Genomic DNA, 56,778 nt, shown 5'->3' with positions numbered 1-56,778 from the left:
AGCTACCTAGACTCTAATCCTTCACGACTTCTCCATAGGTACGATCGACGTAGAATGCATCTTAGAACGATCTGTCCTCAGTGAACTCTTCGATACCTTCTCCAACTAAGTGGTTAGTGATAGCAAAAGTGAGCACATGTCTTACTCAGCAAGTTGTGTGGAAATAATATGCATATGAAGGCTTGAAAACAATATGGCAATTTGGATCTTTTGCATAAAACATCATTTAGGTAAAGACATTTGAAAAACAATAAAAATTAAGTAAATAACTGTAATTAATCAATCTCCTCAAGATTTAAACCATCTTGACTTAACCAATGTTCCAACACCTGAACCAAGGTTCCGACCACCAAGTTTGAACGACACCTCAATCATAGTTCCCACCACTATGATTGACCAAACCAATGAAACTATTAAATTCTAATCATATGAGGTTTTTTTTACCACTCATAACTGTGAGTATGGCTAACTAACCAATTTTACACTCTGCAAATATCGCACACTTCACCCACAGATCATGATCATACTCTATTGTCGGTACCCATCAGTACCTTACACACTTATGTGATGTGCACCGAGCTAACCACTACAAAGCATTTACAATGCCCATCTCATTACATGCATACTCGCTAAGGTTTCACCACCGCGTGAATACACTTCAACAACAGAAGCTCCCTCTTGCGACAATGGAACACCCTGGAAGTACACCCTTGCACCACACAACCGGATGGTCTACGCAATTCTAAGAGTATGCAATTAATTGGCTAGACCCATCCCATTTTAGGCTTATGGTTGTACTATTTACACAAAAAAATCACTCCACGAACTGGTTCTTAGCACAAGACTACCACATCCCAAATGTATAACCTACATTAGTCTCATCATACCACATGCTCAAATCCATATACCATGTTGCTACAAAAATTATCCATCATCTTTTATCATTGTTGCATAGGACCATTATCATATTTTATAGAGCAATTATTGTGATCATCCCAAAGCAAGGCTAAGCATCATCTACCCTTCCATAACCCAAAACCAAACCATGGTGAAAAGGATTATATGGAAAAACTAGGGTAAAGCCTAACTCTTGGGATACTCAACAAATTACTATCATGCATGTTTGTAAAACAAAACGTTTTAAAAACTGAGATAAATATGTTTAAGAACACAACTTGCCTTCACTGTACTCAGTTGGGTCTTCAAAGTTTTGATCCTATAGTCATTCTAGCTCCTCTGGAACATTAGCATTTGCTCACAAACATAAGCAAAAAAGGCACACATAAACATCAATATCCAAAAATAACAAAATATCACACCACAAACATCATCACACTCAAGATCACACTTTTTCGGATAATCCAGCGAAAGAACGGATCAAATCAGAACAATGGTTAACAAGATACGACTTCCTAAAGATAAGAATAGGACCAAAAAGATTAACTATAGATGAAATTATGTGATTAGGGATTTTTCTAGAATTGCCTAATGTCATCTATGATTTTCTGGAATTTCCTAGGATTTTTGTAGCATTTATTTGCATTGTAAAACTATAAACACTAAAAAATTAAATAAAACTATTAAAACATTATTAAACATTACTAAAATTATTTTCCAAATTATTCCTATTTTTAGAATAATTTTGTACTGAAAAGCTAATTATTGCATAATATATATGAATTATGATGTCAGTAGAACTAAAAAAGAAATAAAAAGAAAATAATTGTTGATTGTGTTCCTGGCTTAGCACTGAGGTGGCAGACACATCAGTCATTTGGCTGACGTGGCTGGCTTTGTTAGCACTCTGATATGGACGAGATGGCGCTAACGGCTTTCAGTCAGTGTCGTTAGCTTCATTAAGGGTGTGTTTGGTTGGAGGATAAGAATGGATAGGATATGACCGTCCCTATTTTTTGGATATGTCCATCTAAGTTGTCAATTTGGTCAGGTGGATGGGGTGAACAAATTTTCTGTTTGGTTGGAGAGATGAGGGTGGATGGGATGAGAGTAATTAATCAAATGATATCTCTTAATTTTAAATAATAATAGTTAACCAAACACTAATCGATATGCACTAACACTTTATCAATACTAATCTTATCATAGTAATTACTAATTAACAATAAAATATACTAGTTATCACTAATCGTACTCTAATTGACACACCAATAGTGCACAAATAAACACATAACACTTAACAATCATAATGTCATAGTAATAAATACTAATTAGCAATACAATATGCTAATTATCACTAATTATTTTACTAATGATCATGATTAGTGTGAGAAACTGTCCAAATAGTATTCTAATTAATCATCAGGACGATCATTTGCTTAATCACGACTACGATGATTACCCGAATACCATCCTGGTAGTCCCGACATGTATTTTGTGTCCAAGATCAGAACACATGCCTTTCCAACATCTAACATCACAAAAAGCTTAAGAAATATCGAGTAATTAAATTATATTACAAGTTCTAAAGCATTTAACCATTTACAACAATTTAAAAACAAAAGGAGGCTAGGAAGATAATGAACGATCACCTCCTAACCAAAACTAGAAATTACGCAGCGGAAGATTACCACATATACAACACCAAAAGCTAGGTGAAGCTATATTTTGCACTACTCATTCCCACCTCCTACATCGGTCGGCATGAAGTAGCCAAACATGAGCTCCTCCTCACCGATAGAATCTGAAAGAGCAGCGTAAGTATAAAGGTACTCGCAAGACTTAATTCATAATAGGTACATATAAATAACCCGACTCCAAGGATTATGTATTTAAATCATTAGCAAAGAGTAGGTCATAAGGTTAAGTAAATTTATATGCGTAAGCAACCTAACATCTATGTGTGAGCATCTATACTTAACTCAAAGCACATCTATCCTGCAACATCGACCTGCACATAAATGTAGAAGGAACCATCTCATGTAATCAATAGTTCTTAACAACCAAACCCAACATACCATGTCATAACCCCAAATGCAGAAACTCTACAACCGATGCGAATGGATAGAAGCATGCTCATGATAGAGAGCACACAATTCGAATTGATTTTACACCCTACAAGGGTACAACTTTACCCACATGACTCGAGGACCGTACGGCTTGAGTGACCACACAGGCCCACCCAAGGGGTACTCGTGTCAACCTTTCCCAATTAGCTCTAACCATTTGAATCAGGTATTATTCAGTGCGAAGCCCACTTAGGTTATCTCCTGGAGCAACCACAAGTGTCTCTACAAGCCTACTCGCTCACACCATCGATGTGCAAGCCCAAATGATCACAACTATAAAGGTATTCTACTTATCTTACCATGAGATCAACATGTGGTTAGTACGGAAAGTGCTAAATCCGATGGCACCAACGGACGGTGTTTAAACAATGCAAGTGGTCTATGATATCTGGGCTAATCTCCTAAACTACACCAAGGAATTTCTCCGGTGAAGAAGATACCCCTAGCGCCGCCCACATCTCGCCTCGTCCTCACATCTCATACAACCCACATCATTGCCATTGTGTTTGTAAATAATAAGTAAGCCCTAAACTCGCGAATAACGGTTAAACCATTGCTTGTCTTCTACCAAGGACCTAAGCATTGCTAAGCATTTCGAACAACTCGTAAGTTAGACACCAACAATGTTAATCAACAACTCAAGGTAGAGGTAATGCAAATCGATATAGGTTCTACCCATATAAACTGATATCGACATCGCTAAACATGCAAACATACATAAGTGACAACTTATAAATTTAGACTCCATTCAATTTAAACTAAAGGGTGCAATATGCTTACATGCTTGCCTTGCTGCTCTAGCGATTGCCTGATATTGCCTGCACAACGCTCACAGAACTCATGTAGCTTGGTGTCGCCTTCACTCTCTTGATCGTCGATGCAATGCTCTCTAAATGAATCAAAAATGCATTGCATAAATAGCTGAATGATGGAAAATTGTGTAAATGATGCACGCTTCGATAATAACAGAGCACCATGTTCTAAAAATATTTGCAACAGATCGCAAAAAGATTAGGGTTTCAAAGTCTGAAACCCTGTACAATGTAACCTAGGTACACATAGCCTTGAATGGCTGGCGGTCAGACCGACATGGAAGTGGCAGTCTGACCGCTGGCCTGTAGAAGGTTTTGGCACCTAGTGGTTAGACCGATGGTATGTCGGTGGTCAAACCACCGTCTGGCGATCAGACTGGCCCTAGTAGTGGTCAAACTGGTAGACTCTACTAGCAACGCCATTACAAGTTCACTGGCAAGGACTCCAACGAAACATTCAGCGAAGAAGGGCACCTAAGTACTCCAGAAGGCTAGGGAAACATTTTATGTGGTTGTTTGAACGACGTGCATAGTCCGAACACATAAAACCCCCAAAATGAGATCTAGACCTAGCTTTCCTAGGGCTTTCCTGTCCAAATCAAAACAGCAGCCGGCTAGAGCTAGGAATCAACGAGAAAACGGTAGGGTGATGTTTACCTTGGTGTAGAGAAACTTTGTATTGGATCTGATGAGCCCATGGCTCCCTCAGATACACACATGGTGAATTCGTTCCTTATTGTTCATATTTTCTTTGTAGAGAATAAAATACTACTAAGTTTTGTGTTGTTTTGTCACTTAGGAACATGGGAGAAGCACCACAACTTTACCCAAATGTCACCCCTCGAAGGCCAAGTCTATTCGGACTCGAGGCTGAGCTCTAGTCATGGTCGTAGTCGAAGTCGTGGTCGTGGTCGTGGTCAAGCCGCAGGATAGCACATCAGTAAAACGAACATAACTCTCTTATACGAAGTCCGTTTTAGGCAATCTTGGACATTCTGGAAAGCTTACAATGAGCCCTTTCTAATGGATATGAGCTCGACCAAATATTCCTTATAGTTTAGTCCGAGTCAAATAAATAAAGTGCTACACCACCATTTTGGACCTAGTTGAGTCTTGTAATTGTGTCCGGATTGGAGTCCAAGTTGTGTACGCCTCTTTCCATGGCTGCACAACCCTAGGTCGATCTCCTCACATCCCCCTATATATACATAGTAGGAATCTGTTGGAGCAAGAGTTCGTCTTGCCCTAGCAAATACGGCGGGAGTTTCCTCTAAGGAGGAGACTCAAGCTTGGAGACGAAGTTTGAGAAGAAGGAACACCACAAATGTATTAATAGTAGAAAAATGGATCGGTCTTGGGGGAGTATCACAGTGTGGTTTAGCGATTGGGCACCTTTGTGTACTGTGTGTTGCCTTGAGCGTTCTCCTTGTGACCCTCCTCCCCCAGATGACCAGGACCCCCTATTTATAGGGTGGTACGTAGCTTAGTATACAAGTTATCGCGATGTACAAATATCTAGGGTCTGACCGAATTACTAGGCCTTATCCCGGATAACTACTTTTTACCGTGCATAGAGGATAAATATCTACCATAGTAACTATTGTAGTGCCTGCACCCTGAGAGGTGAGCCGGTCGTCAATTGCTGCCTCGCGCCACACTGTCAGGGGTGTTAGGATAACCTCCATTGTACTGGGGTGTCAGGACGGTATCCACTAACCTAGGTATTTAATGCCGGTCACATCCTTGCAAGCAAAGGATGACCGGTGTTCCCCTTTTGGAAGATCTTTCTTGAGGCTTGATGACTCACCCTGTAGCCTTTGGGAAGCCTGCTTAAGCCCCGAAGATGGGGGCTTCGGGGGAGGCATGGCTCCGAAAGATGGAGGCTTTGGGAGGCATGCCTCCGGGAGAGGGAGGCTTCGGGAGGCATGCCTCCGAGAGATGGAGGCTTCGGGAGGCATGGCTCCAGGAGATGGAGGCTTCGGGAGGCATGGCTCCGGGAGATGGAGGCTTCGAGAGGTATGGCTCTGAGAGATGGAGGCTTCGGGATGCACCGCTTCGGGAGATGGAGGCTTCAAGAGGCATGGCTCCCTGGGCATGGGCTAGCTGAGCCATGGGGTCGTCTGGGGTCCTTAACAATGAACCCCAATAGTTGCCCCTTGTGAGGGTGGCCAGCGGAGCGATTGGGCCCACGGTTCTTTCGGAGCAGGGCCTCTGGTGGTCCCTAGCTTTGCCGTTGATAACTCATGGTCCATAGTATCGCTTGGCTTGTCTCAGAGGATTTGATCCACTTGATCTGGACTGTCCGTTCGATGACGTTGGTGATAAGGGGCATTGAATGCACCCTGTGAAGAAAGACATGATTACGTCCTGTCAGGCGGATGTGTGACATGTGGCGTCCTGTGTTTGGGGGGTCATGGGGGGCGGTTCCATTCCCCCCTGATCATGGCTTGGCAGGCGAACGGACAGGGCATGTACCCGCTTTCCCATGGGAGGTAATCTCCCCCTTAACTTTATAAGGAGAGGGATTACCCTGAACGGCATTTTCGCTCGTGCCTTATTCTCATTTGCCCTTTGCATCGAGTTGTTCTTGCTTTGTGCATGCATCTATTGGTTGGTGTTCTTCTTTCTTTCTTACCATCTAGTGGAACTCGTCATCCTCTTGCGATCCGTATAGCTAGCTTGAGTGTCCCGGGCAAAGCTGGAACTCAGGCGGCAAGCGAAGCTACCGGTATGGCCGCGGTAGGGGGCACTTAGGTGGCGCCGGTTCCTCCATTGCCGATGGGGCTGCCTTCAAGGGTGGAGCTCCGTTGCGCCAGCAGATGTCATCCCCAGCAGACCATCGTGCTGGGGATGTCTGCCATCGATGACGAGGAGCTTGACCGGATGGTTAAGGAAGGGAAGATTCCCTCTAGGGTCGTCGCTTGGTCCCCGCTGGACGAGGAGGTTCCGTAGCCTCTAGCCCACGAGGTCGTGGTGTTCGAGGCTTTCTTCGAAGCAAGCCTGGGATTCCCATTAGTGCCGCTAGTCAAGGAGGTGCTCCACCACTACTACATGGAGCTTCCACAGCTCCATGCCATGCCATCGCCCGCCTGGCCACCTTCGAGTGGGCCATGCGGACGAAGGGGTGTGAAGGGAGGGTGGATTTCTTTGTGGCCCTTCACTTCGCCAGCTACCAGCCGATGATGATTAAGGGCGATGGAACGAAGAGGCCCCTTAGCTTCAGCAGTGTTAACTTCCATATACGGCCGCAGTACCGCTATACCTTCCTGGTGAAGGATATTAATGGTCGATGGAATACCGGTTGGTTGCAGCATTGGTTTTACTATGACGTAGGCTTCGCATCCCCCTTCACTCCACAAACTGAAACATTGCGTATGTCCTGGAGCTAGAGACGGGGATCACCGACGACCGGTTTGCTTCACGAGTGGCCCTTCTTCGGAGGGTGGCTGAGAAGATGAGCATGCTTGACCTTGTGGAGGAATTCACCATGTTGCGCATTCGGCCCCTTTAGATGGGTTGGGACTGCGCCTTCGAGTAAGGTGCGGAATAGTAGCCGAAGGTGTACTCTGCCCCCCCAACCCGGTCAACTCTAGTGAGTCCTCTTTGTTCATCTGGTTTTCAACTTGCGAATGTGATCCTCCTTTTTCTTTCAGATAGCTACCTTCCGCTGAAGCATGCGACGGATATCACGGAGGAGATTTTGGGCCCACCTACTCACGTGGAGCGGGAGCGGCAGGTGGCTCTGACACAAGGCTGGGAGTGGTACAACCGCATCTACTTTTATCTTGGGGTGGAGGCTCCGACGTGGCGGGATCCATAGGAACCTAAGGCTACTGTGAAACAAGCACACACTGCTCCCATGATCCGCGCGAAGCCACTCAGGGCCAGTGGCTTTCTGTCTCTGAAGGTTCGCATACCAGCTCGATGGCTGAGTCATCCGAGGTGCCGCTGGTCCGCAGGAAGCGTTAGAGGTGGGTCGGGAGTGCGGGCGATTCGTCCAGAGCTGAGGGTCAGCTCAGTGGTGGTGACCGGGGGAAGGACCTGGCCTCTCTGGATATTGCCGGCCAGAGCCAGAGCCAGAGAGGAGGCGTGGCCTCTGTGGAATACGATTTTGGGTTTGCTAGTTTGGACATTGAGGACGTTACAGGCCCTTCTATGAGAGGTTTTGAGGCACTTGGTGAGGCATTTATTGCTTCGTTAGCTATATCTTGTTTTGGTCGTGCACCAGGATCTTGATTTGTTTTTCTTGGTATCTTGCAGTGACCATTGAGGTAGATATGTCTTCGACTCCTCCCCCAGAGGCTTCGGAGCCTCAGCAAGGGTCGGGGACTCCTCCGGATGTGCCCCTGAAGGCTGCCTCGAGGGACGTGGCCTTGTTTCTGTGGAGCCCCGAGCCGACTGGTGACTTGGCCCTAGCGGCTGGAGCTAGGGGCACTGTGCCCCATGTCGGGGCTCCCTTCACGCTGCGTTCGGAGGCATCAAGGGCCTTCATTGCGGCCTCCTCCCTTCTCAGGAGTGGAGGGGTCGGGCAATCATTGGCCCAACATCCTTTGGGGGAAGTAGAGACACATCTGGTAGCGGCAACCTTGCAGATCAGTAATTTGAGTTGTGATTTGCCGAGTCCGATGTCAGGTTGTTAGTATCTCATCCGGTCCTTTTTCCTCCTCTGTTGTGCCTCGTAGCAAGTAATTTTGAGGAGGGCACTGGGAGATAGGGGTGCCAGGCCTCGGCCGCAGCTCGTGACAAGGTTAAAGGCCTTAGTCAGGCCTTGGAGGAGGCTCGAAAGCAGGTGGAGTCTTCGGAGGGTCGCCTTCAGGGGGAGACGGCGCTCTGTGAGCGTGAGGAGGGTTTCTGGCGGGAGGAGGCTTTGAAGCGGGAGCGCGCGGAGGCTGAGGCATGCAAGGCTAAGGCTCGAGAGGCTGCTGAAGATCTCTGGGAGGCAAGGGAGTTTGCAAATGCAGCCAACGCATCCCGTGTGTCAGCCGAAGGTGATGTTGAGACCCTTCGGGCTGTGGTGGGTGAGGTGCGGCAAGAGCTGAAGGAGGCTCAGGCATCGAAGGTGGCACTACGCTCGAAGTGCCAGCAGTTAGCTGCTCTTGCATTTGATGTTGCCTGGATCACCTCTGATGCTATGAGCGGCCTTGGGGCTAGGTGTCCGCCACTATCCTCCTACTCGAAGGCATTCGTTATGCCGCTCTTCTGGCTTCGGTCTACCACGAAGGTCATGGTTAGGGCCACGGAGACCTATGCGAGGTCTACCGCACGCATGGCTGCAGCATTCCAGCTAACCCTGCTGCACCAAGCGGGGGTTGGTCCCTTTGAGGTACTAGAGTAGCAAGTACCGGACTCCGTGGTCAAGGGCTTTCGGCTAGAGGCACCTCCGGCGCAGATTCGTGCGACTCTGGAGAACTTCTACCATAACTTATGGGTGAGGCATGGCCGGAGTATGACGCTGCGCTATATGGCGGGTCAGGTGACTCCAGCCGCCCCAAGGGGTCTTCGCCCGAGTTCTTCGTCGGGAGGTCCGGTCCTTCATCTGGAGCCTACAGGCGCACCGCAGCCCTCTAAAGGCCCTTCGCTTCACGTCGTTGCTCCATGGGAGCGATCTTCGCGTGTGGATGCGCCAGAGGTGTAGCTCTGTCGTAGGCTGTCTGTTTGTTTGCTTTCTTTTCTTTCTGAAGAGGGCCAAAGTCTTAGTATGTTGACTACCCCTTTCTGCTTCATGTACTTGGTCTTTTCCTTATCTAATAGAACCATGTCTATCTTCTTGTGGTTCTCCTATGTTGTTCTAGAATGTTCATTCCTTTGAGGCTAACTGGAGTCCAATCTGTGTATATAGGTGCGGCGGCCCGAAGCCGGAGGGGGCCTTGCTCGTATCTGGGACAGTGCCTCCGGGGAGGGATCGAGTGCGTCTGGAGCGTCTGGGGCTACTCCATCCATCCGACGGCAGAGTCATTTTGTGATGCCCCACGATTCTGAGGGGCTTGTGGATCCAAAGGTGGCATCGATGTCTTGGTCAAGATCGAGTCAGAGGGCCCCCTTGTGTCTGCTCCGGATCTCTATTTTGTTGCAAAGGATGACTGGTGTGCAGCCTAAGCAGCCCAGGAGGTTGCTGGCTCATGCTTCTTTTGATTCCTTGTCCTCCTCGGAGATTCTGACGGATGGGTGCCTTCAGAAATCCTTGAGCCTATTTTGGTCGAGGTAAAGGTGGAGGAGGTACAGGCTGCAGAGTCCACGCCAGAGGAGCAGGGGAAGAGTTGGATTTCTCGGCCTTCGATTTGTATCCCTTCCCAGTAGATCCTTTGTCTTCCTGAGCCGAGGGGGCTTCATTTTAGGCAGCAGCTCCCTCCGTGGAGGGGATTCGTGTTGACCCCCTGTGCGCAGTTACTGGGGTCAATTCTCCAAGTCTCACGGTATTTCTAGGAGGTGTGGCGGTCAAGCAACCTCGTCCTCCTGTAGTACTTCAGGGAGGCGTAACAGGCTAGCAAGTTTGCTAGGCATAGATTCGATGTACAGTGGTTAGCTAAATGCAAAACTCTTTGTATGTCATGTATGAATAAACTTGCGTTTGTGTTAACTTTGTTTTTTGGCATTTATAATTTATCATATCAACGCTTCGCCTATGCCCTCTATCCCAGCCCCTTCGCATTCTGCGGCTATTAGCAGCCGCGGGGTGGAAGATCCGAGGGGTACTGTGTTGTGTTGGATGTGAGTAGGGAAGAACGTGTCGTTTAATAACATTTCGATGTGTGACGCCTTGTAGTACAGAGACTAGGCCTTCAAGATACCAGAGGGGTTAGATGATTTTGGCACGGAGACTTTTAGTCTTCAAGGTGCTGGAGGATCCTTACTTTGTATGAATCCTTTTTAGCATGGAGGCTAGGCCTTCAAGATGCCGGGGAGGTTATCCCTCTGCCACGTAGGTCAGCCATGCCTTGAAGATGACGGAGGGTCTTATGCCTATCCGGCACAAAGGCAATGCCTTCAAGATGCTGGAGCGGTCTTTGCCTCTTCGCCACGTAGGTTAGCTAGACCTTAAAAATGGCGGAGAGATATATGTCTGTCTAGCATGGAGGCTAAGCCTTCAAAATGCTGGAGCAGTCTTTGCCTCTCCGCCACGTAGGTTAGCCAAGACTTAAAGATGACGAAGGGATATACTTCTCCAGAACGGAGGCACTGCCTTCAAGATGTCGGAGGTTTTTACCTCTCCGGCATGGAGGCAATGCCTTCAAGATGCTGGAGGGTCTTGATAGGTTTTGTGTGAGTTTGTTTGGTGGGGTAAGGCCTTTTTTTTTTTGAAGTAACACCTCTAGGTTTGGTGCCTATTTGTGGGTGTGTAAACCTATGGTTTCTTTATTGTTCTAGATTTTTGGAGAGAACTGAGGCTAGGGTTATCTATACATAGTATTTGCAAGGGGTCTCCGTGTTCCAACTATGTTCGAGGGGGGTCCCTTCTGTATCGGCCAGGTGGTAGGAGTCGGGCCTGTTAGACCTGAGGACCAGGTATGGACCCTCCCATTTGTTGCGTAGTTTTCCCGGAGCTAGGTCACGTCGAAGAACTAGTTCGTCGGGCTTGAAGCTTCATGGTGCACCCTTAGGATCGTAACAGGCCTTGGTTTTCTTGATGTAGTGATCGAGATTCTGGATGGCATGGAGTTGCACTCTGAGTGAGCATCCCTTGATCTCGGTGGGGGTCATGTCCTCGTCTCCAAAAGAATTTCTTGACATTCTTCGATGTGATCACCGTGAGGGGCTCGGCCTCGACCCATTTGGAGAAGTATTCCAATGCTACCACCGCGTACTGAAAGTTACCTTTGGCACGGGGGAATGGTCTGATGTGGTCCATGCCCCCAACAAGCTAGGGGCCAGACGGGAGCGATTGGTTGTAGGGGGGGCGGTGGCTTCGGCGTCCCTATCCACTGGCATCCTTGGTAGGTGCGGACGAGGTCTTCTGCATCGGACATGATTGTAGGCCAATGGAACCCCTGGCGAATTGCCTTGCTGGCTAGGGTGCGAGGTGCTAAATGGTTGCCGCAAAGGCCTTCATGTATCTCCCGGAGGAGGTTGGCCCCTTCTTGTCTAGTAATGCCGCGAAGGATGGTGGTAGCTGTCTCGTTAAGGGTTTTAGCAGTCGGCTGGTATAGAGTTTTGATGAAGGCGCCCAATGGTGGGTCTTTGCCTGTGGTAGCAGCTTTTGCCAGGGCATCTGCCTGGCTATTATCCATTCGCGGTATGCTCCGTATTGATATGCCGCGGAAGTGTGCTTCGGCCTTGCAGATGGCTTCGAGGTGTCTTGTCATGTCCGGATGTCGAACTTTGAAGCTCTTGTCAACGTGCCCGGCGACGATCTGGGAGTCAGTCCAGATGATAACTCTAGCTATCCCTAAGGCTCGGGCCTTCTGGAAGCCTAAGAGGACGGCTTCGTATTTGGCTATGTTGTTGGTCGTCTGCAATCCAGGCGAGCAGCGAATTGGACCTGCTGGCCTATGGGGGAGATGAGGACCGCATCGGCTCTGTCTCTCATGGAGTCGGTGTAGATAGTCCAGATGTCTTAGGGAGGGGTAGCGGCGAGTTCGGCGGGCGTCAGAGTCCATTCGGCGATAAAGTCTACCAAGATTTGGGATTTGATGACGGTGCGGGCCACAAATCTTACCACGAAGGGGGGCTAGTTCTACTGCCCATTTGCCGATGTGACCCGTTGCTTCCTGGTTGCAAAACATGTCACCAAGTGGGTAAGAGGTTGGGACAGTGATGTCGTAGGCGAGGAAGTAGTGCCGGAGCTTGCATGAGGCCATCAGCAGGGTGTATGCTATCTTTTTGAGCTCGGTGTAGCGTGTCTTAGCTCCAACTAAGACCTCCGAGACATAGTATACAACCCTTTGGGTAAAGCGACTGTCACTTTTCTCCTCCCTTACCAGGGCAACACTAACAACAGAGGCAGGGACGGACGAGTATAGGAGCATCCCTTCGCCAGGGAGGGGCATCGCAAGTGTTTCGAGGTGGGAAAGGTGGTCCTTGAGGGCCTTGAATGCCACTTGGCACGCTGGAGTCCAGTTGAATGGTTTGGAGCCCCTTAGTGTTTTGAAGAAGGGGAGGCTGTGCTCGGCAGATTTGGCGAGGAAGCGGCTGAGGGCTACGAGGCGGCCGGCCAAGCGCTGTACTTCCTTTGGATTGGTGGGAGGTAACATTTTTGTGATGGCACAAATGCCCGGATTGGCCTCGATGCCTCTTCGGGGGATGAGATATCCCAGCATCTTTCCAGCCTTAGCGCCAAATACGCACTTCTCTGGGTTCAGCCGCACGCCTGCAGCTCGAAGGCTATCAAATGTTTCTTGTAGGTCGGCAACGTGGTTGGCTTTGAGCTGGCTTTTTACCACGATATTGTCTATGTAGGCTTTGACATTGCAGCCCAGTTGCTACCGTAGTACCTTGTGCACTAGGCGAGAGAAGGTGGCCCCAACATTCCAAATACCGAAGGGCATCCGTACATAGCAGTATACCCTGAAGGGGGTAATGAAGCTGGTCTTACTCTCATTATCCATCGCCATCTATACCTGGTGGTACCCGAAGTATGTGTCTAGGAAACTTAGCAACATGCAGCTAGCGGTGGAATCCACTAGGTGGTCGATACGAGGAGGGGGGTACGGATCCCGAGGGCATTCTTTGTTCAGCGATATGAAATCGATGCACATACACCACTTTCCGCTATGTTTCTTGACCAAGACGGTGTTGGAGAGCCAACCGGAGTGGATGACCTCTCGGATAGCACTGGCCCTTAGTAGCTTTTGGACCTCCTCTTTTGCGGCTTCTTCCCGCTCTAGGGACAGCTTGCGAAGCCCCTGGCGTACGAGCCTAGCCTTCGGGTCAACTTGAAGAGAGTGTTTGATAATAGAGTGGTTGACTCCCGGGAGATCCTGCGGGGACCATGCAAAGGTGTCGATGTTACCCTGTAGGATGGTCAAAAGCTGAGCTTTCTACCCGGAGGTGAGGTCCGCCCCTATTTGGAAGGTCTAGTCGGGTTGGTCTAGTTGCACAGGGACACACTTTATGTCACCCTCCAGTTGTGGCCTTGGAGGGAAGCGGTGCCCGGGATGCGCCGACGGGGGGGTCCTAGGAGCCCCCCTGGGTCACGGCGTGGATGTGGCGGCCGGGGAGCGGAGAAGGGTGCCTGTACTTGATCCGCCTAGCCAGGTCTTGGTCGCCATGGATAGTTATTAGCCCCTGGGGTCTCGGCATCTTCAAGCCGAGGTAATTGCAATGAGGTACAGCTTCAAATCTGTTCAGAGTTCCTCGTCCCAGAATGGCATTGTAGGCGTTTGGTACATCTACAACATCGAAGGTGATCACATCGGTCCGTGCTGCGGGGCCCTCACCGAGCTACCCCCATCGATCAGTATTCTCCGGATCTCCACTTTGGCGATGTTGGCTGAGATGACTAGGGCATCGGAGTGGGGAAATTTTACCCCTTTGGAATCGTCAATGGTGAATGTCACAGGGGTGTCATCCCATTCGGGGGCCTGCCAATGGATGCTCGTTGCTCCGATGTGGTGCACCCCGCATGCGTAGTCTCACCACTATCGTTTCGAAGAGCTCCCTCCATCGGTTAAAGCGAGGATGATCTGTCTGCTCTACGTCCCTTCGTAGTTGTACCACTCTGTGAATGAATGAGGCGGAGAAGGTAGGGCAAGCTACGAAGGGTTCTGCAAGGCCAGATGATCAACCCGCCGGCTGGCCGGTGTCCTGCGATTCTTGAATGATTCCTTGGTGGCCCCCTCAGTAGAGGCAAAGGCTGCCTGCCTCTCAAGGTAGTCTTCTCGGAAGGTGGTGAGGGTCCGGCAGTCATCGGTGTTATGTCCTCATCCTGTGCTGCGTAGAGTGCACCAGGATTCCTCCTCAGAACACCAATTCGGAGCTCGGCTTCGCTCCAAGAGACCTCCTGGGCGTCCCTGACCACGTCCCCTAGGGTGGTTTTGGTTTGGAGCCCCGCGGCTTGGGCCGATGTTGTTGATGTTTTGGCGTTTTCGCTACCGCCCCCTTTGGGACCCGGAAGTATGAGCCTCTTCGAAGCCCCTTTTCGCTGCTAGGGAGGGGGCATGTGATGATACCGCCTATCAGTGTGACTTCTTAGGGTTGACATGGGAAGTCTCGGTAGCTCGTGAGCACCTTTGGTGAAGTTTTTTCTCCTCTGCCCGCACATATTCCTCAAACTTGCTCAGGAGGACTTCCACCGTGTGCATGGGACGCCGGTTTAGTCGATCGTATAGGGGGCCTTCGGCTAGGCCCTGGGTTGCAGCATTGATGAACGAAGAGTCTGATATGCCCCTAATCTGGGTCTTGGTCTTGGAGAACCTTCGGAAGTAATCCCGAAGGGTTTCGTCCAGCTCCTGCCTGATAGTGAACAGGCTTTCGGAGGTTACTGGCTCGACGAAGGTGCCCTGGAAATTGCTGCAGAAGAGGTCTCGGAGTTTGGAAACGTGTGAATGGCGCTAGGGTCCAGTGCCCAGAACCGGCATATGGCCACCCCTTCTAAGGCGAGAGGGAAGCATTTAGCCATGGTGGCCGGTCTGCCCCCGCTGGCCTTTATGGCGAGGGCGTAGGAACGGACGAACTCATCGGGGTCCAAATTGCCCTTGAACTTAGGTAGCTTTGGGGTCCGAAAGCCCTCCGGGAAGGGCGTAATCTGTAGGTCAGCCTGCAGAAGAGAGTCGTAGTCTTACAGGGGATCCTTGTGACGCTGACTCTGAGGCTCCGGAGGCCGAACGGGCAGGGTCCTGGTGTCGAAGAGTTCATCTGCCCATAGGACTTGGGTCGGAATAGCACCGATCATCACGGGGGCGGCGGTGGTCATGCGGGTAGCTTGCTGCTTGACCCGCAGGGCCATTTGCAGTTCCTCCATATGGGTCAGGAGCGCCGCCAAGCATGATTGACGCTCGGTTGGAATGGTGTTTATGGCGGTGGCGCAGATCGCAGCCCCTAGGGGCGCAGCGGGGGCCTTGCCTTGATGCTAGGTCTTTGGGGTAGTAGGCATTTCAGTGCCATCCGCAGCTATGGTCATGGCTAGGTCAGCAGTGGCCGTAAGGCCCTCGTTTCCCCGGTTGGGGGGCCGTTGTTGGCGTGGCCTGTGTTTAGTTGCCTGAACTGTCGCACGGGTGTGATCGGGGGGTCGGTCGCCATTGATGCGACCTTGGAGGTTTTCTTCTTAGGTGGCATCCTACCTCCCTTAGCACTTCTATGTTCGAGTCCCCACAGACAGCACCACTGTTAGAGCAAGAGTTTGTCTTGCCCCAACAAGTACAGCGAGAGTTTCTTCTAAGGAGGAGACTCAAGCTTGGAGACGAAGTTTGAGAGGGAGGAACACCACAAATGTATTGATAGTAGAAAAATGGATCGGTCTGGGGGGAGTATCACAGTGTGGTTTAGCGCTTGGGTACCTTTGTGTACAGTGTGTTACCTTGACCGTTCTCCTTATGACCCTCCTCCCCCAAATGACCACGACCCCCTATTTATAGTATGGTATATAGCTTAGTGTACAAGTTATCATGATATACAAATATTTAGGACCTGACCGAATTACTGGGCCTTATCTTGGATAACTACTTTTTACCCTGCATAGAGAATAAATATCTACCATAGTAACTATTGTGGTGCATGCACCCTGAGGAGTGAGCCGGTCGCATTTTCAGGGGTGTCAAGATAACATCCATTGTACTAGGGTGTCAAGGAGACGTCCACTAACCTAGGTATTTAATGCCAGTCACACCCTTGCAGGCAAAGGATGACTGGCGTTCCCTTCTGGCCGATCTTTCTTGAGGCTTGATGACTCACCCTGTAGCATTTGGGAAGCCTGCCCAAGCCCCGGAGATGGGGGCTTCGGGGGAGGAATGGCTCTGGGAGAGGGGGGCTTCAGGAGGCACGGCTTTGGAAGATAGAGGCTTCGAGAGGCATGACTCCGGGAAATAGAGGCTTTGGGAGGCATGGCTCCGGGACATGGAGGCTTCAGGAGGCATGGCTCCCTGGGCATGGGCAAACTAAGCAACGGGGTCGTCGGGGGTCCTTAACAACGATCCCCAACACCATCGTAGTTTAGGCTAAGGTTTTGCTTAGATTATTCTATTTTATACAATTTTGCTACTTGTTCGGTTTGTGGAACCCCAACTCGAGTACTTCATTGCTAATTAGCAATATTCATATTACATCTATCTGTTCTTTCTTGTGTTCTTGATTCACTTATAGGTAAAGCCTTCTTGGCGAGGTCAACCGCGTCTTGACATGGTTGATAACTATGGAGTAGTGGTGTAGTAGTTGCGAGGGTTCTCGATCTGTTCTATTCGGAGCCTTTGGATCCCCAACGTTGAAACTCCAGTATTCGACTTATCATATTACCTTTCAGAAGATCGAACAAACGCGCATCAAGTGGTATCAGAGCCTCAGTTGCCCGTTAGGTAATCTCAGTTATCCTCTTTGTTTCGTCATTTTCCATTACCTAGAGTCCAGAAAATTGCCCCACAAAAATATTTAGATCTTAGTTTTTCCGCTATCCAAACCACTTTGTGCCTTTGCAATTTTATTTTTAGTATTCACGTTGTTGAATTTGAGTCCATCGTCAGTGTCTTTGTTGCTGGTCAAGTCATCGTGATCTAGTTTCTAGTGTTGAGTCTTGTTGTTTAGTCATCGTGTATCTTGGCTTGCCCTTGTCTGCAATAGCAGAGATTGTGTCTCTAGTTGAGTCAACCATCAACTCGTGTTCGACCACTAGTCGCTTTAACCATCTACTCGAGTTCAACTATCAAGTCGTGTTCGACCACTAGTCGCTTTAATCATCTACTCGAGTTTGACCACTAGTCGAGTTGACCATCAAGTCATGTTCGATCACTAGTCGCTTCAACCATCTACTCGAGTTTCACCACTAGTTGAGTCGACCATCTACTCGGATTCGACCACTAGTTGCTTCAACCATCTACTCAAGTTCGATCACTAGTCGTTCTGACCACCCACTCGAGGTCCGACTAGGCACTCTAACCACCTGCTCGGGGTTCGACCAGTCACTCCGACCACTCACTCGGGGTCCCAACTAGTCATTCTGACCACCCACTTGGGGTCCAACCAGGCACTCCAACCACCCCCTCGGGGTCCCGACCAGTCACTCTGACTACCCACTCGGGGTCTTGACCAGTCACTCCGACCACCTAGTCGGTATCGCCCAACTTCTAGGATCTAACCACCATAACTGTAACATCCTGAGTCAGGTATGTGGTTGATTACAAAGTTAGCCCCAAATTAAAACGTTTTAGGATTCGATAAGTTGGCTAAGATGAGTACGTGGATGTGTGTATGTGTCAGTATATGCACACTCATATCTGTTGGACTTGTTGAGTTGAGTAGATGTTCTAAAAATGTAATAGAAGGAGTTCCAATTTAGTCGCTGCATCGAGTTAGTTTATATGTGTTGCTGGAGGTTTCTATGGATCCTTGTAAGGAGGATCGAAATTGAATGTTTCTCAATTTCAATCTTACTCTTAGTCTCTGCTCAGCTCAAATCTATTTTGAATTCAAATTTATGGATTCAAACCATCTTCAAGGTCTCTAGATCAAGTCCAAATATTTCAAAGGAACTTGATCTTAATCCAAATTCAATATTCCAAATTGAATTATCCCAAAGATTCCAACTAATTCTCTCTTTCTTTTCTCCTTCAAATTCCAAGTGGGCCGACTTCTCTTTCTTTCCCCTTGCGCAGCCCAATTTCCCGGCCCGTTTAACCTTTACCTCCTCCCCCGTGCTGGGCTGCAAGCACGTCGCCACGGCCCACTCACTATCCACTCGGTCTCGACCCGTTGCTGCACGCTCGCGCTGAGAAACGTTGCCTGAACCGTCCCCTCGTGCCACGCGTCAGCAATCGCCGCTGCCTGCGCGTCTCCTTCCTCCCCCTTCTCTTTTTGCCAACACGGCGCGCCAGCTCGCCGGCCGCCGCTCGCTCTCCTCTCTCATTCCCCCCCCCCCTCTCTCGGCCCCTTCCGCGCCCATGCCTGGCGATTGCGCTGAAGTACACGCGCGCTGGCAGCCCTTTGCCGCGCGTCGCCCAGCTGTGGACCAGAGCCGCCATGCCACCGCCATGCTACCGTCCTCGAGCCGCACCCTGTCGCTCGCCGAGGACAGTACGATGCGCCACGTTCCTGTGCCCCTCTCGCCGCACCGTCCTCTCTCTATCTCTCGCTAATAAATAGCATGGCCGCACCCCTGTTTGCCCCCTTTCACCAGACTTACCACCACCGCCTCCATTTCACGCCACCGCCGATGACGTGCCACCGACATGTTGTCAAGGAGGACCAGGCGATCAGACGCTGTCCCCGTGCCACCGCTTGATCATCGGAGGCCGTACGTGAGCCATCCGCGCAGAGAAGCCGAGCCGCTCCGCCATCGTCCTTCGACCAAGCTTCAGCCATCGCGACCACCGCCATCTGCCCTTCTGGTGAGTCCCCTCGCCCTCCTAGAGCTGCAGAATTAGCATATTGGTGGCCCCCGTAGTGATTCCGTGTGCATAGCCGTGCTCCGCCGTGTAGTCGAGTCCGTCGCTGGCAATTTCTCGCCACCGGCTTGCGTTGGTACTCCATGTGTCTACCGGCCATCGAGCCATGCTGCACGGGGCCTTAGGCCCCGTTTTCTTGTAGGTAGATCACCTCCCCGTGCAGGGGAGGTGCTGCCCGAGTCGCGCCACGCTGTTTTTGCCCTCCGGCCACTGCCCAACGCTGCATCCGTGGCCAGCTATCGTTGACGGACTACCAGACAAGTCCGCCGCACTGTGTAGAGGCCCGGCGTGCTATCGTTGTTGCGAAAATCCGGCTAGAGCGCACCGCCGTCGAGGTTCCTGGCGCTGCGCTGCCGCAGCCACTCGCCACCAACGCCAAATCCCCTTCCTCCCGCCGCGCGCCAGCGCTCGTGCACCGTCGAGCCACACCTGCGCGCACCCGTGCCAAAACGGCCTCGGGTCGTAAGCCTAGTCTAGCCAGCAGGCCTGACTTGGCCCAGTAGCCGGCCTGGCCGGCTTAACTACTACTGGGCTATGCCCCAGTAGATCGGCCCAGTTCCCCGAGCCCATTAGCCCCAGCCCAGAGACTGTGCGAGCCCGGTACTGTATGACCCAGCCCGTTCAAAGCCCAAATCCGGCCCATCTAGGTCCGGGTTGAAACTAAGTGGGTCCTGCTGGTACTGTTCACATGGGCCCCACCTATGAATAGTGTATTTTAGTATTTTTGTTTCTCAATTAAATTCGATTTAATCTTCCAAGAGCCGTAACTTTTCTGTTCTGGCTCCGAATTCGGTGATTCTTTCGCTGAAATTCATCAAAAATCGAGATCTACTCATTGGTCACGTTGTGATGTCCTTTATGGCTTATTTGGCTTTCCAAATGGTGTTAAATGAATTCTCCCTAGTATAGCTCGTAGTTAATCGTAGTTATAATTACAGGAGAGCAAGGGCACATATTCTGCAAATTCTGTGCCGGGAGTGTCAGGACTAAGGAGGATCCTGACTTCAACCAAGACCTCGAGGAAACCTCTGGAGAAGGCAAGTCCTATTTCCTTGATCATATTGAACCTATGGTTTTCAAATAATGTACATGATCAACTAAAATCGGACTTATTATCACATGTGTTATATATTGTGTTTTCCTTTCAAACTACTTGTAGTAGTTAATCCTATCAACACGGCCATACCTTATATGTCATCATTCAGAATACATATCACCCTAGGAATACCTGTTGTTACATATATTAACAATAGATGACGTCTTAATATCTAACATGCTTAGGATTGAATACCTCTCCTCAGAGAGGTCGCCTTTAAAATATGTCTCCTCGGTGATATCGCTTTTAAAACACTTCTCTTCGGAGACAAGATTTACTGTTACCAATGATAACTCATATACCATGCCTCCTTGATGGTTGTGAATTCCGTGATGGTTGAGAAATCCTTGATGTCATGTGGGACATGGAAGGTGATGTGTAAAAATGGGTGAAAACTGCTTTGGCGGGGGCAGGTAGAGTAGTCCTCCGGGGAGGGTGCTCTTGGGGGCGTGGGGTATCGTGGGGGTACTCATTGCCAGAAGATACCTGCTCTGGTCGCTTAAGGACCGAGTCAATGCGCCGTCATGCTTAGCCACCCCGTGCAACCATACGTCCTGTATGGGCAGGACTTGACTTTTTTTTCACCAGACTGAGTTGGGCATAATACCAGGAGGCTGAGAGCAGCGCTTGAGCCAAGTTACCAGTTGTCCTGATGTTTGGAGGTTGCTAGCCGGCTTAGGCTTAAAAATGGGACTGGCCTTCGGAACATGGCCTCTGGTACTTGATGGATCACGTGGAAAAGCCCGGCAGGAAAGGTGTTTGGAGAATCTCGGTATGATTCGCTCCTCCGCTAGCTACGGTGGAGGCTGAGCATATCGTATGGGTAAAGCTGTACAACCTCTGCAGAGTGTAAATCTATTCGAATAGCCGTGTCCACGGTTATGGACATGCGACAGCAGTAACCGTTTTGACTAGACTCTGGGTGCGTGGGTTTTGATGAGTGAGTGTGTAGATTAGATGTCCATGTAATGAGGTTTCTGGCTCGATCCGCCAGAAGCTGTGTGGTACTAGAGGTACACTAGATGTGATAAAAGGGACTGCGGAGTGAGATGTAGCCCCTCCCAAGACCGAAAAACCCCCAGATACAGCTGGTTACTGGTTTTTGAACTTTTGAAATTCTTTTAAAGTCAATAGCTGATGATAAAATGAAATACCTGCATAAAATAGCTTTATGCTAAAACTATAACTGTAAAGCCTTATCCTTGAATTACACCATTATGCATCTATCAACCCTGGAAAGTAGTATAGGGCTTGCTGAGTACCTTCCGTACTCACTCTTGCTGTCATTCAGAAGAAGAAGCCGATGCCGACTTCGCCACAGGTGAAGCCAGGGATGAAGAATAGTCATGAGTGTCGTGTTCGCACCCTCGCTGCTTGTGGCTTGGGCATTGTTTCCGCTGTGTACTTTGATGGCCGTAGGCTAGGTTTGTAATATGTAGTACGGTTTGTAAACCTTTATTACTCAGTACCTTAAGTTTATCTACTAAGTTAGACTATGATACTACAACTGTTATACTGTGCGTATCAGCTACGTAATCCAGGGACTGATACAAAAGGCACAGGAGATCCCGGCAACGCGGGTCTTACAATAACTAAAACAGAGATAGCCAAAATTCAGAGAGAGAGAGAGAGAGACCGACATACCTCACTGGTCTTAGAAAAGGCAGTAGAAGAGTTTTTAGTTCCTTTATACCCCTGCTCTCTGGAAAAAGTTTGTGACCCACGTACCTCACTGGTCTTAGAAATGGCAGTAGAAGAGTTTTTGAGTTTGTGTCACATTCATAATTAAAAAAAAAGAAAAGAAAAGCAAGCAAGAAGCAAAGACTGCAAAAAAAAAGAGAGAGAGAATTCAAAAAAAAAAAGAGAATCAGTTTGCATTGCGAGTTTTGTTCCATGGTGCTTGTGTCTGTTATAGTTTTTGGCTTGCTTGAGCTAGTTCTAGGAACGTGTTTGGGCCAGGAACTGTGATGAGTACTATGGACTTTTATTCAGTTTTGCTAATCTGATTTTAATTATTGCTATTCCTTGCTACCAAATACTGCCTGTCCAAGCTACACCTTCTCTCGATCAGAATGGTTTCTCCCATTGCAACTACCTCATTCGCACCCAATATGGTATCACAAACCAGCCACCGATTGTGCCAACTACGGTGATTGGTAAGAACACTTGCAAGAGCGTAGTAAGACGCTTAAGAGTGTGTGACTCCACCTCCACCACCTAGTAGTCGATAGGGATAATTTATCTTTTGTTGTTTTGTATCTTCAACTAACCATGGCAGGAGAAGCATCGGATGCATAGGAGTGTGTTTTGAGGCAAGAACTCACAATGGTATTGAATGATCATCGACAAACTATTACTGATGACTTCAATAAGAAGCTTGCGGAGACAAACACTATATTGCAACAACTTAATGATAGTACTGCCATACTCAATACACGCTTTGATCAAGTGGTTAATCAGCCACCAAACCATGGACGTGTGGATCCTCGTGGTGCAAACCATGAGCAAGAGGAGTCTATCGCAGATGATGAAATTTTGAGGCAAGAACAAGATGCATTTAATGCACGACAACGGGACCGATTAAACTTCAACCGTCAAGGTATGAGAGATAATAATTTTCAGCAACATAACATACGTGTTAATGATGATCCATTTGCTAAGGTTAAGACACCATACTATCTTTTGCGGGTGCTTATGATGCTAAAAAGTATTTAGATTGGGAGATGACGATTGAACAGAAGTTTAATGCTCATTTAGTTCCTAAAGTGCATAGAGTTAGGCAAGCCATTAGTGAATATAAAGAATTTGCAATTATCTGGTGGAATAGAGTATGCATCGATAGATTAGTGCCTACCACATGGAATGCTTTAAAGGTTGCTATACATAACAGATTTGTTCTACCCTCTTTTAAACATGATTTGCGTAAGAAATTACAGCGCTTAAACCAAGGTGATAGATCTGTAGAAGAATATTATCAGGAGCTACAAATTAGTGTGTTGCGTTGTAATATTATTGAGGATGAAGAGGATGCAATGGCACGCTTTTATGGAGGGTTAAGATGTGAAATTCAGGATATAGTTGACTACAAAGAATATAATAGTGTTCCTAGATTGTTCCAACTTGCATGTCTGGTAGAAAAAGAATTACAGGGACGACAACAAACGCCAATGAGCAATTTTGAAAGCATGACCACTTCAAAATCAACACCGGGACAAGTCAAAATAGCCCCACATTCAGCAACATGGTCTGCTGCCCCCTTCTCAAGTAGGGCGTGTTCAACAGTACCTTCGACACCGTCGCACGCTCTCGAGGTAATCAAATCCGTAAGTATGTAGGGTCTAGCCAAGAGCTCTTCTTCGATTGCATCTACAGGCCGATCGACCGGATTGTATGCCACCGATGTAAGAGAATGGGCCACGTCATGATGGATTGCCCAAGTCAACGAGCATACATTGTAACAGAAGACGATGGATATGTAAGTGCTAGTGATGTTGAGGATGAATATGATCTTGCAGCTAACCATACAGGTGATGAGGATGGTCATGAGACAGATATCAACCATGAGGAAGTATTTGATGCCACTGCCACAGAGGATTATTGGACCCTTATTGTGCAGCAAGTGTTAACCACTCAAATGGAGCAAGTGGAACAGCTACAATGCCACAATTTGTTTTAGATATTCTTCATAGTCAAGGATTATCGCATTCAAGTCATAATTGTTGGAGGAAGTTGCAACAATTTGATAAGTGCAGATATGATCAAGAAGCTTGCCTTGCCGACAAGAAACCATCCTCACCCTTATCATATTCAATGGTTCAACAACAGTGTTAAGGTGAAGGTAATGCAAACAGTTAGGGTGTATTTTTTTATTGGTTCATACCATGATTGTGCTGATTTTGATGTAGTACTCATGCAAGCATGTTCACTTTTGTTAGGAGGACCATGGGAGTTTGATACTGATGCAACATATTATGGTAGAAGTAATAAATACACCCTTATGAATAAATGAAAGAAAATAACTTTTCTACCTTTAACCCCTACTAAAATTGTAAAATGTGAACAAGAGATAGCTGAAAACAAGATAAAAAAAGTTTGAGAAAGAATCTGAAAATCAACAAGTCTGTGTTATGTTTACCACTTAATCTGACCTTGCTGAAATTGTTGATAATGAGCTGCCATGCTATGCTTTGAAATGCGAAAAATCCTTAGTTCCAACGGAGGATATTTCTAGTTCTTTGTCTCCTGCTATCGGTAACCTTTTGTAGGATAGCAAAATCAACAAAGCAATGGATGAAGAGAAGAAGTTGCTTGAGAGCCCCACCACCACTGTTACATCTTCTCCCACAAGTCATAATATCTTTTCCTCACCTCCTTCTTATGATGGTTTTGGTGCCAAGGAGAACATTGATTGGGAAATAGCGATAGATAAAATGTTTGCCCAATGCCGAATATGTGAAAAGAGGAAGATTAGGAATGCCGCTTGTGTTTTAACTAGTTGTGCATCCATTTGGTGAAAGAATTTGTGTGCATCTAAAAAGGTTCCATGAACTTGAAAAGAGATGAAAATTCTTATGAGATAAAGATTTATTACTCAATCTCGTGCATCTATTTGTAAAGAAGTGCATCTTTCAGAGGAGGAAACCCTTATTGCCCCTCCACCTATGACTAATATTTTGCAGGAAAAAGCGAACAAACAAGTGAAGGAAAATGAGAAGAATAGCAAGGAGAAAGAGGAGACACCTGCTGCTCCATGCATGTTACAAAGAGGTATAAATGCTAATGCACCTATATCAACCGAGGAAGAAAACAAAGGTAATAAACAAGGTGCTACACTCACACAAGGTGAGGAATACTTTGATGAATTGAAATTGCCCACTACACATGCTATTGCAGAGCAACCATTAGTGGACCATATTGTTGTTTTATCTTTGTCACAAGATGATTTTTTTTGTTGTTCCCTGTGATAAAGAAGAGTTGTGTGGTAATACTTCACTTATATCACAACCACAACTTGTGCATGAACATGTTAACTCTGTTTTACAAATGAATAGTTGTTCTGAAATTAAATGTGTTCAATGCATTGATAGTGAGCAAGAAGAGCTGAAATTGTTATCTTCCCTAAATATTTTAGGTTATATTGAATTTGATGTTCTTTGTGATCTAAATAGTTTAGAAGAGAAATTAAAACGTAATTCTGATTTGCCATGTTTGTCACATAACATCTTTCTTGTTATTGGCATATACAATGATAAATTAGAATATATGGTGCATCGAGTTTATATTTGTTCAAATCTGAAATCTTCTGCTATTGTGCCTAAAAGTGAACATTTAGAGGACTGCAGTTGCAATATTAATATCATGTCAAATTTTTCTAGTCCTATTTGCAACCCACTGAGTAGTTCACAAGAATGGGAGTCTTGTTGGATGCTACCATGCACCACAACCATTGTTTCACCTTTCTTTGTACAGAAGTACAAATTGATACTAGGTTCCCATGCAATGGCACTTCTTTTAAAGAAGGGGAGCAAGAAAATATCACTTCTTTTAAAGAAAGGGAGAAAGAAGTGATACGTGCATACATTATACCAATGATGTTTACTATAGCCAATGATGATTAGATACAATCATTTCAAAGAGGATTACAATTGTTTGATAAATAACTTATGATATTGCATAACGAGGGTTCCTTGCGTATTTTACTTCGTGTAGAAGTTTATAGACAAGACAATGCTATACATAAACCGAGAATGGTTTGTTGTAAAGAAGGGGAGTATGATGAGTCCATAGCTCCCTCAGATACACACGTGGTGAATTTGTTCCTTATTGTTTATATTTTCTTCATAGAGAATAAAATACTACTAAGTTTTGTGTTGTTTTGTCACTTAGTAATATGGGAGAAGCACCATAATTTTACCCGGACGTCACCCCTCGAAGGCCAAGTCTACTCGGACTCGAGGCTGAGCTCTAGTCATGGTCGTGGTCGAAGTCGTGGTCGTGGTCGTGGTCGAGTTGCAGGACAGTACGTCAGTAAAACGAGCATAACTCTCTCATACGAAGTCTGTTTGGACATTTTGGAAAGCTTATGATGAGCCTTTTCCAATGTATATGAGCTCAACCAAATATTCCTTATCATTTAGGTAGAGTCAAAGAAATATGGTGCTGCACTACCATTTTGGACCTAGTTGGGTCTTGTGATCTTGTCAGGGTCGGTGTTCAGGTTGTGTACGCCTCTTTCCATAGTTGCACAACCCTAGGTTGACCTCCTCATATCCCCCTATATATACACAGTAGCTGTCGTAGTTTAGGCTCAGGTTTTGCTTAGATTATTCTGTTTTATATAGTTTCATCGCTTGTTCAGGTTTATGGAACCCAACTCGAGTACTTCATTGGTAATTAGCAATATTCAGATTGCATCTACCTGTTCTTGCTTGTGTTCTCGATTCGCTTGCAGGAAAAGCCTTCTTAGCGAGGTCAACCACGTTTTGACACGGTTGATAACCATGAAGTAGTGGTATAGTGGTTGCGGGGGTTCTCGATTTGTTCTGTTCGGAGCCTTTGGATCGTCAACGTAGAAACTCTACTAATCAACTTATCATATTACCTTTTGTAAGATCGGGCAAACGCACATCAGGATCGGAATTATCCGAGGAAGCTTCAATCCACCGATTAGAATCCCGGAGGATGAATGAGCTTGCGGAGGAAGAAACGGCAAGGAAACCCCTTCCGGTGGGGAGGAAAAGGGGAAGAAAACCCGGGAAGTCCTTCGGGAAGCTCGGGGAGTTCCCACCTTGGATCTCCAGCTTTCAAACGCGATGAACAAATCACACCTTCTCTCTAGGATTTTGGCAAGGCAAGAGAGTGAGAGAGGTAATGGGAGAAGAGAAAGTGAGGGAGAGAGGTGATTGACCACTTAAGGGAGCCTCTGTGCTCTGACGGTCAGATCATGGGAAGGGTTGGTCACACTGCGAGAAGCCCACATGGCAAGCTTACTGGCTATCTCCTGGCGGTCAGACCACGGTGAGACCCAACCATACCGTGAGAAGAGTCCTTTTGCTGAAATTTTCTAACTTTCCGCTCTTCTCATTCTTTTTTTCTTTTCACCTTCTATCCAAGGTATTTAGGGTCTTTCTAAAGAGCTCTAGGCTAACTCCAAGTATTTTGAACAAGTTTATCACTAAAATTATCAAAGGAACACGTATAAACATAAAGTTATGATGATAATACATGCTTAATCACATAATCAACATTTTGGGATGTGACAATTAGCTAAAGGGGATGGCCTCATCTGGACAAAATGAATGGATCACTCCATCCAGCATATTTAAAAAATATTCGCAAAAGTCAGATAGTCCCATTGACCGCCTTCCAACCAAACGCCTCAAAAATATGGTTGTCATCTCCCATCTAATCTCATCCCACCAACCAAACACAACATAAATCGTGATCATCCATGTTCGATCAGATGAGTCAGATCTAACAGATCGAAGGGGTGCTTTAACTCCTAATCGCGACCGTAGAACGAAGATCGGATGGCTCACCTCAATCAACCTTTTTCTGACGTTGTCTCTGGCAGCGGTGACCTTTCTTCGCGGTGGCGATTGGCCGAAAACACGCTGGAACCTCGTCTCTATGCACCGATCTCTCCGACGAGCAGAGGAAAAGCACCAAGTCCTCACGGCGAACATGTCTAGGGGACACATTGATGTCGGTGATGGCTCCGTGAGGCTGGCGGCGGTGGCTATCCGTTCTTATCGGGGATGAGGTTTTAGGTACGCTCGAGCTCCTATGGCTTGGGCAAAAGATGTGCAGTGCTCTGGGAAGACTCTAGAGCTATATATATATACAGGGAGGGCTTGGAGTCTCGTAATTGAATTGAATTCGAAAAACGGTGGTGGCAGGGATCCAAGCTCTATCTTGCGTTTCAAATTGGCTCGATTGCAGATAGATCAGGCCAAAGGTCGCGTATAGCTCCATGATCATTTCCCCTTTTATCTCTTAGCTTATCTCCTTTCAATTTCCACGAATTTGAATCAAGTCCCGTGCGGCCAACGCATGCGATCTTGAGGCCATCTCGTGCTCCGCTCGAGCTCTACCGAATCTGACATGGGCTTTAGCTTCTAGAGGCTTAGGTCAACTCATTTTAATGGTCGCTATTTGATCTCCAGCTCAGACATGGCATCTCCTTCGCGTGGTTCCCTTGGGTACATGCTCAAATTGTAATAAGGACCAGCTATGTGCATTGCAAAATGCAGAGGCTGGAATGAACTTTCTATTATCTATAAACAGGGATAGGTGAAGTGACCAGAAAATAAGAAGTTTTCAGGCTTTGTGCAGCAGACACAAATAATACACCATAGAAAATTTTAGAAAAGGGTTCTTCACCACAGGAAAAAAACTTATTCTTACCATGTGGATTTTATTTGTCAAACAAAAAAATGCATGATACATATAAAACTGAAACAACTTCATTGATGAATTAGTGAACAAGTTACTTATCTGATTGAACACACTGCTACCAAACCTCTGCCATCTCCAGTGCCATATATATACGATCTTTGTGTAGACCACAACCATAGCAGACATTCAAGTTATAGACCTTGGCCTGAAGAAACATATCTAGTCTATGCATACATTTATCAACTCGGCATCAGCATTGCATTCCTCATCGTGATCTCGGCGATGGCCCTAACTCTAGCCAATGCTATGTTCATCCAGGAGGATCTCTCCTACAGGAGCAGGTCAGGGCCCATCGTCGTCTGCAGATTACCAGCTGATCAACGCCAACAAGATGGGCGTCCCATTCGACGTCCCGAACGACGGCGCCGATCCTCCACCGGAAGCAGTCTGCAACAAGTTTGAGGATTTGCCAGGCGGTTACAAGATCTGCCGGGAATATGGCGTTTGATGCGATCCAACCACAATGCGTGTTGGAAGTGTTCTATATATTCCGACAATTTTTGTGTTCTGAATGTGTAAAACAAATGGCACGTGCACACGCACCTCAACAAAAATAAATAAATAAGCGATACATTCTGCTGCCTCAAAAATAATATTGTTGCTATAAACAGTGCGTCACCTTGTAATTGAGAGCCGTCCAATCGAGAGTTGTATCGTTTTCCTAGTTCCGTGCTGTTGAGCCCCAAATTCTTTAGGAATCGCTTTTGTTACTAAAATTTTCTGCGTCCTAACAAAGCCTTTGACATACGGACGGATTTTACTTTATTGTGACCCGTTCGATAGAAAATCTGTGAATCAGATTCAGTGCTATATAGTATCATTGCTACAGTACATTGCGGGCATCACACGAACATTATTGACGATGCTATAGCATTTCCTCACAGTAGCAGGACCTCGACGTTACTGAAGCACCCCTTATCAGTAGACTTGACCAGATTTAGCGTTACGTCATTTGCTTAAGTGTTTACGTTACGTTAGGGGGTCCGGATCATTGACATAGATAGACTAACTCTTCTAGATGAGTACCCCTTTGTCAAAAAAATGTCACCAAATTAATATCAACATAGTCTTTAAATACTTCCGTTCCAGCACAAAGTTGACTTGTTGACAGGGAGTTAGGAAGAGTTGCCGTAAAAATCATGCATGAGTGAATGGAAAATCATGGGTTAGAAAAAAAAAAGATAAAATGCCACATGTCACATCATAAATATGATCTATTTTCTAAATTGATGAGATCAAATCTCATAGAATTTTTTTATATTAATCAGACTTTCTTTTATCTCCACATGAATATATGTTCGGGTATTTTCTTGGCTACTAGGAGTTGTCAATTCGAGTCTGGATCAGGCACAATATGTAGTACTCAGCCACTCGAATCTAAAAGTAGATTTGTTTGGATTTTTTTAGCTTTCAGCTGAAAAACTTTGATTTTTTTTAAATGTGTTTTTGATGTTAACAGTTGATTTTTATAATAAATTTTTAACTTCTCAACATATTAAAAATTAAGAATTTTACTCTTAGCTACCTTCTCAACTTTTAGTTTATTATCTAAAAATAGATTTTTATCTCTCAAGAAACTATTTTTAACAAACCTATTTATTTAAATTTCTGACTAGTAAAATTTCAAATAAACAGATACTTAGTACTTATATGAGCTCAGTCGCATCCTCGTCTCCTCACACGCTTGCATTATTGTCCTCTTTTTTTTTTCGAAAAAGGACGGCAAGAGTGATGCCGCAATTATATTAGAAGAAAAAGGAAAGGATCTTCGAATCCTGTCAATCTTCTTAGATAACCAATTTCGCAGGGGGAATACCGTCAGATGATATATTAATTGTGACAATAGAACTGTTTTAACCAAGGTTTCTCTTCCCGCTCTTGAGAAGTATTTACCTTTCCAACCTTGGAGCCGCGCCCCGATCTTATCAAGTAGTGGTTGCACATCCATCCTTCTTAGTTGTCGAGTGTGCAACGGTAGACCTAGGTACCTCCCCGGGAAGTCTGCTATCTTGCCTGGAAAGTCCAGGAGGATTTGGTCCAAAGGAAACTCGTCACATTTTATTGGAAAGATTTCTGGCTCGACACATCTTCCTGGAAAGTCCAGGAGCATTATTGTCCTCTAGCTCGCAGCTTTGCAATGGCCGATCAATGGAGGGCCGTTCCCGTGACGTCCGTACCTCTGAGCTCCGGCAGGCCGATGCCGCGCGTGGGCTTCGGCACGGCGTCGTTCCCGCTCGGCGAGGGCGATGACCGTCCCGTCGTGCGCGAGGCCGTCCTCCGTGCCCTAGATTCCGGGTACCGCCACTTCGACACGGCCGCGGTGTACGGCACGGAGCGCGCGCTCGGGGACGCCGCCGCGGAGGCCGTGCGCGCCGGGGCCATCGCCTCCCGCGACGACCTCTACGTCACCTCCAAGCTCTGGATCACCGACGCACACCCTGGCCGCGTCCTGCCGGCGCTCGAGAAAACACTGCGGTAAGCACGTAGCTTGTGTACAAGTGAAAGAAACCATGAGTGTTCAGCATGGTCGGTACTGACCATTGATGGCCTTGCAACCAACTCCATATCGTTCGTCAGGAATCTGCAGATGGAGTACGTGGATCTGTATCTGATTCACTTCCCGGTGAGCATGCGGCCGCCCGCAGCGCAAGGAAGCCCGGTGGTGGTGAAGGAGGACCTGGTGGCAATGGACATGAAGGGGGTGTGGGAGGAGATGGAGGAGTGCAAGAGGCGAGGCCTGGCCAAGGCCATCGGCGTCAGCAACTTCAGCTGCAAGAAGCTCGAACACTTGCTCTCCTTTGCCAAGATCCCTCCAGCTGCTAATCAGGTAATAATTAAGGCCCATAGCTAGGAATTTTGCCATATATCCCAAGTACTGTATTTTTCCTATTCCTAAATTCCAAATAAGCTCTGTGGTAAATAGACAAAATGTTGGGAGAACGCAGGTTGAGGTGCACCCGTATTGCCGGCAGACGAAATTGAGGCAGTTTTGCATGGAGAGAGGCATCCAGCTCTGTGCCTACTCTCCACTGGGCGGGAAGGGCGCACCATGGGGCAACAGCTCCGTCATGGACTGCCCTGTCCTCAAGCAGATCGCCGTCGATAGGGGCAAAACCGTAGCCCAGGTAACTCGTGCAATTTGGATTCTACTGCTCAATCATCATATATATACAGAACTAGAGCACACAGTACATTTTTCACAATGGCCAACATGTGTAAATCTTACTTGGCCAATATTCTTTTTAACTTTTCGCAAGTTGTTCAGGTGTGCTTGAGGTGGGTGTATGAGCTTGGCGACTGCGTGATCACCAAAAGCTTCAATGAGAGGAGGATGCGCGAGAATCTCGGCATCTTCGACTGGGAGCTCACAGGCGAGGACCACTGCAAGATCAGTGCTCTCCCAGAGTCCAGGGGAACCTACGATTTCTTTGTCCACGAGTCCGGACCGTACAAAACTGCCGATGAGTTCTGGGACGGCGAGATCGTCGCCGGCCAATGTAACCAGACACCTGTCGATCTATCCAGCTAATCCGTGTACTAGGTATTCTATGTATACTGCTGCATACATCCGACTAAGTATTATTTGTATGTACTGTATGTACATCCGTGATGAAGTATTGCAAACTCTGATCCATATGTACAAGACCCGGATATGTCCGTGAGCACAAAATGAATATGAATCTCGATATGTTTTCGACTCCGTTATGTGTCCTGTGCAGAGTCTCTTTGTCATAAAAGAAAGGAATTAGCTAAGATGAATAGATTTCGGAGCTTAAGAACGAACAAATTTGCCCGTGATGGGTGTATATAGAAGTTGGGTGTAAATTATGAACACCAGAATTTAGACTCTGATGGGTTAAACCGTACCATCACTAACGTGGTTTCGAACTGGGTTTGTATTGAGGACCGAAGCAGCTGTCGTTTCATTAAAGTGGTCCCCCACCCAAAAGTAAAGGCCGGAGCCCTGCCTAATCTTTGAAGACAAGGACATAGCTGTAAAATCAATATTTTATGATATGCGGAGCGCTGCCTAAGACCATCTTTAACAGCTACTTCAAATTTTCATCCTCAAAATACTATTATAACATCTCTTATCACTATTACAGCATCCCCTATCACTAACACTATAGCAGTACTGTATCAAAGTACTGTAGCACTGGAATTTTCAGATTTGCAGATCCTGTTAGAGATGACCTAATCTTTGAAGACAAGGACATAGCTGTAAAATCCGTATTTTATGATATGGGCAGTGACATAGACATCTAACATGCCACATGCGCTACTGTAGCTGGTCCAACCTGTTGATTGGTCGAACAAGTTTTTATAGAACTGTATCGGATAAGTAGGTTAAAGAAAAGTATATGTATTAAAATTAAGAGTGTTTAATTGATTATATCTGTTTAATAGATTAAGCTGATTTTTATTTGGTTGATTAAATTTGAAGTTGTATAAGCGGATGTAAGAGTTAAAATTGTGATTGGTTACTTGTATGAATTTAATTTTGTGACACTAATAAGTAGGTACGTCTGCATGAGCGGATACAGGCTGCGCTCAGTCAGGAAGGAGTGAATCTCAAATCAAGCTTCACTCCTCAATCAGGATGATATCGTATATTTGCATCCGCTTATGCATACAGAAACAGTAGATGTAGTTAACCAAACACGCTTCTTCTTAAGATGATACGTATCTACCGAGGCAAGCTGGAGAGAATTCAAGCAACCAAACACATCATATATTTTTAAGAGATGTACTCCCAGTTGCACATCGCCAGTTCTGCTTCGTAGTCTGATTGAGATATTCACAGATTGATTCGCGCTTTTATTTGCAAGTAATTCGTTTACGAACCATTTTTTTGGATGCTATATCTGTCCATTGAATTACTTAATTGTCACTCTATTTAAGCTATATTTTATTATTACCATAAAAACATACATGTAATTAATTAACTAGATTAAATTATTGTATTAAACTAATTAATTAATTATTAAAAGAGTATTAAATTATTTAACTACTAACGTTAACTATCCTATTATATTCTAATAACTGATATTTATTTATCTAACAGCCACACTAGCTAATCTTATTACATTAATAAAACTAAGATTAATTTATAACCTTAGAATGGAATAACAATTTATTTCAAATATTTTAATTAAAAGATTAATCTTTTAGTTATTCTAAAAATTATTCTTTAATTAACTTGATAATTAAAACTATACTTATGCTAGATTATCATAAGTGACTAATATACTATTATAACCTAAACATAGTTATTGAGTTATCTAAACTTGACTTTATTTGATAAAAGACGAAGCTATTTCTAGTTAAACGCAGCGACACGAAAATAAATACTGGCCGAGAAAATTAAATGAACCCCAAAATTTACAAGGTTTGGTAGGAAGGTAGATTATGATTTTAGAGGCATATTAGCGAAAGAATCGCCGAAATATGAGTTAAAATAGAGGGGTTAGGACCGTCAGAAGATTTGCCAGAAAAGATATCCTGAAAAAAATGGAAAAGATGCACTATGCTGTGAACTTGGTCTGTGGATTTATAAACTGGAGGTTGGTTTGTGAGGGTGTTCGCAGCGCACCGGGTTTGGTGGACTTGGTCTGCAATTCGGTGGACCGAGGCCAGCTCGAGTGGATGGTCCACCATGGACCAAGGAAGGTGGGACCAACGTGCTAGAGAGGGGGAAAGAGGATAAGCCCGATGGTCTTTTTTGCTTGCGTGGCTCACAGAGGGAGGGAGAGAGGGACTAGAGAGAGGAGGAGGCTGGAGAGAGGCTAACCGATGGCGGCCCATCGGCGCAAGGGAGACAAGGCAGAGAGCGGTGGTGGCTACCGTGTGCACGGCATCAGCTACTGTGCCCAGGAACGACGCGGTGAAGCGGAGCAGAGGGAGGCCGACTTGGCGTGCTGGCCAGAACAGCGCCATGGGACGGGGTGGTGCACGTGTGGGCGGCGGTAGCCTCAAGGTTGCGGTGAATGGTGGCACGCGCGAGCTCGATCAACGTGGACTCAGCTAGGCGACGGTGTGGTCAAGCGTGTGCAGGCACGAGCCACAGCATAGTGACACATGCACAGTAGCTACACGGCATGATGAGTTGGCCTGAGCGTAGGTTGGCGGTGATGTAGACCGGCGCGGTGAAGCGCGCAGGATGAATTGAGGTGCGGCTACACGCGCACATCTGCGGAAAGAAGAGAGGAGAAGAAGGTGGATCTTACTTGAGTGTGAGCGGGAGAAGAGAGTAGGAGCAGAGGAACTCCTTTGCAGGTGGAGGAAGAGAAGGCAATTTTGCCTTTGCCGCTTGCGTGAGAAGATTAGAAGGATGTGATGGCCGGTGCTGCTGCTTGGTGAAAAGATCAGAGAGGGGGGGAACATGGTGCGAACTGAGAGGAGAGTGGCGGCAGCTGGCAGTTCTCTGAGTGGATGAACAATAACCACGACTTATGTGCTTGATGAACAGTAACCAACATGTACTTAGAGCAGAAAGATCAGAGAGGGAGAGATGACGGAGAGGAGAGGGAACAGAGAGATGAAAATATGTTTAGAGAGAGAGAGAGAGAGGACATTTGAATGTTAAATTCAATTGATTTATTTGAATTTGAAATGGGGTGTATAATAATTCAAAATGAATAATTTGAATTGAATTGGATTGGGATAAATCAAATTGAATTTGAATTTGAATTGATTTTGGAACAAGGATTTGAATTATGAGATTCGAACTTGAACCAAGATTGAATTCAATAGTATTGAATTTGCTCAGTGATTTAATTGGAATGAATTGAATATATCTCAAACAATTCAAAGTTGCATTCGAATACAAAGTTGATGATATTTTGAAAGAGTCTGGAATTGAGACATTTGGGATTTTATATAAATTCTAATAGTAATATTTGAAGTTAGATTTGAAATTGAGTTTAGCATTAATTCAAATAAGAGTATTTGAATTAGGAAAAAGATTTGGACTTGAAACCTCAGAATTTTAGAGAGGCTTGAATTCAAAAGAATTGAATTCGATTGGATTTCCGCTTAATTGAAACTAAGAATTAGATTTGAATTTGGAATACATTAAAATTCAAAACTCTTCTCAAAGAACCATGAAAACAAAATAAACCAAAATGCTTATGATTCAAATTATTGCAGGGATTAATTTAAAAAATAATTTGTTGCTCTATGGAAAACTTAGCCAAGATAATATATTTGAATATATACACACACAAGTATATTTATATTCAAATATATACTTTCTTGATTTTATGTGGTTTAAATAATTAGAAAAAATTTAAAAAGGAGTGAATTTTTATATATTCTAAAATACTGAAACACAGGGTGTTACAAGGTGTGCCGCTCAACAGGTGGCAGGCCACTGCGTTCGATGACCTCGGTCCCTCGCCCACGCGCCACTATGTTCGATGACCTCGGCCCTCACCCGTGTGCTAGTGCGTACGACGACCTCGGCCCCTCACCCGCGCGCCACTGCATCCGATGGCCTCGGCACTATGGCAAGTCCATGGAGCCCAGTTAGCCTCGAAGATGAGGAGGTGGAGGGTGATGTACCTGTTGAAGCAAACGTGCTGCTGCAGCAAACGCTGACATCGCTGCTAGCACTGCCTCCTCCGCAGCAGCAGCAAAATGAGAGGGTTGAAGGAAGTGCGCAGCTGTAGCAACAATCCAGGAAGCATGCAAGATTAAGGCCTTCCCCTACTGCATCTTGTATCTCTAATCTACCAGCAGGCCAAAAGTCAAAGGTATGGAACAACTTCAAGTTTATTTCAGCAGAAGGTGCAGAACAAGTTGTGGTAGAGTGTAGGTATTGTCAAAAGGTTTTGAGGGCAGATTCTAGAAATTGAACATCTAGTCCCTCGAGGCATCTTAAGTTTGTTCAACCAACTAATAAAAGTGGCATCAACAACTACTTCCTAAAAACTGAGAAGAATGATGATGTGTCAGTTGCAATTAGAAACTATAAGTTTGATCAGGGCTCTTTAAGGACTGGAATAACTATGTTTCTTCTTGGAGGTGCACATCCATTTACAGTGGTATAAGAATATGGCTTTAGGCATATGATTAGTCTAGCTTGTCCTCAATTCAAGCATGTTAGTCGCCACACCATAAGATGGGATGTGATTACTATGTTTGAAAAGGAAAGAGTATGATTGATGCCCTCTAACAGTCCTGGCAAAGTTAGTTTCACTTCGGATAATTGAAAATCTGATTGCCAGAAGTACAATTATACTTGCATCATTGTTCATTATATTGATGCTCAATGGAAATTGCATAAGAGAATCATATGGTTAAATAAGTTGAACCCATCGCTTGATGGTGCATCTATTGCTGATGAAGTGTACTTGTGCTTTCATGAATGGAAGATTGACACCAAAATCATGTGCATGACTCTTCTCGTACAATGACACAATGATTACAACCTTGAAGAATCACTTGTTACCTAAAGGTGCTCTTCCATGGTATGACAATTTTTGCCAAGTGTGTTGCTGTGCACACATATTAAATTTGATTGTTATGGGTGGTTTAGAGTTGATTGATAGTTCAATTGACAATTGAGAGACAGATTTCAGTATATCAAGGCTTCTTCTATTAGAATGTATAAGTTTTATGACATTGCAAAAAGATATTTCAATTAGATGTCAAAAGAAGATTGCATGTTGATATGCCGGTTCATTGGAATTCAACCTACATTGATGATTAACACTGCTTTGTACTTCCGAGAAGTATTGGAACACTTTGCTCATAGGGATAGAACATTTAAGTTCAACTTCATGCCATCTCCTGAAGAATGGAATAGGCTTGATACCATGCATAATTGCTTAGAGACATTCTATAAGGCAACTGAAATATTCTCTGGGACTAAGTATCCTACTTTTAACCTATACTTGAGGTCAGTTTTTCATATTATAAATATGTATGTTTGTAAGTTTTTCATCACAGTTTTACACGCATTGATTCATGCTATTAATTTCTCTTTCATACTACTTTAGGTCGGTGTTTATGGTGCATTCACGTCTTAATGAATCACTGAGTGAATCTAAAAATTTTATGATTCCAATGGTGAAAGAAATGAAGTGAAGTTTGACAAATATTGGGGTGATTATAGTATTATTCTTTCATGTGCTGCTGTTCTTCATCCTTGCTACAAACTAGATTTTCTAAGCTATTGTTACACAAAGCTTTATGGTGAAGATGGCCAACTTCATGTTGATGAAGTTAGACAAAACTTGCAAAATATTTTTGAGGGATACCATGGTAGTGTTATTTTTGATGCTACTGATACACATAATTCAAATAGATCAAGTGTTGTGAGTGGGAGTGGGAGTGCTGATATGTTCAGTGATTACAGTCAGTTCTTGAGTGCCCATCGGACCCATGAAGAGAAATCTCAATTGGACCTTTACTTGGCTGAGGTGAGTAAGAACATAAATGACAAGATTGATGTTCTGGACTATTGTAGCAAGACGTCTGCACGCAATCCAAAGCTTGTCGTAATGGCCTGTGATGTCCTTGCTATTCTAGTGTCTAGTGTTGCCTCGGAGTCGGCATTTAGCATAAGTCGTGAAGTCATAACCTACAACTGGAATTCACTCAAGTCTAAGACTATTGAAGCTCTAATGTGTCTCTAAGATTGGTATTGTGAGAGGATGAATGAAGGTAAATGCAATTACAAGGTTTTCGTTTCATTTAGTTGTTTGATACTAATTTTGCCTAGTGCCCGGATATATCTATATGTTTGTAGGATCTGCTAGAACACAAGAAGTTGCTAAAAGTATTACTACAAATGCTGAAGATTTATCTCAATCTGAATGTAATGTAAGCGCCAATTACATTACTTGTAATTTGTTTCCCTCTAGCCTTGTACATCACTTCTTTGGTTTCGATTTGACATGGTGCGGGAAGGCTAAATTGTAGTTCTGGAGTCTGAACAGAATTTGAAGAAGACGTTGGAAGTTGATGCTGCTGGATAGATCCATCATTCATCCATGCCTTGTGATGTGCTATTGGTTTTAGGTGGTTTTAGGTGGAAGGTTAAATTGATGTGCTACTGGACAGAATCCTTTAACATGTTGCACATGAATTTGTTTTATGTGGTACCAGAATATGACATGTAGTGTTTCTTCAGACATGTAGAGTAAATGAGTAAGCCAATTTTAGTGATTTTACATATCAATTAAATCAGTTTGATGTTTGGTTAATGGTATAATTTTGTTGATTAAGTGCATTGAAAAATGCTAACCATGGCTTGAAAAATGATGCATTTGTCAGGCTTCGGACTTTGGCCTTTTTATGTCGGGCAGGCTTGGGCTTCAGGTGGGCTTGGGTTCGAGGATTAGAGGTCGGGTTTTTTAAAGCTCGACCCGAAGCCCAGCCACCCGAGGAATGAACAGGTATATGTGTGCACTAAGCGCCGGTTGAGGTAGGTGCACCTGTATCATATCGCCGGATGAACAAGTTGAGAAAATTCAATTCTACAGGGAAAGGGCACACCATGGCCCAACAACTCCATCATTGACTCAGAGTTTTTTTTATTTTTATAATTTTTTGATTAAAAATTTAAATAAATAGATTCCCCGCAGGAGAATTTGCAAAAAAGGCCCTAACTGCAGCCCTCTGAGAGGGCGGTTAGAGGACCTAACCGCCCCTTGACCCCTCAGGACGGTTAGCCCCCCTTGCCGCCCTCTGAGGGGGCAGTTAGGGCCTTTTTTCCCTCTAAAAATGTAATTTTTTGTGTAATTGAAGAAATAAAAAGGAAGGGGTTTAAGGAAATTAAGAATTTAAATTTGGAGTAGGTTATGTAATAGTCAGAGAATAAAAAATCAGTAATTAGCAGTCGCAGCATTTTATGTGGGTATAGGGTGCGAACGAGGACAAACATAGTATTAAACATAGGGTGAAAATATTACAATACACTGTAACCGCGACGACACGATGAGGAAACAAAGGTGGCATGTACAGTTCGCACTAAGACCTACTTATTAGTGCGTCGATCCTAATCATAACATGCCTTAGGGAGGGAAAGTATGTCGGGTTACATTAGGTACTCTCTACTGAGTGCATCTAGGATACTTTCCCTTTCGGAGGGCATCGGGACCTGCCGCCTTAGCACGGCAGGCTCTCTCCCGCTTCCTTTCCCTCTCAGCCTCCCGAGCCTGAGTCACGGTACGGTCGTGCGCCGCCTTCCTCATGCGCTCTTCTTCCTCCCGTTTGAGGCGAAGTTCCTCTTGCTGTTGCTCGTACTCCCGACGTGCGTACGCTTCCCTTCTCCACCTCATGTTCATGTCGACCCACTTCTTCTGTGAGTCATTTTGCTCATTGTCGAGCCACTGAATAAAATCACAGAGCGGTGGAGGGGACTGAACAAATGGAACAAGATGAGCGGTTAGTAAAATAGGGTGCAAAATCGGAAGAGATGAGGCGGATATCTGTTACCGTACCGATCGATAACCAGTTGTTGCATGTCGAGGCTTGTCATACTCGTAGTTGGCACACATGAAGAAGCACAGCCCATAGGTGTATGAGATGTCATGCGACTCACGGAGCTTACAAAGGTCACCACAGAAGCACATTGGTGGTTCGAGACCTTCAGGTATGGTAGTCCCCCAATGTTTCTTTGGTGGGCTTGATGGAGCTGAGGAAGACATTGCACTTGAGAGATATGAGAAATGAGTGATGCTTCAACGTAAGGAGGTTTGGCTATTTATAGTTGGGGGAGGCAGGAGCATTGGATTCGCTCTTGAATAAAGGAGTGAGGGTAGGGGCGTAGCTGGTGGCAGGAGCATCGGATTCCATCTTGAAGAATGGGAAAGTTGTGTCATTGATCATGGTCAGAGATTCCACATTTATTGGTACCCGTGTTGTCATTTATTGTTTGGAAAAAGCTGGGTAGTGTTGTCACCTCTTGTTTAAAGTCTGCGCAAGGAGGCATGTGTTGTCAAGTCATGGTTAAAGTTTAGTAATGTGGTCACTTCTTCATTAAATGTGTCTGAATATGAAATGCATTTATGACATGCTAAGTCGACCACACAAAGTAAACGTGTCTGAATACATACGAGTACATCACGAAGCGAATATGCATATGTAAGTTACATAAAATGTAAAATTCTACTGCTGCCTCCCTCGTTGCCGTCACCCGTGCGCCCCATCGTGGTCCCGATGCCGCTGGTTAACCCTCACGTGACCCCTGGAGTAGGTGAGGGGGTCAGATGGACCGACGTGTCTGGTAGGCCTAGTAGGGACCACCGGTGTCGAGGCCTCGTCCTGCGTGGGCTGTGTCCGAAGGGGAGCACTAGAAACCTGGGACTGCTAGAGAACGTCGTAGTCAGGTGTGCCCCCGAAGAAGTCACGGACGAGGTCGTATGCGGCGTCCGGGCCAGCCTCATCCTCCTGACTAGGGTAGGAGGACTGTGAAGGCTCCACAGGCGTCCATGTGTATTGGCTAGAAGGGCCTACGAACAAATAATCACGTTAGATACGAACAATGTGGTATTGGAAGTAGTAGTAAAAATTATATAATTGTACCTGCGTGGTACGACGGTGCAGCAGAAGAAGGCCACGCTGTCGTGTCGTAGTATGGCTCATACGTTGCGGGTGGGGTCGGGCATGGGGCTACCGAAGACGGACCGACCTCGTCACCGAAGTAACCTGAGCAGAATATTAACTTATTTTGCTGAAAGTATTACAAACTAGGATGAAGGGTGCCGCCAGTACCTAAGGGTGGACGCACAGGGCTCGATCTACGAGGCTGCATCGAGACTTGTGCAGGCGGACCTAATGAAAGTTTAATAATAAGTAAAGGATATTGTTCAATATTATTCAAAAGTATAATTCGTACCAAGTTGCTCTGAGCCTCCATGACGTGGTAGAAGGGGTCGTGTGGGTGCCGACACGGATGAACGACGATGCACGTCTGACGGCCGAGATGACTCGGCGTGGACACCACTGGACCTGGGAGGTGCCCCTGCTACATTTGTGGTAGATAGGCAGGAGGTAAGCTTCAAGACGCGCGCTGTCTTGTCGAAAACCCGCTTAATGAAGCTCGCAACATCCGACGCACTTAGGTGGTGCCCTTGCCGGAGGTGGTCCATGGCACCAGCTGCATCCCTATGTACATCATAAATGATATCTGCCTGCGGATACGAACAGAAGTAAACAATTACAGTATACGGTTATGTTCGTTCAATATGGACTACTGACTTCAAAAAATAACTTACTGTTAATGCGGCGTCCTCGTCCCAATGCACCGGATATGCCTCTGTTGTCGACGCGATGTGGGGCCGGACACCCTCTGGGGTGTAGGTGACATGTGTGCGTGTACATGGAATGTACCACCGTAGATACTCATTGAAGTTCCGCTCGGTGTGGGGACGAGCCTCCTCCACGACATCCTGTAGCGCTTGGGCCCATGTCACCACGCAAGGGGCCAAGCGCTCTGCCCAGAGGTTGCCAGCTGGCTGGCCTTTCCGTGTGTACCTGCATTTGAACCACGGTAAATGTAAGTCACAGTAAAACGAAGGTTGCGAAAACTGTAATTTTGCATATGAACCTGTGGACTTGCACGGGGACGGTACGGATGTGGACGAGAGGGAATGCTTGGTGACGGCCAAACTGCCGCATGACGCGGTGTGGTGAGTACTCTTCAACGTAGATGTCGAAGACAAGCGGCGTCTTCGTGAGCCAGTACTCCTCGTCGCAGGTACACAACGGTGACAAACCCAATCATGCATGCCCCTGCACGGCCAAGATGCTGTATGGCTCCCATACCACATCGTCCGGACGTAGCCTGTCGAACTGGGTACGAAAATACTCGTACGCGTTGCGAGGCTACTCGTGTGCCCAGTGTGGCTACGTGACAAACATCAATACAAATCTTTAGAGGGAAAAAGAACACGAAGGAAATTGTTAATGTAAAATACGTACCCGACGACGGCACCACATCGAGGCCATAGTAGGCGCGTCCTCGTCTGGCTCGCCGTACCATTCCTCTGGGTACGGGGAGCGGTCCACCACCGGCCTGCCTATGGAGAAATGCTCATTTGACCACAACTGCAGAAGAAGTGGACACCCGGCGAAAGTGGCTAGTGGCTCTTTCTTTGTGCACATGTCGCAGAGCTCCGATACGTCGCAGCAAGAACAGCGGATGCCCAACTGAACTGCGGTACGTCCTCCACATCAGCGTCCGCTATCGACCGGGTGTACGGCACAAGCGCCCTAGCAACCAGGTGGCCTTGGCCACTAGTGAACATTACCCACCCAAACAACCAAAGCAGTAAGGCCTCCAAATGCCTGGAGACCACGTATGCGTTGGCATGTGGGTGTATGTACGCCGACTGCAAATATGACTGGTGTCAAAAACGAGCATTACTACATACTATATTAGTATTTGATAGGTTGTATGGTACCGTACCTGGAACTGTAGGATCCACTTCTTCGTTGGCCCTCGTGCATCGGACAAGAACTCAGGCACGTAGGGGGGTGCATTCGCCTTTCGCTCCACCGGGCCAAAGCGCTGATGCATGTCGTTGATTCAGTCAGCCTGCATATCGATGACCCCAACCACAGCTCCCGCGCAAGGAAAGCCTAAGAGGTAGGCTACGTCCTGCAAGGTCGGGGTCATCTCGCCGCACGGGAGATGGAACGTATGTGTCTCCGACCTCCATCGGTCGACCAGTGCTGCTATCAGCGACCGATCAAAGTAGAAATGATGGGCTGCAACCTCAGGGTTCCCCGTCGATCGGGCCTCGACCAACCGGTAAAGCGGTAGGAGTCCGACCGCTGCCAACCTATAAGTGTTGCAGTATATCAATAATATGGAACAACATTAGTGATATAGTAATTTCGTATCAAATTATCGAAGTACCTATGCTTCCATCGCTCGTCTATCGTCAGCAGCTCTCCAGGGCTCCATGGCCGAAACACTCCTAGTTCCGTCTGGTGCTCGGCAGATAAGAAGCTGCAATGCTTCTTGTCCACGGCAGGGTCTAAAAGCTCGGGGGTCGCAGGGTCAGTCATATCTACATTTGAAAGACATGTACGTTAATACATTGTTAAATAAATACAGTAACAATATAATTTGAATGCAAATTAATTATATCACTATATGCAACATTAACGAATATTAAAATGGTACAAAACAAGCACAACGCACATAAAACTCACCTAGACAACAGGTGCATCACCTGGTGCATTTTTGGGACAATACTTGTACGTGTGACCTATTTCATTGCACTGACTGCATCGCTTCATCCTAGGGCCAGCCTTGGATTCATCCATATCGTTGCAAATCCGACGAGTTTGTCTTCGGCCCGGTGTGTTCTTCATCTTTTCCAAATCAGGCACATATATTCTTGCAGGCCCTAGATTACTTGTAAAAGTGTCAACAATGTTGTAACCATACAGCTCCTGGTTCCAGGTGTTGAGTATTTGATCTTTCATAAAATACTTTGACACATATTGCCTGGGAAGCATATGGTGCTCCGCACACACAGCTATGATGTGTGTACAAGGTTTGTGGAGTAATTGTGGCTTCTGACAACTACAGATGCATGTCCCACTCCTTAGCACACACTCTTGAACATGCCGCTCACGTCTACCCCCCCCCCTCCGACCCTTATCCCGACACAGGACACTGAACCTGTGCTCCGTAGTGCCCTCTTGATTTGCGCGATGCATATGGGCCTTCTTATTAGCCTTCTCCATGTACACACATAGCATCCGTCCGTAAAGCATACGATTGTCCTCCATTACAACCTTAGCAGCTGCATACCGATCAATAAAGTACTTACAGGTCCCATGCAAAATGACTTCTACAATTCCAACTAGTGGTAGGGACCTCATTCCTCGCATTACCCAGTTATAAACCTCTGCAAGATTTGTAGTCATTACTCCGTACCTTGCACCACCACTGTCGTACAACAGAGCCCATTTTTCATTTGGCTCATTACGTATCCACTGTGAGAAGCTCCTAATAGATGAGCCTGATCTCCTTACAATCTGCGGAGTATCGGTTGGAAGAGGTTCGAGAGCTATTGGTTCATCACCGTTAGGTGCAGCCTCCGTAGTTTGTTTTAGAGTCAGTTCGTCAAGTCTTGCCCATAGTGCATTGAACCTACGTTGCTGGTTTTGACTGCACAACTTCTTGAAAAGCTTCATTAACTCTTTATTTTTAAACTGTCTGTAGAAGTTCGCACCCATATGGCGCATGCACCACTTGCTTTTGAGGTCGGGCCACTGTGCTGCTACACCCTGTCACACGCTACCATGTTGCATATCCAGCAAAGTCTGCAACAATCCTGCATGTCTATCATGAATGAGACACACATCTGGTCGGTCAAGAACAATTGCATGTTTAACCCACTCTAAGAACCAATACCAGCTGTCCTCGTTCTCACTCTCCACGAAAGCAAACCCTAGTGGCAGGACTTGGTTGTTACCATCGACCCCAATTGCAGACAAAATCTGCCCTTTGTACTTCCCAGTCAGGAATGTTCCATCTAGGCATATGATGGGTAGGCAATATCGAAATGCTTTGATAGTTGCAGCGAATGCAAAGAAAGCACGCTGCAACACTCTTTTTCCGCTGTACTCCACATCAGTAGAGGGGTAATGCTTGATATCATAGTAGCTGCCTGGATTTTTTCCACAAATTGTGGCTAATTGACAAGGTAGATTGTGATATGAATCTTCATATGTTCCGAACCTCATCTCAATAGCCTTTTGTTTCGCCCTCCATGCCTTCGCATAGTTTATTGTGTACTAGAACCTTTGCTCAATAGCACGGATTATTGATCGTGGCTCATACCTTAGGTTGTCCACAATCTCTCCGTACATAACATTTGCAATGAAAGCAGAAGACAGGTTCCGGTGGGCGAACTCTATTTTCTCAATGTGACAATTATGTTCTTTAACTATTGAGCATTGCCAGTAGTCTACCCATTTCCCTCTAAATGCGTGCACCCGCCAAGGGCACTGAGGCACCAAGCACTTCACATCGTACTCCCATTTACTGGATTTAACAACCTTGAATTACCTACGAAGAGACAACGACCAGAATTTCACTGCATCAATAACTGCCTCTTTTATAGGGTACATAGCACCTTGTGACACCTTGTTCTCATGGTACTGCCATGGTGTCCGGTTAGCCTCGCTAACCACCAACTTCAAAAATTTATGATCCCGCCACTCTGCAGGAACTGGAGCATTACCCTCCTCGTCAGACGAATCCCCATCGGCAAGGCATTCCTCTAACTCTTCATCCTCCAAATCCATATCTTCAATGATGCTAGGGATGTGCTCCCCTTCATCAGCTATACCCATCGGTTACAGCTCTGGAACATCACCAACTTCCTCCCTGGACCCGACATTAGCCGCCTCTGATTCATCTTCCACTGCCTCACTTGGTCCTGCTACTGCTTCTGCAGAGTTCATCTCATTTTGATCTTTCAGGTACGCCTCAGCTAACAAAACAAGCGGCAGGCCACATTCACAATATATATCTATATACTGCCTCCAAGTTGATGTGGCTTCGATGGGAACAAGCTCACCAAAGTATCCATGACTAGCACGGCTGAGGATAGCTTTCAACTTCAGCTCATGTTGCTGCGGATCCAGTTGGAAAAACCGCATGGGCCATTTGCACACACCCACAATGGTCCTCTCATTAGCTTTACTAAGCCCCTTCATGACATGACGAAATCCAGACAGATCTACACCGTTAGAACCGTACCTAATTTCACCCTCACCATAATATATCTGAAAAATTAATTTATCTGCCATCCCTGGAAACACACGCAAACATAACCAATGTTAAGACAATAAACTATATTTCTAATTATCGAATAAAATAATTTCTAAATGCTAACCTAGATTCGCAAATTATCATATACTGCTACCTCCTACGTCCACAGGTACAACCCCAATATAGTAAAAATAATATTCTACATTCCACTGCTATCGTACCATTTTCTAAATAAATTTGACAATTTTCTAAACCCTAGGTCATACATGTCTAAAACATATGTCATATACTACTACTGCACTAATTAACAACAATAAAAAGGAAAAAAAGACTTACCCAAAATTATTCTTCAAATCCGCGACCCAAATGCAGCAGGGCTTCGTCAACCTCTCTTCCTCCCCTTTCCTCTCCTCTCTTCTCCTCTCTCTTCTCAACTTTTTCTTTTTTCGGATTATAATGAATTTTTGGCCTAATTTTTGGTCTTTTTATAGGAGAGGGCGGCCAGGCGGGCAACGCAGGGCGGCGGGCGGGAAGGCCCCTTACCACCCCTAATAGGGCGGTAAGGACCCCTACCCGCCCCCTCAGGGGGCGGTAAGGGAGCGGCTCGGGCGGGCAAGCCGTACTCGCCCCTGAGGGGGCAGTTAGGCCTACCGTCCTCTCAGAGGGCGGTTAGGTCCTCTAATCGCCCTCTCAGAGAGCTGCAGACGTCTAGTTTTGCAAATTCTCCTGCGAAAATCTATTTATTTAAATTTTTAATAAAAAAAAAAACTCCATTGACTCAAGCAGATGGCCCAAGACAGGGGCGAAACAGGTAGCACAGGTAATGACTGATGCTAGTAATAGTTAGGACTGCACTACTCACCACAGAATTAGACTAAATTTCCATAATAGTCCCATCGTCAATCAGTTTAAATCTCACTATCTACTTGCCTATTCTTCCTATTAAATTTGAAGTTTTCAGGTGTTCATGAGGTGGGTGTATGAGCAGGGCGACTGCGTGATCGCCAAAAGCTTGAACGAGGGGAGGATGCACAAGAACCTCGGCATCTTCAACTGGGAGCTCACTGACAACGATAGCTGCAAGATCACCACCCTCTTGGAGTCTCGGGGAGCTGATCTTCGTCCACGAATCGGGACCATTCAAAATGGCCCATGAGTTCTAGGATGCTGAGATCATCGATGATGTAACCAAATAGTTGATGAGTTAAGCATATCTTTTATTGAAAGAGCGTCAAATGTATTGGACAATTTCTAGAATATTGAACAATAGATAGATGATATATATATGAGATCATAGACGATGTAACCAAATAGCTAATGAGTTATGCGTATCTTCTATTGAAAGAGCGTCAAAGGTCTTGGACAATTTCTAGAATATTGAACAATAGATAGACGATACATATAACTTTAGAACATGAACACCATGAAACATCGGGTTAACAGGTATGAGCCAAGAAATGTGGTGTTTGAATTACTATCATCATAGAAAACCTTTGCTTTTACGGGCTTTCCTCGTTGTTAAAGTTCTTGCCATGTTTTATACAGTGAACTTAATCTTTTCCCCATCTAAATCTCGGATATTTGAATAATTGTGACAGCCCAAATGGTTTGAGCATGTCATTAAGCATTATTATCATCATGTTTAATTGTTTTGAGCAATTATTAACTTGCAATTTCAATTAAGCATAAATTGTGAAAATTAATATTAATTGGTGCATTGTTAAGCAACTCACAATATTGCTATGAAACATAAGGTTGGAAACAATTTTATAAATTAGTCCATGCAATATAAAGAATATAAATGAATTTTCCTAAATTTTTGGGGATGATTTTGAAGGCTAAAGATTACCACAAGTTAGAAAATATTGCATGTTTGAGGAATTTTAGTTTGAAATTGGCTCAAACGTTATGAGTCAAATTAGTTAAAATGGGTTGTCAGTGAACTCTAGTTTGCCTAAAAAAGTTGTAGAATTTTTAACGACTTTTGAACCACTAGATAAATTCGAGAAAACAAATGAGAAAATAAATGTACTAGTACAAACCAACACTAAAAACTAACTAGCTTTCTCCTGTCTTCATGCCTGAGCTCAGAACCATCTGGAGCACAGCAACGTAGCAAGCATGCCGCCGTCTTCTTTGACTTTAAGTCCGGCCAACTATCTCTCTCTCTGATATTTTTCTTCGCTGAGCACAACACAGAGCACTGCAGCAGCGACAAAGCCAAATCTCTTCCGTGCTCTCTGATCTTTTCTTCACAACCGGTGTCTGCTCTCTCTCAATCCTATCTCAGTCTCTCGTGCTCTCACTCTCTCAGCCAAACGTTGACCCTGATCCTTTTTTCATCCTCTAAGAAACTTCTCATTTTTCTTGGTGGGAAAAAAAAGCAGGCAACCATAGCAGCCACCCTCCTGCTCTCTGCTCTCTGCTCTCTCTCCACTGCTTGTTCTTCACCGAGCGCAAGCAACAGCAACAGCAGCCCATCCCTTCTGCTGTCTCGGCCACGCACAAGCAGCGGAGCAGCAGCACGCCAAGGTAAACCGAGCCCCACCCGCCGCTGAGCAAAGAAGCCAAGCCGAAGCCGTCCAGCTGCCCAGGAGCTCCGCTGCGCCATCCTACATCGCTTCACTAAGCTTCTTCGTCATTTCCTCACCGGACCAAGCCAACTCGTGCTCACCTTCCATGACACCGACCGTCGGTTCTCCAACCTCATTGTCGATCTCACTGCTGCGAGCCCTCCCTAACCCGTCCAACCCCGCGGTGAGCTCCCCCTCGACCCCTTGAAACCTTTGCCCACGCTTTTTCAGCCTTGGCCTGTTGCCGGTGCGGCCGTCCGCGCAAGACCGAGCACTGCCACGCCATGGCCCTCGCCGCTGACCATATTCCGGTTGGGCCTGTAGGCCGAGCTATGCTCAGGCGAGTTCGCGTGTGCGCGCTGACTCCCCTGCCGTGCCTCCTTTGCCGAACGGCACCGCCGATTGCCACCGGCGAAGCCAACCGAGCCGGCCGGCCGTGCGCCATGGCCTCAAGGTCATGTTGACCCGAGTCTAGTCCAACCCCACCGGTCATGGCCGTGCCTACCTCAGCGTGGGTGCAAAAAGGATTTGGAGCATTTAATAATCCTGTTAATTCAAAAATCACAAAATAGATTTGTTGTTCAGTTGATAAATCGGCTAAAACATTGTTTAATGTTAGAAAAATAAATATTCCTCCAAAAATTGTGAAACCAGTTTTGTTAGATTTGTATGATCATAATCTACATGATAAAAATACTGGGAGCTATGAAATGTGTATTTAAATTGCATGGGTTAATAAAATAGGTTTGAGCTCCATTAATCCATAATTAAATATTGGTAACTCCAAAATTGATGAAATTAATTTGGTAAATCTTATTAATTGATTCCCTACTCATTAAAAACAATCACCCTCATGTTAGACATGATTAAATTACTATTTAGGGTTAAGCTTTGTGTTAAGCTTAATTAATCCAGGAAAATGAGTAGATGCTTAATATTAATCCAAATTAAGAAAAATTTGAGGCTTTAAAACTCATTTCATGATGCATTGTGTCTCCACCTTGTCACGCACTGTGGAGTATCCGTCATTGCATGTCATTCGTGCTCATCATTACATGCATTCTTCAGTAGTGAATGAAGAATCGGAGCGTGACGCGAGTGTGATCAAGGGTGACACCGAGGCACACCACTTCTGCGAGTTCTGTTCAGAAAATATCAGAAAAACCTCAGAGCGGCAAGGCAAGCATCTAAGCATATTGCACCCTTTGTTCAATTTAAATGGAGTCTAAAATTGATAAATTATGCTTTTTGTATGTTTGCATGTGTTGAGTCCAGCACATGGTTCACGTTACCGACCTCCGGCGGTAACCGAAAAACCGCAGTAACCGCGATTACTGGTCAAAAATTGAAAAAAATTCGGAGAAAATTCATTCGGCAAATTTTGAATTTTTACGAAAAAAATGTGTTTTTGCCCTCTCGGTAACCGCTCGGTTTTGGTCGGTTACCGAGCGGTTTGGGTTAGTTACCAAGCGATTTTCTCGCATTTTTGATTTCGTCGGTTACCGAGCGGTTTGGGTCGGTAACCGCTCAGTTTTCTCGATTTATCGAGCGGTTTTATCGAATTTCAGCGCAGTTCAACAAAAAACCTAAAAAAGGGTTCAATCTTGTAAAATCAATAACTAATTCATCTGAGCTTCAAATCAAGTGAAACAAATTTTGTTGGCTTCCTTGTAACATGATCTACATGATAAAATTATTTATACTCATAAAAAAGTTCAAAATTTTCTGTGAGAAATTTTAATTGTTAAACCAAGGTAAATGCATAGTTTACTCTTTGCTAATCCAAAAATCATGAAACTAATTTTGTTAGTCTTTTTACATGATCCTATATATTTTAAAAATATATGAACTCATGAATTAGTTATTGTAACATGCATGATTGTGTAAATGTGTTGCGACTAGATTAATTCATAACTGATCCATCACACCTCAAAAATTAGTGAAACCACTTTCATTAGCTTATTTATATTATGATTTACGTAGAAAAAATAATAGTGGACATGAAAAAGTTAATTACAGTGCTGTTTCTTAACATATTCACTTTATGCTTGTGAACTTTGTAAAAATCATAGAGAATTTAATAAAACTCTAAATAAAGTGAAATCAATTTTAAAGATTCTCTTAAAATACGTTTTATACAAGAAAAATATGTGTTTGCATGTTACACTTTTCCTTAACGTGAGTTAATAATTGAGCCGCACGCTTCAATTTTTTTCATTTTTTTCAAACTTTCTCCCTATAGAATATGATGCAAACGACATTATTTTTGAAACAAAAAATTCACAGAAGGTCTTAGAATTATGTCTAGTTTTTTTAAAAGATTTTTTTTGAATTTTTTTTTATTTTTTTTATTTTTTTCGAATTTTTTAAATTCAAATTTCGGTTACCGTTCGGTTTTTGAAATCGGACCGGACCGGGAAGGTCGGTAACTGCGATTTTTGGGCGGTTACCGATGGTTTTTTGAACCCTGGTCCAGCATCGAGCTGATATGGGTAGAACCTATGTTGATGCATTTGTCTCTACCTTGACTTATTGATGAATCCTTATCCTTGTAGCCTTGGTGATATAGTTATGTCTAGCTTCGAGGCTTATTCGAAATGCTTTGCAATGCTTAGGTCCTCGGTAGAAGGCGAGCGACGGTGCTGCCGTTGTTCGCGAGCTTAGGGCTTAATCACTGTTTATACATACAAAGATGAGGTTGAGATGGATGGTTGTGGTGTGAGATTGAGGCGAGGTGTGGGCGGTGTTAGGGGTATCTTCTACCTAGGAGGAGTCCTTTGGGTAGTTTGGGAGAGGAGTCCGGATGCCATAGACCGCTTGTGTCGGTGGATGAACACCGCGAGTAGGGATCCTGAGGGATCTACTTCGAGATTCGGCCGGGAGGCTGGTTCTGGAACTAACTTGTACGTGGGGTTAATGTGTGTGGGACTTAGGCAGGATGGATCTTCGTCAGCTAGTAGAAATGAATGCACCAAGGATTTAGACAGGTTCAGGCTGTACGGAGGCGTAATACCCTACTCCTGTGTATCTAGTATGTTATCAATACTCTTCGGATGTCTATCTTTTTCTGGATCTCTTTCGATCTTCCGGATCTGGGATCCTTCTACAAGGTGCTCCCCCCTTTTATCTACCTGGGGGAGGCCCTTCAGGGAGTGCTCAGTACGAGAGCACAAGTTCTCGTAAACAATAAATGGAAAGTGGCCATCATTAGTCTATAGTTGATATTACAGAGGTTTGAAAAAATATCCCTCGGACGGTTCCATTGGTCTTCGCGTTCCAGCTTTAGCAGGCGCAGGGGTGCCCACCGGACAGCCTCTGAGTACCCTCTCATGTTCGTTTGAGCAGAGTAGGTATGCCGCGGTCTGATGTGATAGGGTGATAAGCCTCGTGCCCATTAAGAATATCTTCAAATCGTCTTTCTTTATGGGCCCCACGAGGAGACACATGATGGGACCCGCCGCATTAATTGTGCCCACGCCTTCCTGCCAGGCGACGACAGGAATTGGCGTATTCAGTACGGTAGGTGTGTGGGGAAAGTGGCTGGATGTGACCGTCCACGCTCCCCATTAAATGCGGTATCGGGCCTCCCACCGATCGACACCTCATCATTGAGTCCCTGTGGGGTCCACCGGTATAGGGCTTGACAGGTGCTCGGAGCTCCCTGGGTGCTCGGGGACCAACTATTCTTGGTCCCGAGCGCCCACTCCTGGACCTTACTTCCCTCGGGTCTTTAGGGCTCTATGGGTACTCGGGGACCAACTGTTCTTGGCCCCGAGCACCCACTCTCGGACCTGGCTTCCCTCGGGTCCTCGGGGCTCTTTGGGTACTCGGGGACCAACTGTTTTTGGCCTCGAGCATCCACTCCCAGACCTGGCTTCCCTCGGGTCCTCGGGGCTCTCTGGGTACTTGGGGACCAACTGTTCTGGTCCCCGAGCACCCACTCCCGGCCCTTGCTTCCCTCGGGCCCTCGAGAAGGTGGTCCCCGAGGGAAGACGCCATGTGGCACTGCGTTGTCCTAACCTCGGGACTCGGGAACCCCCGGATCCCATATCACCGACAGCTTGCATCATTTAAGGCCGTCTGTCGGTACAGTTGGCTCTAGCACTTATCGTACTCACCACATGCTGATCTAATGGTAAGGTAAGCTGATTATCATATGCCGTGCCGACACTTGCCTTGCGGCTCTATGACACATAAGAAAAAGGAAAAGGAGAAGCAAAGTGGTGGGGAGCCGGAGGTGTCCGGGACATGCTCGCGATAACCCCGGTGCCATAGGGGCATTGCAAGTGGGTGGTTCCGGGTATGAGAAAGGTTGACTCAAGTACCCCCTTGTGTGTACTTTCATGAGTAGCACAAGCCGAATGGTCCTCGAGTCGTGTGGGTAAAGTTGTACCCCCTGCAGGGTGTAAGAATAATTCGAATTTCCACACTTTCGGTCATGAGCATGCTATTGTTTCATTTGTATCGGTTGTAGAGTTTATAAATGTGGGATAAGGTTATGGTATGATGGAATTGGTTGGTAGTTTGTTGGTGAGATACTATGGTTATTTTACATACAGGTTCAAGTTGTGGTTTACAGGGTAAAAATGTAGTTGTTTTTGAGTTAAGTATAGATGCTCACACATATGTGTCTAGGTTGCTTACCGCATATATTTTACTTAACCTTGTAGTCTACTCTTGCTAACAGCTCAATACATAATCCTTGGAGTCGAGCTATGTATATGTTCTCTATATGGTTTAAGTCTTGCGAGTACCTTCGTACTCATGCATGCGCTTTTAGGTTCTGCTGGTGAGGGTGATGCGGTGTTTGTCTACTTCGTGCCCGCCGATGCAGGTGGAGCCTAAGGGCATATGGTTCCACTCTCCTTTTGTTGTTGTTAAGGTTTTATTTTTTCGCTGCGTAGTCTCTCTTTGTGTAAACTATTGCAAATGGTTGCATGCTTAAGAACTTGTAATATAACTTTTATTACTTGCTCTTTCTTAAGCTATGTTATGATATGCATGTTGAAAAGACATATGTTCCTATCTTGGACACAAAACATGTGTCGGGACTACTGGGATATTATTCTGGTTAATCACTGAGGTTGTGATTATAAATAATGATCCTCCTGATAATTAATTAGAATATTGTTTGAACGATTCCTCATAATAATGATAGTTGAATCTTGCATCCATAAAAAGAAATAATCCCTCTAATCCCAAATATAAGTCCATTTAGCTTTATCTTGAGTCAAATTTATTTCACTTTAATCATCAATAGCTAAAAAATCACATAGATTGACAAAATAAGTTGATGTTATTAAATTTATAGTGAAAAATATATTCATAAGATATAACTTTTTATATTTAAAATAATATAGTTTTATAAATATTATTGGTCAAAGTATCATATTGAAAACAATACATGTACTAATGGACTTATATTTAGAATCGGATGGAATAACTAAGAACATCCATAGACCCGAAAGGCGTATTCTTTGTTGGCCTAGTATCTCTAGGCCGACAGTAGTCCCAATAAATTCTGGCCCCAATCTAGATGTTGAGATGGTGGATCTACTTAATTCTCTTAGTTTTTCTGTATTTCTTCTTCTTCGTCATCTTTTTTTATCCTGACAACAAGGTTCGTCAAGATTTTTTTAAAGCTAGATGGAGGTTCTAATTGTGGTATTTTTCCTCCCATTGTTAGTGATTGAATTTTTGATTTCTGCAGTTGCAGACTCTCTCTCTCTCATGGAAGATGGAACCTCACCGGCTCACCGATTGACCAAGTATAAGTTTCGTGCCTCTCCTGAAGGGAAACATGTAAAAAACCTCTAAAAGTTACTTGGATTTTAATTTTTCTCCCTGAAGTTGTTTTTTAAAAAAACCCCTCAAAGGTTAGGCTTTGTTGTAAGAACATCCCGAAAAATTAAAAAAAATTATACAAATCATAAAAAATTCTAAAAAAAACTAGAGACAATTCTAAGACCTTCTGTAAATTTTTTTAAAAAAATAATATCCTTTGCATCATATTTTATGGAGAGTAAGTTTGAAAAAAAAATGTGCAGCTCATTTATTAATTTGAGTTAATTATTTAATAATCCAAAAATCATGAAAACAATTTTTTTAGTCTTATTACATGATCCTCTATCTTCTAAAAAATACATAAAATCTTGAAATAGTTATTGTAACGTGCAGGATTGAGTAAATGTGTTGCAGATAGATTAATTCATAACTAATCCATAACACCCCTAAAATTAGTGAAAACCACTTTTATTAGTTTACTTAAACAATGATTTGTGTAGGAAAAATAATGGTAGACATGACAAAGTTAAAATAACATGAGTTAATAAATGAGTTGTACGTTTTTCTTTTTTTTCAATCTTCCTCTCCATGAAATATGATGTAAAGTATATTATTTTTGAAAAAAAAATCACAAAAGATCTTAGAATTGTCTTTATTTTTTTAGAATTTTTTTGTGATTTTTTTTTGAATTTTGGAGGGGTTGCAATAAAACCAAACTTTTGGATTTTTTTAAACAAAATAACTTCTAGCAAAAAGTCAAAATCCAAGTGACTTGGGTGGAGGGGGGTTTGCATTTTTCCCTCCCCAAATTCCTTCATGGCTCATGCTTGCGATCCGATTTGTTCTTGCAGCTCCATTGGAATGGTTGCAATAAGAGAAAAATGCAAAAACCTTCCTAAAAGTCACTTGAATTTTGACTTTCCCCTCAGAAGTTATTTTATTAAAAAAAAACCAAAAGTTTGACTTTGTTGCAAAAACTGTCCCAAAAATTTAAAAAACAATCACAAACAAATTCTAAAAAAAACTAGAGATAATTCTTAGATATTCTATGAATTTTAAAAATAATATCCTTTACATCATATATCATGAAGAGAAAGTTTGGAAAAAAAACGTACAACTCATTTATTAACTCATGTTATTTTAACTTTGTCATGTCTACCATTATTTTTTCTACACAAATCATTGTTTAATTAAACTAATAAAAGTGGTTTCACTAATTTGAAGGGTGTTATGGATTAGTTATGAATTAATCTATCTGCAATACATTTACTCAATCTTGCACATTACAATAATTATTTCAAAATTTCATGTATTTTTAGAAGATAGAGGATCATGTAAGAAGACTAAAAAATTGATTTCATGATTTTTGGATTAGTAAATAATTAACTATGCATTTAACTTGAATTAATAAATGAGCTACACGTTTTTCTTTTTTAAAAAAACTTACTCTTAATAAAATATGATGCAAAGGATATTATTTTTGAAAAAAAAATCACAGAAGTCTTAGAATTGTCTCTAATTTGTTTTAGAATTTTTTATGATTTTTTTAAATATTTTTAAATATTTAGGGTATTTTTACAATAAAGCCGAACCTCTTGAGGTTTTTCAACCTAACAACTTTTAAGAAGAAAATTAAAATTCAAATGACTTTTAAGGGTTTTTTCATTTTCCCCTTGCAACAATTAGAAATGCTTGAATGGCGTCGATCTGCAATGCAATGCAACGTGTCCATCTCACTACAAAATCAGTCCATCGTC

At 44.9% G+C, this 56,778-nt stretch overlaps 2 protein-coding genes across 2 annotated transcripts in view; one reads left to right on the top strand and one right to left on the bottom strand.

Annotated features, from left to right (window-relative positions):
• The first annotated feature begins 30,923 nt into the window (after positions 1–30,923).
• LOC133906920 (deoxymugineic acid synthase 1-A-like) lies at positions 30,924–32,615 on the top strand. The gene is made up of 4 exons (XM_062348880.1): positions 30,924–31,390; positions 31,493–31,742; positions 31,861–32,040; positions 32,181–32,615. Exons 1-4 carry the CDS (start codon positions 31,053–31,055, stop codon positions 32,442–32,444), a joined length of 1,032 nt encoding a protein of 343 aa, XP_062204864.1. The 5' UTR covers positions 30,924–31,052; the 3' UTR covers positions 32,445–32,615.
• Positions 32,616–56,746: 24,131 nt separating this feature from the next.
• LOC133907611 (brassinosteroid LRR receptor kinase BRL2-like) overlaps positions 56,747–56,778 on the bottom strand; it is a 3,792-nt gene continuing 3,760 nt past the window's right edge. Inside the window, exon 1 of the mRNA XM_062349683.1 lies at positions 56,747–56,778. This exon is cut by the window's right edge and continues 3,760 nt beyond it. The gene's annotated coding sequence lies outside the window, so the exon portion shown is untranslated.

The sequence above is a fragment of the Phragmites australis genome, chromosome 24 (assembly GCF_958298935.1).
Source record: "Phragmites australis chromosome 24, lpPhrAust1.1, whole genome shotgun sequence".
NCBI classification, from domain to species: domain Eukaryota; kingdom Viridiplantae; phylum Streptophyta; class Magnoliopsida; order Poales; family Poaceae; genus Phragmites; species Phragmites australis.
This window is presented reverse-complemented; position numbering and strand designations above follow the sequence as displayed.

Excerpts from the sequence above, each read along its gene's own strand:
- LOC133906920 (XM_062348880.1), top strand. The coding sequence starts at position 31,053 with ATGGCCGATCAATGGAGGGCCGTTCCCGTGACGTCCGTACCTCTGAGC. Across the intron at positions 31,391-31,492 it reads GCGCTCGAGAAAACACTGCG|GAATCTGCAGATGGAGTACG; the intron begins GTAAGCACGTAG and ends ATCGTTCGTCAG. Across the intron at positions 31,743-31,860 it reads TCCCTCCAGCTGCTAATCAG|GTTGAGGTGCACCCGTATTG; the intron begins GTAATAATTAAG and ends GGGAGAACGCAG.